Here is a 71,488-nt window from a genome sequence, read left to right as displayed (position 1 = left end):
TTCGGACGATTCTTATTTTCAGCCGGGGAAACGGAGAATATACTCGCGGAATGAATTTTTTTGTTTATTACGATAAATATGACGAGTATTCGGACGCTGATAACATTGTTACGCCCGTTAAACCGATATCGTGAATTGGACATAACACGTTTCAAAACGTAACCGGTCCTACCTTGTAGTTTTTCAAAAAATGATTAATTATTTCGATATTCTCTCGCAGGCATCTTTCCCTTTCAACGACTTCCGGAGCGGTCCCGTCGGCGCTCGCTCGCTCGCTCGCTTGTAACTGGGTCACACCGTTGCGTTCGAAGGATCTCGATCAAAATGGCTCCGCCGTTTTACCGGTTCCGCCGACCCGTCGTCGATCATTGGTTAATGGCTGTATTATATTCTAGGTTAATGGCGACGCGACTCTCCTGGTAATGCATTCAGAGTGCAGCCTCCGTTTATCGAATAATCCGCGGTCGTATCGATAGGTTCGATACGGAGGGGGGATCCTGTTTTTCGTCGGTCGGGTCAAGTGATCCTCCACGAATCCTTGTTCCATTCGGGCTCAATTAGAAAAGAAAAGGAAAAAAATGAATCGTCCCCGCAGGAAATCGTGTCGAGTACCAACCGCTCCTCGATGCACCTTTTTAGTCATAATTCTTTTTATTTCGAGAGCAGCTTTCAATTGGCCCCCTGCTATGTATATCCGATCATCGTTTCTCCTGTTATTTCCGTTAATCCTAGCTAACCTAAAGCGTATAGTCGATTCGAAAAATCGATAAGAACGATACACCTTCGCCGTTACATCGAGACATCCCAACGGGGAAATGAAACTAACGAAAAACAGAGAAGAGAAGAAAAAAGTACAATAGCGTATATACAACAAAAGAAGAAAAGAAAGGAACGAAGAGCTACCAGACGAAGAAATGAAGAAAAAATGAACCCATGCTATTATTAAGATGCAAAACGCTGTTTGGGGTATATCCCATCCGGTACACACCACCCATGGACAAGAAACGATTCGCGTGGATTCGGTAACGCTATATCGGTAAACGTGACGCGGCGGCAGCGGCGCTACCGCGTGGTGGAGAAGAGACCGAGAAGAAAAGGAGCGAAGCGGTGCGGAGCGGGCGACGAGGGAGGAACGGGACGGAACGAGGCGATTTCTTGCTGACTGCTACGTTCAACCAGAGGCCGGCTCCCGGGCCTCTGGGTAACACGGTACCAGCAGCAACCGAAGGAACTAACGGTGTTCTGCCCTCGATAGCCGCCATTGTGAAACTACATATTATGACAGAGGATCCGTCGCGTGTACCGCTTCACCACGACACACTTACGACGCGCCTCTCGTCTCGTCTCGTCTTACTTCTCCACCTTGTTCCATTCGAGATCCTCTCCTTGGCCCGAACGTTTCCTTCTCCGGTTCTACCATTCCGATCGGCTCCCCGCGAATTCTCCTCACTTTCCATATAAAACGCGTAACACTCCATTTACGGACAGGAACAATAAAGGAAGAAAAAAATCAAGAAGACAACGAGGATACTTTGATATTCTGCCGACTCGCGTTATCGCGTTCTCGACCACAGCTGGTCTTATTGCGCGAGTTCACCGAACGATTCGAATCAACGTCGAACACAAACGATACGACGCAAATTCGATTGCGAAACTAGGGACGGACCCGAGTTGTGCGTTATGCGGTTCCATTGCGATCATCGATGTTTCCGCAATCCCCAAGCGTCGTTCCTTTATATGCAAATGACGCGCGCGACGACTCGGTAGATACTTATGCAATCGAACCGTTTGTTTATCCGATCGTTGTATCGGACCGATACACGTCTCGGTCAGATATCGATCGAGAACGGCCGTTTTCCACGGAAATGTCGCAACCGTGAACCATTACGCGCGCGCGCGCACTCGCCGATTTCCTATAACATTTCTGCGATGATTCACGGGGCGAACGATTACGCAAAAAAAAGGAAACACGTGAAAGGAAAAACACATCGAAATCTACAATCGCGTTTTCCGCGACTCGGAAACGCGATGACGCGAGTATCCAAGGTGATAATACCGTCGCGGACATTTCGTCATTCCAGGCGATAAAGCTCACGCAGGAAGTAGTCGAGGTTCGGGGGACTCGTTGTGTTTCGTTGGTTCGTTGACATTTGAACGCAACTTCGATACCTCACGAAATATCGAGTACAGGATCGAGTGTATGGTAATCGAGCCTGATGAATGAAAATCGCGTCGAAAATCGCGGAGGACCATGCTCGTCGAGGGATCAAGAATCGACGACAGCGACGTTCGTTCGTCTCTACAGTCGCGGGGAACCGCTTTCTTTTCGTGGTTCACGTTTATTTCGAATGTGACGCCTCCGGTGTCCCATTTCGTACACACGGCGATCTCGTGCGAATGCAAAGGAAGAGAGAAGGCGTCGTGTGTTGTTGGCGTACGCGGTAACCGGTATAAAGAACGACAGAAAGAAAAAGAGGGTACCTACACGAAATATCCGCGCGCTCGCTCGCGCTCACACGTGACCGTAAACTGAAGAGCGACGACTATTAAGTCATTTTTACAGGCGGCGGCCACGCTTTCCGACAATTCCAATCGAAAAAAGAACGCGGGACCGTGCTCCGAATGTGGTACGAGATACCGTAATGGACGTTACTTGGTCGGAGAAGGACCATCGCGCTCGGTAATCGAACGTTTTCCGACTTCCCGATGAAAATTAATAGAACGTTGAATTAACAGATTTTTTGGTTAATGTTATATTAATCGACTTTCATAACCGATGAAAATTAATAGAACGTTAATGGAAAAAAAAACGGAACGGAGGATACGCGAGAGCCAGAGATCGATCTGCCCGGTCCACGTGTTCTACACCCCGTTATTCAATCGGACAGAACCATGCACATCCGTTCTCGTGTTGCACCGGCTCTCGAGGATCGAGCGTGTACACACGTTGCTTCGAATGCGACTCGGGATCACCGTTATTCAATTATTTCGGTGAAACGCTCTTGGAATTTTGGTAGAGCCAGAGAGACTCGACGGTTCGTAGGCGAATGGCTCTCGGACTGGTTAGCTAACTTTATACGTATTCTTATTACTAATTCTAATTTCTATAACAGCGGAAACTTCGCTTTCGTGCGTCAACAACATTCGTCGTCGAACAGGTTAAGAGACAAGAGACGACAAGAGTTCACCAAAATGGCCGCGCGACAGCCTAGAGAGACACGTGGCATCGGTAATGTAATTTTCGTCGAAAATACGATTACCGAGCAAATCGTCCATCGGTCCGTACAGAAATAGTGACCGTGTCGGTATCTGGATAGGCTACGCAGCTGTGGATTAACGAGCTTCGTTGCAACGCTAAGACACAGACCCCGCGAAATCCGCTAACGTCGCGTGTGTACGTACACATGTACACCAACCATTGCAACGCGACGCGCACCGAAAATAGAACCTATTGGGATGTCGTTCGCGTAAATTTTTTGGAACAGGACCATGAAGAGAAAAAATAGAGAGGAAGTTCCATCCATATGGTTCGATCCGGAGAGAATAGAAAACCAGACGCGGAAGAAGACTCGTCGAATAGGAGTGTATCGAGGTCACCGGGGTAAAAACCACCCTCCCCCGTGCGCGAACAACGAGCAGAGGAGAGCGAAAAAAATAAGAAGAGGCTTCCGGTTGAACGATCTCCGTAAGGGCAGACGGATCTAGCGGTGCTTCTTTCGATCAATTTCGCCTGCGTTCACGATCAATTGTCCTCCGTCCTCCTTTGTGGGTCCTCTTTTGTGCTATCCCTCTTCTAGGTCGCGAAATAATGTTGCGGGTGTACCTTACGATCTCCCGTTACGTTTTCACGTGGGAGAACCTTTCTTCCGTTCATTCTTCTCGGGTGAATATGGACAAATTTTGACATATCTACACACACGATGTCAATGTACACACATATTATCTAGACGAGACAAAATTCGAGCAAATGGACCACTCGGTCGGATACGTTGAACGGCAAAGGGTTAAAGTTACCGTTGGAATCGAGACGCGACGAGACCCCGTAAATCTCGTACGAGCAGTAATATGCACATTGTTGCGTTATATTTCGAGGTCCAACGAGCACGAAGCCTGGCCCGTTACCAGAACAACGTAAGTAATAGCTAATATCCGTGTTACGTAATGGCCGACCTCGAACTCGGTCGAGTGTACCTACTCCACGTGTTTGGTTGCCCTACTTTCCGAGTCCCAAAATCTCGTTTCTGTTTTCCGCTCGTTGCATCGACAACGCCCATCTTCTTCTTCTTCTCTCTCTCTCTCTCTCTCTCTTTTTCCCCTCCCTCGATATACCTCTATTAATATATCGAGATAGGAGATCGATCGTATTGGGTGTCACAACCGATCAAATCGTACGATGCAACGAGCCGGATTAAACCGTTGAATCGAGCGTTTCACTGCGACCCGAATGTGTCGCAACCGAAAGCGAACGATAAGAATCGAAGACGATCTGCGCAGATCGATCGATCACCACGTGTGACAGAGTTGCAGCAGAGTCGGGGTCGTTGCGACTGTTATTCTGTTTGCCGCGAATGTCGATTTAATTTTAGCTCGGTCTCATTATACGTGCCACTTTTTCCTCATAAAGCTTCTGATAATCGTGAAATACCTATAGATCCACCATCTGATTACATAGATACCCGATGGACTGTCTATTCTGTCGCCATCTGGTGCCTCTTATAATGTCGGCTTCGTTGCGACGCAATGAAACCGCGAAAAAAATACTCGGACAGTCGACGCTTATCGAAGAATCTTGAATCTCGCCTTCGGTCTCGCGATTTTTCAACAGGCCCCGCCATTCGAGGACGCGGGTTTCGCGCGAATCGCTAGATACCAGCCGACCCTGACTGCTCCTTAATTCATCCATTACGATCACGGCCGAACGGGAAGGGCTTCGGTTCGCGAAGAACACAGCCCGGTTTTTTTTTCATCCGATGACGGTCGTTGCTGCTGCTACTGCTGGATTCTCCTGCGGCAACCTTGAGGGCCTTGCCCCCTACACCGTGACCGTGATCGTCGATCACCAAGGTCACTCTTGTCCTTCGATACAGGATATGTCAACCCGATGTTGCAGCGATGGGCACCGAGACACTCCAGAGATCCAAAGATTTAAAGAGCCACTCCTCCCGCCCAATCTCAGGTCCCCGATGAATCAGCCTCCCGCGAGACTTCGACCGACAAAGAGGAAGACGAGGAGGAGAAAATGATTCAAAAATGATGTGATCGAGCAGACGTACGTGGAGGAAAAAAGTTTTAATGAATTCGTCATGGATGGCACGATCGAGCGAAAGAGATTACTCGGACGATTCGATGAAGTAAGAGCGTACCTTGAACGTATACACCGTACTCGTTTCCGTGATCTGTCACCGAGAACGATATCATCGGAACACACGAAAAATGGATCACGGTACCTGGAACACAAATGGTTTCTTCTCGCGAAGTTCGTGCGTATCATGTTTTGGACTTACGAGTTTCGAGTACAACACCACGGTCAGTTTTCATGGAGATGCCGACATTCTCGGTAGGCGCATTTAATTATTTATATCCCTGAAATTATATCGAGTGTCTACGCCAATATTTGGATCTCTTCGCGCTAACGACATATAACTCCGATAATCACAGATTACACCAGACCGGAAATTCCACTAGAAACATGATCGGTGGACTACACCGATACCCTAATTTTTCCTTACCAAATAGATAATTCTACTCGACTGGACTAAATAGCTACATATAACTGTCCCACTGTATCCGATCATCGAGTTCAATGCATGCCTACTTTACAGTTGAACCAGACGATAACGAAGATATCGGCCATCGAAAATTTTCTTCTGACCGTCGAGGTCCGATTACCCAGCGATCACGTACGATCGGGATGGGGGGAGATCACGCTTCTCTTTCGCCGTTTCAGCGAAGAAAGAAAGCCAGCCCTGTGGGGAAGGGTGGGGGCAGTGCGTTCAGGTTTCTTTGGCTAGCAAGCACGGAAAAAAACAGAAATGGTGGCACGCGTTTGTGTTTGCATTTGGTTCAGGGATACGGGGTTCTGTATATGTATGTACCTATATGTACGTATGTGGGTACACGCATGCACACGTGCTGTCGCCGCCGGCTACGAGACGAGCGCGGATCGCTACTGCTGCTGCTTTCTCCGGGGTGTTCGCACAGGATTTCCTGACTTCGCGCCGGCACGTGATCTTGGCGTTACACGGTTCGCGGTTACGAGCGATGTTACGTGGACGCTGGTTAACTTGACTTTACAGGACGGACCCGGCAACGGATAGCCCCACCGACCTCCCCTTTCCTCTGCAATCTGTTACGTTGATCCAATGGTACTTTACTTTAACAATGAAGCATAGCCGATGGTTTGCAAGATCAACATGACGCGACATGGTGGAATCAAACGAATCCAAAGAAATATGTAGGGTGGATCACGAAATCTGATCAGCTGAGATTATTTTAGTGTCATAAATAGAACTATTTTTGTGAGATACCTATTTATAAGATTATTGCACGTCATAAGAAAAAGAAATTTGTTACGTTGCTTGTCGGATTTGTCTCAGTGATCTGTTAAAAGATGGGCGTAAAAAAAATTACAGGTTTATCTACAAAAAAACTGAAGGTGACCTTGGAAACTGTGGAAAAAAAGGATCCACGAAAAATGTGGTACAACCATCTTAAAGCTCTCCTTGAAACATGTTATACTAGGCAAAAAAATGTTCGATCGAATAGCTAACAATAGAATAATCTAAGGTGAACCCGTTTCGTGGTCCACCCTGTATACACGGACTAGTACCTCACCAAAGCGCATATAATACCGATTGTCGATATATTTCAACACCTTCCACATTATTATACAATTTTTTTTTTTTCAAATCGTAGTGGAAGACCTGAGTCCAGAGTTCATTAACACCGCCACCGAGGGGGTATCGATCACAGTTCGTAGAACTTGCGTAATAGTTCTCCAACGGAATTAACAAGACCACGTAAGTAAACGCAAAACCCGGCAAACCAGGGGAAGGGTGGGGGGGAGGTAGTGGGGGCAGGAACAGAGAAAAAAAAGGTGCAACTTTCACTGTGTAGCTTCCGCGGAAGGCTTCTCTCTACTCGCAGCACTTTCTTCGACTCGCAAAGACCGATTTTTCCAACGGTCGCCGATCTCGATACCGCGACACCCAGGATAAATTTCGATAGAGGAACTGATTAGAAATCCTCGGGGATACAATTAGTCGAACGGAAAAAAGAAAGCGTGGTTGTACGGTTGAGCCGACGACAGAGAAGCGTCCGCCGATTACGGGCGTATTAATAGTATCGGTCGGTGTAGTTGGCGCTAATTAATCGAGGATTGGCGACTATTTATAACAAGAGACTCGGCCGATGCCACGTCTCGGTCTGGGGAACGACGCGACGGGACGGAGATCAGGCACACAGCCCATCGCGGTGCACCTGCGGAATTAATGAGCGATCGTCAAAATGGTAAACAGCGATGAGCAACCGTCTGTTGACCCAATACGTCTCATAAAGAATATCTTTATATCAAACTTATTCTTCCACGTGGCACGGCCGCGAGCGGCGCCTGGCTAGCAGGTATAGGTTTGTATGTACCAGGAACACGTTCAGAAATGCATCTGAATTGAACGTCGAGGGAACGATCCGAGCGAAGCCAAGGATAGCGGAGCGTAACAAAAATAACTGCATACGTAGAAAGATACAGGTCAATCACCACGAGCTGCAACACAAGCCGATCTACATAATACAACGAGAGGTATGGAAAATAGAGGCGTCGATGCGTCAACGACCAAATCATCGTTCTGACCTATCGATCTTTCCCCTCTAATCTCCGCGAAACTCGAACGATGCAGAAGCATACACACACACGTATCGTCGTCGATACTTGAACTCGACTCGCTTACAGAGATATACATGTTGTTGCAACATTGTTTCATAACACGAACGTGTGTATCATCGTTGCTCTGTTGGATGTACACAATAGAGTACCAATACACAACAGTGACACCATTAGAATCTTTTCTTTCGAAAACACGTTCCATATCTCTACGATTCTAATGATTCGTACATTCCCCTGGCTAAAGACCTCCGTCATATTCAATAAAACAAATTTCTCTACATTGACAATTGATACACAGTATCGATATCTCTTCTCGGTCGATCGTAAGCAGAAAGCGAGAGAGAGAGTTTCAAAGGGTGAACGGGACGTGGCAGTGTTCCGTTTCAAGGTCCCCATACGGCTGAGTTATCAAGGTTATTGGCGTTTCTTTAAACGGAATTACATGTTTGCTTTACGATCCCAATGGCAGATAGAATCGCGGCGAATACAACGACCCCAGGATTCCGCCGATACTTTCTTTTTCTCCGAGCGTGCAGGTTCGCGGAATAAAGTTCAAGAATGAAGTTTCGATTTCGATAATCGGCCACTATCGTCCGAAATATGGTATCTGGTGCAAGCGAGTGCACTTTAATCAGCTAGTGTAACGTCTACGATCTATACTTGTATCGGTACTTTGAACAACGGAACTAATCAACGATTTTTACCATACAATACATATGTACACGTCACGTGTCACGGCCAAAGACACTCTCTCGCGAAAGCGGCGTGGATGGCCTTCGAATCGCTCACGGAATCCGCGTTGATCTTCTCGAAAATAAGACCTGACTGATATCTACGGGTAACGGAGAGGAAGAGGGTGAGGAGGTGGGACAGTAATTTATCGGAACATCTGGCGATGCACGCGAGTCCCTATCGCGCACCAGGTAATTGCCACTATCGATGCGTGTGAAAGTAAACGCACGACCAAATCGACACCGATGAACGAGCACGCGGCGAACAAGTCGGATAAACAGCTGTACACAGTGGTCTTGACACTTTGATATCGGATGACGTGGTATATACGTCTTTTGAAAAACAAAAGCTAAAATCGATTCACATAGTAGTACATCTTTTCAAAAAATAGAAGCTGTAACCGATTCACGTAGTGATACGGCCTTCTTAAATAAAAACTAGAATAGTTAAAATTTGGGGAAAATCGCGTTTCATACATTTAAAGTTCGACAAATAAAAGTTAAGTAGTATTTCGAAATATTTTTCAAACTCCTGAAAGTTGCATATTTTCAAGCACAAAACCGATCCCGCCAGCAAAGTGTTAATATTGATCTATTGCATAAATTATACATATTGTATATACAAGTGTTTCGGGTATCGGGACTCGAGAATCGACAGAAACATAAATGCATGTAAGGCCCCGCGTGTCGCGACATCCACAGAACCCCGCTCGGTTTGTCCACTTTACGATCACGGTGTACGATTAAATATACATCGATGAACCTGGCTAGATATTACCAGTATCGAAGCGTTTTCCTCTATCTCTCGATCCGGCGGCGTTCTTCCATCGCGTTTTCTCGCGTATTCGTGAACGCGCGCGCAAGCAAACGAACGCTCACGCACGTTACAACTTTATCAGGGAGAAATTGCAAGAGTTATCGCCGTACTGACCCGTGGCAAATGAAATAACTCTCTCGCTCTCCTCGCCCTGCCGTGACCCGATAATTCGGTATCCACCGATACCGCGTCCGATAACGCGTTATCGCGAGCACACCTCCAATGTTACAACAATTTAGCAATTACAGCGACGGAGATATACGGACCTTCGGCCGTAATCTGCACTTCAAAATATTTATAGTCGCGTGACACCGTTCGCGAACACGCCCCGAGCCGCCACACCGACCGCGTTTCTTTTTCCCTTAATGTTGCATATTACTCGGCTTTTCTTAGTTATTTTCCCCATTGTCACTTCACGAATTCACCGCTAGTCCCAGGTGATGTGGTCGACGGTAAAAATGGATACAACAGAGGGGACCCGTTGAGAACGTTCGTATCTCGGGGTTCATAAGCGTTTAACGTGATCCTAGACTTTTCGAATATAAGTACATAGATTATTTATCGTAACAGAATCAACAGTAAAAATCTGCGTTTCGTTTGCGTCCGTTGTAAGGGAATCACCGAGACAGAAGCGAGGAATTACGTGGGACCGGGTTACGTAAGGGAAACGAATCGTTACGCTCCGAAAATAAAAAGAATGACACCGGGCACACCGTTGACCTTAGCCACTAAAATCAAGGACCACGACACGACAGCAAACCATCGCCTCCCTCTTTCTCTCTCCCCTCGAAAAGGAATAATCGAGCTCATCCTTCCTCTCCTCCCTCCCGCTCTCGTTGCGACGACGGTTGTTGCCTCCTTTCTTTCGTTCCCGTGCGCGCAACGCTCTTCAAATGGGTCGGCCCGCTCGCGCGCGCACGACGCACACGCACGTAACGGCTTCGTCTTTTTATCGTACATTTCACCTTTCTACTTTGCAATCGAGCACTTTCATATTGCTTTCACTTGGTCGATGAAAGTACCGTTCGCGAGTCCAAGTAGGCTCCCTGTCCTTTATACGGGGTGTACGGAACGAAACGTCGCGCATTTGGACAGGTCGAGTGTGTCCTTGGACACGAGCAACGGGCGTTTCATGCCCGACGAAGTACATATGTATTCATCGGTATTGTGAACTTGAGGATCCCTCTTAACGGGGCGGCGCGAAACACCCAGCCACAAGCCGTAGAAATAACGGTCGCGGAACCGATTGAATAATGAAAATTCACGGTGAAAGTAACACGCAGAACCGTGCAGAAATCTACCCACGTTACAAATAGATCGGTATTGAATCCGACGTATTTTTTTCTGTCCATTCCTATAATTAGTCCGCCACAGGTTCGCCCCTAAATAACGGAACGATCGGCAATGGGTTAACAGTCACGAGGCTGAACCGGACAATGCCACGTAACAACAATCACGTTGAGCCGTGCAAATAAACGGTCCACGCATTCAGCCTATTTTAACACGGGTCCTTTTAATTGAAACGCTTTTAAGTTCGCCGGACGCATGCCGGATATTCCGAGCGCCATCGATTATCGAGGGGGAGGAAATGATATTTTCCCCCTGTGCGGCGTGCCATGGCGCGGGCTAGGAGCACACTTCAATTAAACGGACAAGTCGCTGAAACGTTCTGTATTTAATTCGATAACAACGGTTCCGCGGAAATTAATTAATACAGCGGCGTCATCGATTGCCCGGGCTAATAAATGGCACCCGCGATGGGGGGAGGAGGAAATTCGTGCGAAAATTCAATTAAATATCCACCCCACCGCCGTGCCGCTACAACCGCGGCTAGTTTATTGCTTAACTTTACATTTTCCATCATTTTTTTCTTGAAAACTTTGTTGCCTCTGTCACGGAAAGGCAGCAACCGTTACTCTGTTGGTTCTTTCAACGCACTGTATGTGTATGCATTTATAACGCCTACCGCCTACTACTGTATACCGCAACTTTCGCTAGGAAAGCGCAACATTGTTTCTCAAGAAGAGATACGTTGAATAGATTACATTTTACCGAGGCTCGTGACATTGTAAATTATTAAAAGAGAAAGAAAACATACATCGTGTGGCTAGACGGGAGATGTTGGTACTTGTAGCGATAACGTAGGCGTGCGCGATAACGAACGTACATTTTATCTCGAGGTTAATAAAAAAAAAATTTTATTCCGGTAATTGTGGTTATTTTAAGAATTTTCATCGGTATTGATTCCGATTGCGAACAAGTTAGAGAATCAAGGAACAGTGTCATTGTGTCCGGTGTGATTGTACCGCGAGAGCAGAGAAAGCTCTATTTACAAGCTGACGGCGTAGACTTCTATCAATGGTACAGCCCGTACGTTATCAACGATATCCCGCGACAAGTTCAGATTGACGCAAAACATCGACTGAAGCATTATCTGAAATTTATAATTGCCAGCATATTAAGGCGATACGCTGGCAGGCAGAGTCTGTGAAAGAACGTTACTCCCTATTAATAATTTCCTATGCCGGATCCACGGTGACGCAAATATCACTGGAATTGCTCGCGATTAATAACGATTACTCCGCTGGAATCGGACGTCATTAGTCACGGTTGGTCGCGACGATCGTCGGTTGATGTTCCTCGGCAGTTCCTCCGACCGCGACAATTACGTTACTTGAAATCGTAATGATTACGATTGTCCTGTATGGTAACTAATCGAGAATTGCACACAACATATACCTACACACGCTGAATTGATTAAGTGCATTACGTGAATTGAAATTCACTGGACTCTGTACCATTGATAACCACGAATCTCGAATGAAATCTTTTCAAACAACCATCCGTCCTCTGTAATTTCAAATATTTCGAAACCTAAACTAGCCCCTGAACGATTCTTTGAACGGGCACAATTAAGCTACAATTGTGCAGAATCTCTCTATTAAACGAATAGAACAATCACTCGACGGGTATGCTTCTCCCATCCTTCGAGACACGGTCGAACGCGTTTCTCCTCGACTTTCATCGGCGCGTAATCCGCGACGCGGTATACATATTTTGTATCGGAGATCGGTGTGTGGTTTTACGAGTAGAAAGAAACCCGAACGCAACAGCACGGCTGTATCAATTCTGTTATAATTAATCGTGCTCCTTTCTCCAGCAAGAGCGCGCGCGCGCGCGCCCGTTGAACAATGAAATCTCCGGACGACGACATACGCCAGAGAAAATTTCCACATTGTTTTTCGCGCGAAACGAAATCGTGGTCATTAGGAGGTTGGCCGCGGTTTCGCGAGCGATTCTTTAAAAGAAAGTCCAATGTAGCCTGTTTCCCCTCAGGGGCCAATCACCTCCGTTGATCGCGCGCGCGCGCGCGCGAGCTGCAACGCGCAAGGCCGCTGAGGGACCTCGATATCTCGATTAAACCCGAGCTTTCTTCGACGTTTCGAAATCCTGGTGCACGACCGGTTTACACGGAGCACACGTCTTACGTGTGTATCCCGCCACGGTCAGATAGAGCCTTTCGATCCGGTACCAATTATACCGCGCGTGGAACCACGCTCGGAAAAACGGGCCGCGATTGCTCGTCGATGAATCGCCCGAGAAATCTGTCTACGCCCGGTTCTACCATCGTTATCGAAATTTATATAATAACAGTAATGAATACAACTTTAGTACATACGTAATAATACCCATATAGTGGTGAAAATATACATATAACGTACCATCGAACCCCGTTGGTGAAACCGTGAAAAGGGATGATTAACGATACTCAAATTGCAACCGTTTAAAAAGCATCATAAGTGTTTAATTATAAAGTTGCGGATTGATCCAAGAAATCCAGTAAATTTTACTGGGTGTATCTTACTACACATGGTTACCCCCTCGCCCTAATATACCTGGAATCTATTCGCTATTTTCGGCCAATTCAAATGAGATCCAGAATCAACATTCTACATCGTTGAATACGAACGTGGGAAATTGGCCGCGAATCAGCCTCTACCCCGACACTCGTGGTCCCGTTTCGCTCCGGTTCAGTTGCGGAATGATTAATAAATGATAATTGGATCGATCGTTTCTGCTCTTTCGTAACTGTATTCGAGCGTTCCCGGCGTCACGGGCCTGGCTCTCTGGCCAGCGAAAACGATCCCTGTCTATTATCTAAGAACATTTTCCATCCGACCGTTCCGTTCGCGCACGGTCAACTGCGGTGAGAGTCGGTGTATTTTGAATAACCATGCTCGTTCAACAATAATCCCCCCCCCCCCCCCAATGTACATCCCCCTCCGGCGAGAGTCAGCTCTCGGGTTCTTTCTCCGCCGGACAGACGTTCATCGAGAGAAAGTGTAACTGTTAAACGAGTAATAGTGACGATGCAGGTGTAATCCGGATTGCGCGTGCGAATAGATAGCGTGTCTGCATTTCAATTCCGCTGGTAGGTACACATATATGTATATACACGCGACCGACGGCGACGTGCGCCCGTACGTGTCGGTTCGAAGCGTCTAACGCCGGATACGCACGCTCGATGATGTACCCGCTTCCAGAGGATTAATTAAATCGTTACACGGCGACCGATAGAAATTTTCACGCGGTTTTCTACCGAGGGTGAACGAAATCACCGCACCCCTCTGTGATTTCCCTTTTAATGTAACCAGCCGGAAAATTAAGGGCTCGTATTTTTTTTTTCTTTTTTTTTATGATAGAACAAAATTTTCGAGTGGGAATCGAACGATCGAATCGGAGTAGAATCGAAGTCAGCTGAATTTTTATGCACCTTTCATATCTCTTTATAATAGTATAGATTTTTTCCATTGAACATTCGCTCCAACGATTTGTCCGTTTATTTTTGTTACACACACCGTAGTATAACCCAGATGCGGACCTACCTCCCCTTTCCTGCATCGCGCTCGAACTTGAACTAGTTTTCGAACGTATACAAATCCTTCACGCGCGTGTCGCGTGTTCCAAGGCAACTGCGTATATGTACACACGTATGTATGCATATGTACATATGCCGAAAAACACGAGGGTTTCGCAGTTACGTTTTAGAAATAGTGTATTGCGCAGAAAGAGCCTGGTGGCCTCACGTAGCCATAAACTTTATTACGTCTCGTCCTAAGTAACAATAGAAATAAATATCGCGCGCGCGGTTTTAAAGGAATTCAGGCGAAGAGACGGTGTGTGACGCATCCGTACAAAGACGCGAAACGAGTCGCAATAAAGAGCACGTTCGAAAAACAAAAGAAGTACAAAAGAAGGCAAATGGGGAAGGAGGAGGGGGATCGCCGATATGATTTTCCTCGTTAACGGAATTTCGTTAATTGGACGACGGAAACGGATTCGTATTACGCGGGCACGCGAGAACTGGCGTCGATCCAATCGATCGTCAGGAACTTTATTTTTATCGAACGGTCACACGGTCGGTGTGATCGCCGAGGAAGAATGAGAGACGCGATGGGAACAACTGCAACGCGAACACGCACGCGGCGAACGACGGCACCGAGGCAGTGCACGTCCCGACGACCGCGTCCTTGAAATTCCAAATTCGCCCACCATAAGAGCGCGTCGCGCGATCATTATGCATATGCGATCTATGCAAATCAGATTGCCGAATCGCGGCTGAAAAGCGAGACCCCGGAGCGAGAACGCGTATACATATACAACATACCGCGATCGCCGCAGACGCCTGCGCCGCTGCGTGATTTATCATACGGACGGGATTTATTGTTATTTTCGACAACGAAATTGTAATCCTCCCTAACGTCTTCCATACGTATGTGAAATCGAACGACAATGAACGATGATTTGCAAAATAATAACACGCGATTTCGAGGAACTTAATCAAAAACAAATGGAGCTTTTATAGAAAAGATACCGGCCATGGTATCTGGTACGTTCTTTTTTTTTTAATTACGATAGGATAATTATACTGCTGCGTAATTCTCTAGTAAAACAAAATATAAGAAACATACCACGGATCGGTGGTAATTAACCCTTTAACGTCCAGTGTTGCATTCGTGGATCACTCACTTCAAAAGTGCGTCAAATTCTGTCGCTGGTTTATATGTAACTTTTATCGGCAAGAGTCTCTGTAATATCACTGTAATGTGAAATACATCTTCACGTTTTCAATTGAGAAATTCAAGTATTCCTATCAAAAATAAATTAAAAAAGGAAAAAGAGAAAGAAAAGTTTAGTATAATATTGATATTTGCGACTTTAAAAGAACAAGACTCAACACATGTATCAATCTCATAATTTTGAAATAAAGGGTTACCCAAATTACAATTTCAAATGAGAAGATGCGCGCGCGCGCGTGCACGTTTCGCAGATCGTGATTAATTTCCAGTAAAACGAGTAATCGCGACGTTACGGGTTATGCCGCAACGCAAATTTCCGTATCGATCCTCCCAGGTCGGGTGCCGCGGGAGAGGATTCGTTCAACCGGCCGAGGTCGGGTGAGAACAAACTTGCATAAAAAGTGAAGGTGACCGTCGGTGATTCATGGGGGCTGATGCCCTCGTTGTCTGGCATTCGGTTTATAGAGGACGGAGGTGGAGAAAGAGAGAAGGAGCAGGAGGTGGAGGGTCCTTGCGACTGACTCTCGTCCAAGTGGCGCTCGATTGGCGCACGCGCGCGCGCGTTCTTTGTTTTTCGTCAACCCGAAAGAACGAATTCGGGTCTATCCAATATCTCCGTGACCCTCTCATCCCTAGATCCAGGAGAAACTTACGCATTATTCCGTAAAAAAAAAGAAGAAAATCACTTTTTCCCGTGGGAACGAGTCAACAATGAAAAAAAAAAAAAAAGTGATTCAATTCCAGCGATGAAATCAAACGACCCATCTAAACGGGAGGAAAAGAATAGGGATAGTGTTTCTCATATTTCCAAACGCGCGTTACGAAGAGAAAAACCTTTAACCATTCTCGGGTGTTTCTCGCAAGATTAAATCTAATTCGAATAATTTCTATAGAGACTATAGACCATAGAGAAATGTATTGAAAACATTGGATTACGCGCAAGAATCTACGTATGTATGTATGTATATCGGAATATATTGGAACGATCGTGTACCAAACGAAAGATCTCAAACGAGTCTGTTATCATCGTATGCTCGCGGGCCCTCGGAACCGACACACAGCTTTGGAGAAAAACGAGAAATGCATTCGCTGTTGTCAAAGCGCACAACGAACGAGGCGCTCCGCGTCGCCGTGCAACGCAATCTAATCGCGGCGCGAGCGGTGCAACTACTCGATAGACGGTTCGGTGGGGGAGTCAAGCCAGGCATGGTGGGGACACACGGTAGGGGAACGATCGGGTGGAGGCGCACTCTGACGCAGAACGGTGGAGACGATGGTGGGGAGATCACATAAACCGAGCATAAACCAGGCATAAACTTCCCCCATCGGGTAGACCAGCTACTGCTCCCACTCCCGATGAAAATCCCGCTCACCACCACCAGCGATCGCGGGGCCACAGAGACGCGATCACGTACACACTGACACACATGACCGCGTCAGCCTTCTCGCATCAAACTCGAAGCCAGACGACATTGGGGCCAAGACGGCGGTCGCGAGTCTCGGTTAGCGTGCAGTCAGTTTGCAGCCCGACACTGTACCGAGCGGACGTGTAGGTCTCTCTATTTGCCCGCGAACCTCTATATACGTCTTTAACCGCAGTGGACTGACACACAGAGTCGTGCGTTACTGTCACCTGCTCGTCTAGAAGTTCAAGTTCAATCCCCGGGTCTCTTCGACAGGGGACCGTGAAACGATATCGTCCCGGTGGATTTCTCATTCGAATTACACACCGCGGGAAACTATAAACGCGAACGCGCAGTGATTTTCGACGACGCGCGGATATCTTCGTGTGCTCCATTTATATTATAACGGACAGAGATCATAGACGACGGATAGATCATTGAGACTATTCACGGACTATTTTTCTCGATTCCTATTATTATACATATTTCTTTTACGTTTCGCGAACCGGCGTATTAATTCAGTGTGACATTCAAATAAACCGGCGTGTGACATATATCACTGGATTTACCCGTCCAAGAGGGAGTAACGACACCGCGCCGCCGTGTTATATACACTCGTTAGCATGACGGTGACTCTCGTTACGTTGGTTCGACGAACGGGATACCTTGCGCACAGCCAGTGAACTACACACCTCCTACTGTGTATCCCGCGGGAAAACCGTACATTTTGACCGTTTGCCAATAACGACGTGTGCGCCGCACCGTCTGTTCCGATCTTCGTGTGCAACACCGACGAGCCAAAGTGGATCGTTGTTCCGTCGGTCGACCGTGCTCGAGAGAATCTTTCAAAATTGGTAAGTACCATTGATCATCGATGTTTAGCCCCCGTCGTGTCGGTTCTCGCTGTCAGATACATAGAGAGAACGGTTTCTCGAGTGATACGAGAAAGCAAAAGAGGCAGCGATTGGAATCGTTGTTGTTTTTACAGAACGGAAGAGGGAACTCACGATTACGAGACGGCCTTGTAAGAATTTGTAGAATAGACCGTTATCTGGTCGAGGACTTGTCACGCGTCAGGACTTTGAACCGAAAGCTCCGCGCGGCTGATGTTCGTCGGAAATAACGTGACGGTACGTGCTCGAGTACCGGGATTCAAGCAACGTATTTCAAAGTAATCAGAATACATACATAGTTGTTCCGGGGAGAATACGGTGGGTCGATTTTACCGGTAGGAACACTTTGGTGTTCTTGGAATGGTAATAAAATTCGTGAACTTTGCACGAATGTACCGTTCGCCGATTACGATTTGGATCGATTTTCACAAAAAAAAAAAAAAAATGTCGACCGTGAACTTTTACCGTCACGAACGTCAATATCGAAACTCAGATATGTATGCTTTGACATCTGAAATAACAAAATTCCCCAGTGGTCTTTACTCAAATGTCTCTACCCGTGATCGTGGATCTCGATCGTCGATATCTTCGCCGTTCCTACTCTGGACGCGTGGTTAAGAAATCAAACAGCAAATTTTTACTATACCGCTACGAATATAGTTATTCGACTCTGACGTGTATTAGAAACACGTCGCTTCTGCTCCAATGTGTACCGATACGAGTCTAGGCGATATCTTTCGAGAAACCGATAACATCAAATTATTCTTCTAGCACCGCATGAATCTTTACGATCTGAGACTCGGAAATTCCAGAAAAATTTCCTCGATCCTTCCTCGAAATTCGTACCGATTGTGAATTTCGTGTCTCGAACCGATTCTAATCGTGTGATTTACGAAACGACCGTGAAACCAGAGTCGACAGCGACCCGACCTTGACGAGAAAATTCGGGTGACGGAACTAAGACATCGGGTGACGGGGATTCTGTCGAAGAGCGCAATAAACTCCCGCGCGACCATTGTTTTCGTTCCTATCGATCTTAGGCTGAATCTTATCTCGTCGATCTCTCTGGAAGGTCGATCAAGCCGCGAATAAAAAAAAAATACGAGAAATCGTGACGGACGAAGGAGGGCCCACGAGCGTGTTTTCGATCGGTGACTTTAGCAGCCGCTCGCGAGCAACGAACGGGGAGACGAGAAAAGGCTCCTCCGCGCGCTCGTTACGAAAGTCTCGTGCAACGCGTGAGCAACGCGGCAGCGGTCGTTGCGTCATTGGTGACGAAGCGAAGAGGACTCTGATCCTTATCTCCGTTGCGCGCACGAAACGTACCCAAGACGATGTCGTTTCTCGATCGCGGAAAAATCTTTAAACCGCAGACGACAAAGAAAAACCGAGGAATTAATCTTCAATTCAGTCGGAAGAAAAATAAGAATTGCGAGTAAAAATGAATATATGTTTAGATATTGTTCGAAATTCGGGGGGACCTTAAAGTGATGTGCAGCCACCGATTATAGTCACCCGAAAGGCATTCTTTTCGAGAAAGTTTCTCTTTTCTGTTTATAACGAAAAATATCGATCGCATCCCCCTGCGGTTCCACGTGGTCCGCGGCGTCGAACAAGACAGTCAAGTCCACAAGACTTGGAACCTGGGAAACTCCCGCCGGCGGCGCGACCCTCTCTCCCTCTCTCGTAAGTGCTTTGTTACTCCCCCGTCCATCGTCGTCGGTCCCACTCTCCTACCTTCGACCGCCACCTTCTCTCTATCGTGGCCGAAGTGGGCCACGGCCTAATTTGCAGTACACACTCAACTTTGTGGCGTAGCGTAAACCGTGCGTGCGTGCGTGCGTATGTGTGTGTTTGTATGCAATAAACTTCACGGACTTTGAGCGAAGGGCACGCACGTGTTTGTACCAAGATAGGTTCTAGCTTTCGCGGTGTAGAAGCCGGGGTCCCGTTAAAACCGTGGGCTTCGAGCGCGGAGTGACACGCGTGTAATCAGTGTCGCGATGCACACCTTCTCGTTCCCCATAGTTCCTCGAGGAAATTGAACTTTGACCGTTGACCGGTAACGCGTCAAGAGAAATATCGCATTACCAAATCAGTGGTATATACTTTAAACCTGCATATATTAATGCAAACTCCTAAATATTAAAGTGGGGAAGGAGGAGGGTGGCGTGTTTCGATCGATATTCATCTGTTTTTCACGATTCTAGATATTATATAGTATATACATCGAGACTAAACCGAATTTTCAGTAAGGAAAAGAAAAATGTTGCGACCCAGATGACTCAGCCCCCGTGGTGGGGAAAGTCGTTGCATTAATCCGCCGCGTGTCTTGCTGTGTGGTGGAAACGAAACGGCCTGCGGTAAACCGGAACATATTGCGACGCCGGAATATTGGAACGTACCGATAAGGTCAACTCCACCAAGGGGAAGAGGAAGGGGTAGGGGTGTGTTGTGTTTGGTTCTTGCATTGTTGCGCCCGGTTATCTCGATCTCTCGATTGTTCGGTGTCACATCAGTCGACAGCGGGGATTAGCGGTATCTACCGTGCTCCGCGGAAATGCGTGACGCGCCCGGCTATTATATTCGCGTGTGCGTGGCCGCTCGAGTGCAGTAACAGTGGCGCGCGTGCACACAACCGGCAACGAATCTTTTCTTTTCTCACTCTTGTGTGTAATGTGTGTTGTCAACTTAAAAAGTTTGTCCACTGTATATAATTCATAATTTTTTTAATCAACGACGTACCCACGAGCCCTGTACTACCTGCGCCTCGATAATTGTCCTCGTTGTCCGAGGACCGAATCTTCACACACGCAATTAACGGTGATGATACATCTTTCCACGAAGAATCATCGGGGTGAGTATTGCAAAAGGGGAAAAAGTCCACCGATAATCAGCATGCATTTCTCGAAGGCGCAATGTCGTGAGACGGGTTATACAGAGTTCCACCGATCAGCGTGATCGGGTTGTTTATCAATCATATTAGGAAATATCAGGCTCCGTTGTTCGCGATGACCTTTTCCCGTGAGTATTATGCAACGAAGGTGAACGGTCTCCGGCGTAAGACAGAGCTCTTGTGCACGTGTAGGAGTCACGTGGCGGAGGGAAAAGGGGAGGGGGGAGAACAGAGCTCGGAACAGAAGGGGCGGCCAGCAGCAGCGCAGGCTCGCGCGAATTGCGCGAGCATTTCTATACCGCTGTGCACCAACCGGTTGCATCACGCACCGCGGCATTATTTCTTAAGCCGGGGTCTCCCGCATTGTTTATCAGCCAAAACCGCCCACACGAGACCTATGTGTGTATATCAGCGCTTTCCCCTGTATCTCTGATTCCGCGGATCTCTTACCGTTTCGAATTCGTTCACAACGATTCGATTCAATTCAATTCAATTCAATTCAATTTTCACGAACTGAAAGTACGAACGAATAGAGCGATCAGTTTGTTCGTATGTTAAAGCAGACTCTCTTACTCCGTTCACGAGGCGTCGTTTGTTCCGGCAATGAAATCGGTCGAACGTGTTGTTTAAATTGAATTGAAAATAGACTCTTTTCACCTCCCGGAAAGAGTGAGGGATAGGGATAGATGGAGAAAGAAAGATAAATTTTCCACGTGTTCGTTACATAAGAGACATCCGCGGGGAAACGTATTCGCGCGAGCCACCGACACGTTAGCTCAGGTCACGTGTCGGCGGATCGTAGCAGACGACACGCGAAGCTCACGTGGAAGGAGGTGAAACGTTCGCAAAGAGATAAACGACGATTACAAGGATGACGCGGCTCCGAATAATACCCTTTGTACCTCTCCAGTCCATTGTTTCCCTGTCGTTCTTTTTATCATCGATCATTCACGCTGTTGCTTTCCGATAACAGTGAAAACTATCGCTCCAAATCGATCGTCGATTCAGTCGGTCGTTAGAGAGAAAACAAAAATACTTAAGCCTGAGTCTGAAATCTCGAGAGTTTATCGGTTTGCTGTCCGTCACATCGATGCGTTGTAAGTAACGCGAACCGAGTTTCATGGGACGTCGAAATATAATCACGAAACAAGAAAAAATTACACGGAGGAACGACTTTTATAATCATAACCGGCACGGTTAGCGGCCTCCCACCCCCACCGCTGCCCGCGGCGCCAGATAAAGAAATAGATCAGGGTCGTTACCAGCCAGTGCCAGAACAGAAACCGTGGAAATTCCAGAATCGTATCGCGATCCGGGAACACTACTTTAAGAAGCCCGAGGAAAGGAGCGTAGGTACGTGTACAAGCTGTACGCGTTCAGTTATAAAACTAAATCAAAAGATTCGTTAATCTCTTCCACGATCGCTCTTTAAACTCTTGGACTTTGTGATTATTTACTTCTAGATTCCCGGGAGTACACCTCTTGCACGCGTGAGTCGCGGCTAACTGTTTTCGATGATTTTCGTGAATCTTTTTTTCTTCTTCTTCGGACAACGGTATCTTTAACGCATCGTTTTCAATTATTTTTTGCTGTTTCGTCACGCTTGGCATGTGTGCGTTCGTTGGACCAGTTATCGCGGTATTGTATAATTTCTCGAGTTCCTGTTACGTCAAATTACGTGCTGATCGTGTGTGTGTGTGTGTGTGTGTGTGTGTGTGTAATAACATCTGTCTCTGTTGCTCCCAAGTAGAAAACATTCTAAAAGCTTCTTCTTAACGGCAACACTTACGAATGTAGAGATTTATAGGACACTTAACTTGCATACTTCAAACGTGATCGAGTCGTGTCGAAATGGAACGCGTCCACGTGTGTGTGTCACGTTTCGGAGGGCGGAGATAGAAGGGTAATAGGGCGTGAACAATGGTCGCGGCCCCGGTCCTGTTCCTCTTTTTGTTTTTCCGTTGGCGGTCGCGTTATCGCGGGGCCAATTGCATAATGAGCGGGAAACGAAATCGGAGACCGGTTCGAAATGCCTGTGCCGGCCCGATAACGGTATCAGTGCTGCTCGGGTGTGTTACGTGAGCGCTGACCGCAATCGTAACACGCATGGCCGAGCGAGAGAGTATCGAGTGGCCTGGCATTGTGCACGTGCCTTTATGTACAGTACTTAAAGTTCGACGTACTCTCGGCAACTATTTCAGGCCCGCGTGCGCGCGTTCTATCCCTGCATTTTTGGAACGCTACTCTCTCCCGGTCTCGTCCCTTGGCTCCCTGATTCTGTTTGGATACGAATATCACCACAGGGGAGAGGAACTCCTCTCGTACCCGACGATCGTGTGAAACCGGCTCGCAAAAGAATTCCAACTCTGTGTATATTTCAGTGTCGCCATAGTTTCGTTCGACACGATAAAAAAAAGTGCTGCTGCCGCTGCGCAAGGTAATCGAAGAAACCTTTGGAATTTTCGTGATTTCGATGACATGAGCATATATATATATATATATATATATATATATATCCAATTCTCCTGGGACTGGACACACGAAGAATATTCGCGCGAGAGATAAACGAAACTTGAATGAAATGAATCCGTAGTGGATTACACAACACCAGTGTATATGTACGTATTCGTGGTCTTTGACTCGGAAGACCGTGCGAGAGATACATATGTATGTACATCGAAGCATTCCACGAACGTTCGATCTACGTAGCCAGTCGTCGTCGAATAGAGACGATCAACGTGTGCCCCCGCCGCTTCAGGTGGAATATTATGAATCATCAAGAAGAAAGAAAAATTATCGAACAAACATGTTCCTGTGCACTCGTTGATGCACGAGGAATTCGATAACTCGCGTGTCCAGTTCCAGGCTAATGGGACACGGGTAACGGTCGTGTCCTTAAGACGCTGATAAGAGGGAAACGGACGATAAAGAGAGAGAGAAAGAGAGGGCGGAGACGAAAGAGGATAGAGTAGGAACACGACGAGGAAGGTGAAAACTGTGGTGGGGCGCGTAGCTTTACTCTACTCTACTCGGTACGCGCGCATAAACGTGCCCACTACCGAGAGAGGGGCATGCCTTTTGTTGTTACATAATCGTGCGTCACGCGGCCGAGTTGATACAATTCGGAGCAACCAGAAGAAAAAGACGCGGGCGCTCACATGAGATGGATGCTTGCCTGTCTGCGCTGCGTGCGTACCTCGAAATTCAACTAGACTGCCCTATTACCGCAAGTAAACTCTTCCTATTCTCATCCTATTCTCATTCCCTCCTAGTATCATTTTACACGCGGATCGGCTGTGGGAAAGATGCGCGGGATTTAATATCCGAATGTAGCCGATGATTTGCGATTACCAGCTATAGGATCCTGAAGCGTAACGCCTTCGTCGAAGACTAATCCGGTGGGCGCGACACGTTGAAATATCGCGGGGAATAAATTTCTACGAAGCCGCGACGCCGCGTCCGCGTTGGCCCATGCGCGCGTTCATTGCATTCCCCGAAACCGCCTGGCGTCGGTGGAAAAACAAATGCCCTCGCGGACCTGGCGTCCGGTCAACGCCGGGGAATCGGTTGCGCGTCCACGTAACGATTTACAGTTCCCACCGTCGTCGTCTATCAAGGATTATTAGGGGTGAACAAAGACGGCATCGCCATTTAGGCGCCTCGTAAATTCCCATGATTGCCCCGGATCGTTTAAATTATCCGGTTCCCCGTTTCTCTCTCTCTTTCTCTCTGCCTCTCTGCCTTTTGATTCCTCGCGTATTTCATACAAAAAAAGAAACAGGGAAACGCCGGGAACCCGTTTCGCGACGAACTTGGAAATCGTGTGCTTCGTTGATTCCGAAAAAATTGTTCAACGGATGAATCACCCACGAGAATAATGGCCCTGTATCTACATCGTTCCGCGATATATCCGTCCATTACCCAAATGGAAGGTTCAGTTCATCTCTCCGCTCGTTGGAGAAAATTTCCTTCTCGTGTTCTGCTACTGCTGCTGTTGCTTTCGTTCCAGGAAAAAAGAAACTACAGCAGAGCGAGAGCTTGTTCAGAACGGAAACGAGAGACCGATGTCGACGACTACGACGAGCCACGTGCTCGGCCCGTTGCCATTGCGCAATCGTGTTACACGCTACACCACGCTACACATGTGCAAGCGTGACTACGAGACCCGTGTCACCGGCTCGCATAATCTTTTTTTCTCCGCTTCGGAGGAATTACATAGTCACCTATGTAACCGTGATTGCCCGTGTCGCGTCACCGTAACTAGATTCGCCCCGAACGATCGGAGGCCGATAAACGGATGGAAAGCGTACGTCGTTGAAAATTTTCACGGAAAAAAAAACACACAACACATACACGTAGCCGTAGTTGGGATTTCGTTTCTCGGTCGATTGATAACTCTATTTATAGCGTTATCTTAGTCTGTGCACTCGTTTACTATGTTCGAGAACTTGATCGGTTTCGATAGTCTCTGAAACAAACGGGTCTTGTACGCGTGTAACGATTGAAACTAGGAAAGAAAACGTTTCGGCGAAAAGGGACCGGGGGGGGTTAACACAGGAAATTAACGGAACTGCGTCGTAGAATCCATTCATCGTAAAATTCATCGCGAATATTAATAATGACACGAAGTTGAGCGTATTTACGGGTTTTCCAACGAATAATCGACCGTTAACCAACCGGAACACAGATAAATGGTGTAGAGCGTAGGGTATGTGTATAAACTTAAATTATGACATATTTGAAAGGTGGCTTCTATGATGTTTCATATATCGTGTTTAAATTCGTCGCACAGATATTCCGATCTCGTAAAAAGACACCGCAGCGCGCATAACCCCTTCTCCCGATCCTACGAACAGTGTGTGCGTGTGTGTGTTGTGTCATTTAAATTGCGTCACGAGTCACTGGGCTAGTGTCACGTTGCGCAACCGAGCGACACGAGTCCCCACCCTACACACCCCGCGGCACGTGACGCACGCGGATCGATTTAATTGCGATTCATAATCCAAGAATCGGATCCCGCGCGTCGCGAATTCTCAACGGTGGCATTATTTTCGCCGGCACACGATCGAACAACGCGTGTGTATCCGTCCGTGCGATGCTCTTTGGCGGAAAGAAGGCGAAACGTGATTTCCCTTGTCCGCTGCCTAAACGCGTGGTGTGTTTGTATGTGTGTGTGCTGCAACCGATTGCATGCTACGTCACGCGGCGACTCCACACTTCTCATATAGCGCTGACGGAGCCGAAACCGCGTGCGATTCGACCAGTCCGCGCGATCGCTACAATTCTAACGTCGATCGCCACTGAGGATTTTGGCTCTCGCGACGTTTCGGTGCAAGAGTGACGAGTAAAATTATATACGGGTTGGAAATCGTTTCGTTTATTCATCGATGGTGTAACATCCTGAACGGTAACTGGAATGTCTTCGAGGCTGTTAAATTGTGTGTAGATAACATATACATACATATATTATAGACTCGTCGTAATTGCTCCAGAAAATTATCGCGTAAAGTCCTTCTTGCGGGTAATCAACACTTTAGCAAATTGCTAAGTACCGAAAAAGTTTCACGACGGTGAATTTTAAATTCTTCGCGATATACATTACACATACATATATATCAAACACGTGTTGCTATGGTGTGTTGTGTGTTTTTGTTCCGTGGAAGAGTGAGATCGTACCAGGAACGAATCACGTGGGGAGAGGTGTTTTAACGCAACGCAGAGGCCAGTCTACGAGTCTACTACGGCGGTCGGCCGGATCAATTCCCAACGCTTGCCCAATGCTACGTATGTAATTATTTTGTGTGTGCGTGACGCGCGCGCCAAGGGTCCGCTATTATTATCCCCATGGAGAAATATCGACCCCGAGACACGAAACGAAAGCTACACCGCGCGCCGCGATCCTTGCTCCCTGTGTGTGGCGTCGATACAATCTTCGCGTATATGCCCGGGGTTTTGCGCAACCGAACTCACCGTGCCACGCCGCCAGTTTCGCCACAGTTTTACCACGTTTATAATTACTTACGGCCGCGCGTTTCTCGCTTCGTCCATTCTTATCGACCGTGTTCGAGGAAACCGTCGTAGCCCCCCGTTAAGGTTGCAAAATTATTCGCTCGATAATTCGCGTTAACTCCCCCCCCCCCTCTCACCCCGTCCGTCACCGACGTCTATTACCTGCTAACGAATCGTTACTGGCGTTTACGATGGACCGTAAAGTCTTTCCGTCCTTTCGCCGGCACGCTACACCACGCCGTGCCGCCGAATCCCTCCCTCCCTTTGATACTCATGATAAATTTCGCGTTTCACCAGAACACAGGGGCGACAACCTCTTCCGTCGCTACGTTCCTGGTACGCTCCTCGGGCCCACGTGTATTTTCATGTACACCAACGGGTGAATAATACGTACATGTATACCCGACGCTCCCGTGAGGCATCGTACATGCGAAGAAATATGTAATGGGTAAATGTGACTCACCGGGAACGTGTCGCTGGCTGATTCGGGTTCTTCGAAGGTAGGAGCCATGGGAGAAGGAACGGTCGATTACTCGTGATCAAGGGGAAAGAATTACGTTTCTTCCGGATCCTGCAAAAGAAAGTAGGCTAAATTTAAAAATTTCGGAAAGACACTGTTATCGATGTTTCAATAGAATTATGTAAAGTAACACACAGGTAGGTTGGCATGAATCGTCCGCGTGCTGCGTTTCGTTGTCACGACAAACATTTCGCGTGGGCGACGTGTTTTCTGCTCTAGGAAAAATCATCGGATCGATAGAACACGGTACAGAACGATATGAGTCACGCGAACTCGTGTACGTAACCCGCGACTGAAATTCCAGCTGATTGCTCAATTTCGAGAGTTCGCGGCGTTGCAACGGATTCCCCCCTCTCCCCCCTCACCCTTCGGGTACATACATATGTACATAGGGGAGTTCGAAACCCCATTCATCTTTTTCGTTTCTTGTAATTTTTATGGTAACAAAGATACATTGTGCAGGGTCGGTAACAATGCTTTCTGCGTGCTGAAATATCATTGAGGGTAAATATGCAGAAGCGACATTTCGCCACCTATTAGAGAAATGGAAAACCAACACGATAGTTTTCAACTAAATTATTGAAAATTTAAATCGTTTCTACGGTGTTCTATCCAAACTTCGTAACAACGCTTTTCGCTGTTCAAACATACTACATATTCCAGTTAATCTGCTGAACGATGTCAAAAATTCGTTCACGATGTGAAATGCGAAATTCCCGCAATTGGTTGCGGCGTTTTCACGAATCAGGATATGTGTATATATCGATGCTAATTGCGTTTCCGAGAAACAACCAATGAAACAGTTTCCGGCTAACCCGTGACGCACGGTTTTACCAGAGATAAATTAAGGTGCAAGATACATAATCGATAGAGGGAAGGACATGCGGCAGCCTCGGCCGATCGTAAAACTGCGAGTCCGCGAGACTGCGATAGCACGTTGCTCGGTTAGGAGTACGTGATTAGAAGAGATTCTCACCGTGGTGTAAGCTGCTGACATTCGCTTTAAACAAGCGCGTATAGCACGTGGACCGTTGAAACGCACGCGCATACAATGCAACGAGATCCTTACGTAACACTCGGTTCGCGTGCTTCACCGGTTAATTCACGAACTCGCTCTTACGGCTTCTCTCTCTCCCTCTTTCCACTTTTCCCACATGAGCTCTGTCCCGCTCTTACGCGTATAAGTTCGACACCCTTGTTACTCGGTTTGTATTTTTTGTTACGTATAGAGGAAATCGATGTTAAATTCGACTTACCGTTGTTAATATACAAAAATAATAAGTCATTTCTAAATGAAAATAAAATCTCTATTAAATAACGACAGATTAATAAAATGCTATTTGAATTTCTAGTAGAGTTCTTTCAGTTCAGGTGGCGCTAAACGTTATTCGAATTTCCCCCCTTTTTTCAATTTATACCTTTAGAACGTAACAAATATTCAAGACAAATTTTAAAATACAAGAATAAATCTTTTAATGTTGAAGAGAATTTCTTAGGTTTGACTAACATTTATTGTTATTTGAATTAGTCGTCTTTTCGAAGTATTTTATAATAGTTTGAGTAGGTATGACAAGAAATTGTGGCACGTTGACAAATTTCAAAATATACATTCGCTTGGAGAGAATTCACCAAATCGGAACAGGAAACGTGAATAATTGGGAAAAACATGCAGTACATACCTATTTGTAGAGGTTTGATGGAGGACGCGGAGTATATGTCCCTTCGTCACAGATTTCTTCTGCACTACGCACTAAATATACGCGGTACTAAACGAATTTCACACAATCGTGATTCACATACTCGAATTACGAACAATTTGAATACATTTTATGCAATAAGCGACTTTTTTTCCAAGTTTTCGCACAAGCAGGATGAGCACTCCCGACAGTCCCGACCGTTGACCGTTACTACCTCAAGGGCAATTGTGCCTCCGATTCTCGAAGTTTAATTTCGATTCTCGAAACTTTTCAACGATATCGAAACTTTCCTGCGATATCGAAAATTTTACGCGTGAGATTATAGGTGGCGACATGAGTACACTTGAATCTTTTCCAACGATTAGTATTTCTACTATTACGTCCTTATTTCATTCTGAAAACGATTAACACCCTTACTCCGATAATCACATAACTTTGACTTTCTAATCAGTGTTCACTTGAGAGTCTACTCAATGCGCTATTATCGTTCTTTCAAGGAAAGAAAAACATGTACGTTTCCGTGCAACGTACATACATTCCCGCCATTTTCGTATTACAGATGCCGAAGGTTGGATAAACAAATATTTTCATAATACGGTACGTGAACGGCAGATAGCAATGATGCAGCGTGTGTCGCATTTCGCGGGGACGCACGTGTTTCCTTATGTAACCGCACCTCACGCCTCGGATTAATGTTCGCACGTTTTCATAGTTTCTTAACCAATGAATACAAATAGAAATTATGTATTTCTCGAATATACGAGAACTTATTACTTAATTAACAGATAAATCCTAGATAATTCAACGACTTGCTATGAATTATCATCAGGTTAACCATTATCGTGGAAGTCACGAGTCATTTTTTCCTCTTAGATCGAAACAAAGTTGCTTGCTGTATCGAGCGTTATCGTTCCCAACGTTTATCACTGGCAATTAACACGTAACGAGAACCGAGCACAGTACGGATTTGCGGAAATGCTTACACGAGTGAGTACTAACTTACATAATAGTACCGCGTGCCCGGAACCACACGCGTCTTTCATTTTTACAACGCCGATATCGCGCTGACAACAAGTCTTCGCGATAGTTAGGTCACTTTGCACTGACCATCTGTCACGACGTCGAACCGCGCATACTGTACATTTACCTTGCTGATCGAGGAATCGGAAGAACCATAACTTATTTCTTTAAATTCACCCATGCACCGGTCGTTGACCCTTTGGGGAAACATCAATGCGACACGATTAGATTGGACAACTTTGGGCAACGGTTCTGTGGTGGGAATCTTATGACTTATGATTCTTTACAGCGCGTAAGCGCAATCTGTAGGCTTCTTCGGAGAGTTTAGAGAGGCCCCCAATTGTATAGGTTATTTCTATCAGTCACGCCACCTTGTGAGTACTTGCTTAACTCATTGGTTGAAGCTTTGTGGGCACGGGACGTTAGGTGTTTAGATTCGAAAGTCGTCTAGTTGAAATACTTTATTATTTATTTGCTTGATAAATGTTTATTGACGATTCAACTGGCAACGCCGTTGGGTTCGGTGACACCCTCAACCTTGTTGAGCGCGACCTTACCCAAGGCTATTTTGCGACTTCTCTGGCTGTTGGTCGAGCAAGTGTTGGCATTGCGGGCACGTCGATCTCTCGTAATTCTTCACTTTTGGCCATCGGTGCCACTCTCAGGTATAACGGTTACGAAAGCTTATAAATCTCAACTCCTTGGATCTATTGTTGCCCCGTCTAGGATGATCTTGAAATTTTTTAGAATACAAATACAGATGCAGGACAACCTTCGTAAATGCGTGTAAACTTTTTATGTAGGAATCAGATGCCCTAATTGGTCCATTCTTACAAGTCACTTTTTATCGCTTGCACGCAGCAAGGATAATTAGACCGGTGAATGAACAATTGTTCTAAGAATGTCTGATTATCGTTGTTTGACGTCCTGTATCAGGTATGACGCACGGTTTTCATAAGGATGCGTCATCGAATTAACAACGTACAGCGGTTTCGATTACATTTCAGAGGTATGGGCCATATTATAATTATTACGCATGCGTCAGGGACATGGAATGATAGCATTGACTCACGTCGCAAAGTTGGTTCTCTAGTTTGAATTCAGGAAGGTATATACGCGACTGGTGATCACTGTAGATCGTAATCTGAGCCCGCTGCGTAATCGTCCACTAGAAAAAGGCAGTTGAGGAGGTCAGCCGCAAGTCTGCCTCTTTTCTTCCTTCTTCCTGATTCCGTATCGCTCGACCTTCTTTTGTAATGGTCCGTCACTCGACGGTCGCGTGACCATGCCGTACAAGGACTGCGTTTCGTTCGTGGCTGGTATCGCAAATGAGTTTACTAGAACGTACTTCATGTGACTTTGGATTAATAAATGTACCATTTAAAAGTTTGAAGGACTTCTGACCCTAATGGGAAACGTTATACGTTTACAATGCGGGGTTGACCATATTTACTCCGTATTCTCCATTCCTAGCGTTATCAATTGGTCGTTACTATCAAAAGAAACGGCAAACATGAAACGATCATCCCAAACAAACAGTTGTTAATGCAAATACACATATAGTGTCTGATCTATTCACGTGATTCGTGACTTAACTGAACGTGTGTCGCTAAGCTCCCCAGTATCGTTGTCATCGTAATCGTTTGGCACGCGGTGTGTGGTTCGTCACCGCTGTTAATAAACTCGTCCCGTTGATTCGAGAGTCGTTCTCTCTAGTATCTGTCACTGTAACCGACTGACGGATAATACAGGATTCCATTAATTCCGCCAGATTAGTTTGGTTCATTCGATAACATACCAGATCGTATGCAAATTGTCATTTCTCTGTTGTAATTCTGTCTCGTTTTGTCCGCAGATGTACTAAGAAGACAAATTATGGTGGCAGAACTTGTCGCCCGTCAGAGTGGATCGCCCATCAATGGTGAGACCGCGTGTTTGAACAGCAACATGCCGGCCACCCACTCCATGGCGCATGCCGGTCACGGTGCCCACGGCGGCCATGAGGCCCATGGCCCTATGCCGCCGTTGACGCACCCCGGGCACCATGCGGGCCCTCCATCCATGCAACAACAGCAACATCAACATCAGCCCCAACAGCCTATGCCGCCGCAGCAGCAACAGCCCCAGCACCATCACCATCACCACCAACCCCAGCAGCCACAGACGCAGCAGCAGCAGCAGCAGCAGCAGCAGCAGCAGCAGCAGCAGCAACAGCTTCATCACCATGACGCCCAACAGGTGATACATCCCGAAAATTTTCCCCCGAACTTCGACATCAGAAAAGAGCTATTTTCTCAGCGCAAGCAACGGGAGTTCATCCCGGACAACAAGAAGGACGACAGCTACTGGGACCGTAGGCGGCGCAACAACGAAGCAGCCAAGCGGTCCCGCGAAAAGAGGCGTTTCAACGACATGGTCCTTGAGCAGCGAGTGATGGAGCTCAGCAAGGAGAATCACATTCTGAAGGCGCAGCTGGAGGCGATCAGAGACAAATTCGGTATCTGCGGCGAATCGGTGATCAACACGGAGCACGTGCTGGCAGCTTTACCATCCGATCCTCCAATCAGCGTTAAAAGAGCAAAACTACCAGCCTCGGCGGCTCTTCTCTACGCCAGGACACCCAGTCCAGTCCACACATCGGTAATCCATCAACCGGTCAGTGGAGCCAGATCACCGAGGTCGCCTGCACAGCTATACGTGCCAGAAACGACAGCTTATCCTGAAACCGAGAGTTTCCAATACCCTTATCCTCATCCAGCGATGCACCTAGACACGACAAGTGCATTGAACCTGTCCCGTGGTAGACGAGCCCAATCGCCCTTCGAATTATCTTCCGGAAGCGGAGACGAGGGTCCCCAGATGGTGGTCAGCTCGCAGAATCTAGCAGCTAACAACAGTCTGCCTCACAAGCTGAGGCACAAGTCCCGCATCGGTGACAAGGATGCAGCTAGTGCACTGTTGGCGCTTCAGGGTATCAAACAGGAACCCGGGCCAAGGGCGTCACCGCCATGGGACAACGAAGGGTCCAGTGACGAACGTGACTCTGGTATATCTTTGGGTGCCGAATGGACTGGTCCGACAGTGTCCGCTGTTCCCGAGAGTGAGAGGGAGGTCAAATCGAGGCTCGACCGTCTAGCTTCCGAAGTAGCCTCCCTTCAGTCGATACTTCGTCTTGGAAAGCCAGGAGCGGAGAGTTTGGTCACAGCTCACTCGATGCCCGTGAGCGGCACCGTCAACGGACCGTGAGACCAGACAGAACGTCCTTTTCTTCGCCATCGGGTGGACAAGCGAAGAACCGTTTTTCCTGCTCGCGCCGTGCGCGACCCTCTTTGTGATCCTCGGACAGATCCAAAAACCCCTGAGCTACGTAGGACACGATACCGGCGGCGACGACGACGACGACGACGACGACGACGACGACGACGATGACGATGACGATGACGATGACGATGACAACAGCAGCAACAACTACAACAACGATTTCTCGAAGTAGACAGAAGATAGATAGACCAGGAAAGACTACCGTTAACTGGAACCGGAATGACTGCGCGAACGTTCCAAGTGTGATGGTTAGTTGGTAGTAGGGTGCATAGTAGTCACGCGATCTTTTTCTAGAGATCTTGGGAGCATGTGTACAGTTTCTTTGAGCGACTACCACCGACTTTGCAGTATTGGTTCAGGGTGCATCTTGGTATCGGTCAATATCGCGCGTAACAAATCGTGCATACAGTTTTTCTCACCGATCGGACAAGCTAGATCAGTCAGATAAGTTAGATAAGATAGTTGCGTACCATACACCTGGCCGGGTGTTTTGCTGGACTTACGTTCAATCGGATAGCTCGCGATCCTGGGTTCATCATCGTTACATGTTCTTGTGACGTAGATTCGGTTGCTGATCGATACACTTCCATAATCGGGACGAAAATTCTATGTAAAGTTCTTTTGTACGTGAAAATAGTCGGCAAGAGTCAATTCGAATCTTAGGGAAAAGTTAGCTGATGCGGACGTTGAAGCGCGCGCGAGGATTGGTTGAATCGACTGTCGTATGCGTTTTCGGATGTCCAAAACCAAAACGCATGGGTCTCCTCCCTGTCCACGTTCTATCGTTACGATGAATTTAGGTGATAAGATGCGATTAGAAGGTGTAAGTAACTTAACGCTGTAAAGACTTTCTTAGGTTATCTCGTTAACGCTATCCATCATTATCGTTGAATTCGAGCTAAATCATAAGCATGCCAGACCTGTGTATACGATTCGAATAGAGTCACGGGATTCAATGTTCGATTCGTAAACGCCTGAGATACGTAAATTCGAGGATCTTCGGACGATTTATAATTATTTAACTCCCGAGAAACCCTGACGAAAATTGACGAAGATCCAATGACTTCAAAGATCCTCGGATTCACTCGGAGGCGTCGAACCTCTCTTGGTGATTGCACGAGTTTCGATTCTCCGATTGGTCATTGATCGCGCAACCGGCTAATTTCACTACCGCCAGTTGATCCCTATCGATTTAATTCCTGCATCGCGTGCAAAGCAATAACTCCTTTCCTATCGACCTCCTGTTTGATTTATTCCTCGCGCGGCACGCATCCGTCTTGATGGAAAAAAAAAAAAAATAGTGGACGCGAGCGTTTGTGATAGTTGCGTCGAAAGTCGATCGACGGGTCAGACTCCGTGGGGTCGATCTGTAAATAACGTATACATACTTCATATCGGGCCTCTCCTCACCCTTCAAATCTCGTCGATTCTTCTTCACGTCGTTAGACCCTTTCCTTTGTTTTCCTCTTTTCTTTAACTTTTTTTTATACTTTTACTATTAACTTGACTGCTGCGTGTGTAAATATGTATGTACAAGCGAGTGGATGCGTGTACATTGTTCGGTGGTGCTTCGAGATTATAGCACCAGGAAGCCTCGACGGGGCAGCGATCGTGCTTTGCTTTCTCTTCGTCGGGACGAACGAAATGGGGAGACACTTGGTCCAAGTATTAAGCGAGCCTATGGGTGTATGTAATTAATATACATATTGCACATATACAAAAAATATACATATATATACGTATATATACATACATACATATATATATATATTTTTTTTTCAAATTAATGTATTTTTCGAAATCGTGTGCGAGAGAGAGAAAGAGAGAGAGAGAGAGTAAGGCGAGAACGGTCTTCGTATGGTGTGTGCGGAAGGCTTTTGTGTCATACGAGCATTTAGTCGAGAAACAAATTTGTTTGGAAACGGAGAAAGCAATTTGATTGTCGCGGGAACTAAAAGGGACTTCTTCGGTGAAATTTCCTGGACGAACGTGTCGATCGATCGTATCCGAGGAGAATGACAGAACCAAAGCGACAGGTTGTTTCGATCGAGCAATTTGTTGTGATTTAACGCGTTGTTATATATTTATAAGGAAGGAGGACGAGAAATCGGATCGTTCGATCAACGCGTTCGGTAACATCCTCCTGTAAGTCAGTGTGATAACTGATGGGTGTTAACACTGCGAGCTTGGCGCCATTTAACATTTCGGAAAGAAACCTTATTTCTAGTGATTATTAAAAATTCAGGTCTTTATGAGAAAGAATTTGTAAACCGGTGTATATTGATTACACGGAGCTAAGTTATAGTTGATAAAATTGTTACAGTAATGATAATACATCAGTCGTTTTGAGTGATATCAATGCGTGGTAAGAGCTCTACCGTCAGGCTCAGAGTGTTAACCCGATGTCGCTCTATTTGTAAAGCATATACTTTTATTTATTATCTTTAATCGCCTACAAGGAGCGACGGAAAGTAGTGTCTACAATCGAAAGCGATAAATACCACCTAATTTCCGATTGAAGGGACTACCTTGTCTGGGCTCCACCTGTGTCACGGGAAACAACTGCGTCAACGATGAATAGTCGAGACCATAATAAAACACGATTCAGCGTTCACTACTTTTTTGTGGCGTTTATAATGTTCGGAGGATCAAAACGATTTTATAGCTGATCAGAAACCGTCGATCCACGGCGTGTAAACGACGTATTCATTTCGTCACGTATCTAGAAGACACATCACAAGACTGTTTTATCGTAATCGGCGTTCTTCGCGGAAGGATCTCGTCCGTGTTTATCTGTCCCCCACCTAACCCAATACTCCCCCTTTTCCCCCCTTTCCCCGCTCGTATTTTTTACGTTACAACCCTCGCGTGAATTTTCTATATTTTATACGGCATGTTTATAATCATTACTATTGCATGGAAACAATGTACTGCGAACAATAGCCGAGATCAAAGAAAGAATATCACATATTCCGAGTAGTGACGATGGCAATCGAGATACGCACCAACTGTCGGAGCAAACGTGACCGTTACTTCGATTCGGAAACCTATCTTTTGTAAATATACATAAATATAAGATCAGTTGAAAATTATCCGCAATGCATTCTTTCAATTTATTAAAACACCGGAGACCTTGCATCATTTCTCGATATAATGTAGCTCTTTAGACACACGTCTTGTCGTGCCACACAAGCTTCTGAACAATATACACGTATTTCCTGCCTTGCGGATAATTTTTTACTCACGAATGTTACCCTGGCAAAGTAACCTTTGGTCGTGGAAAATTCAATTGTCACGATTCATCGCGCAGTTTCGTAGTTGATTCGCTGTAACATACCACGAGTGCCTATAATAACGAAGCTCGCGGGTAAAGCTACGATCCCCTTCAGATCGAAGCGCGTTCTATCTCGGGTGAGGACGATTTCGAAGGGACAGGAGACTATACCGTTTTTTTTTTTGTAAATAATGTTTTGAAAAGCTCGCTGGGATGACGCCATGTCTGCGACGGTCGTCGGCAGGTTCTACTCGCGAAAGATTCCATTATGATCTGCACGTTACCCATGATTTCGCGTACAAGGAAACGCGTCAACCTCGACCACGGCGACCATGAACCAACATTTGTACATAAAAGTAAACGTTGCACCTTTGCCAAAAAAGCACGCTACTCGTGTCGATGAACGTGGCACAAATGTCGACGAAAAAAGGCGTGTGAAAGCATCGGCCGGAGAAGGAACATTTTAATTCACTTCATTTTATTGCCCCCCACCCCTCCCCTTCTTCTGCTACCCACTCCTCTTTTGAATAATAGCTTCTTCGAGGACGTTACGAATAGTTCCTAATACAGTTTAATATGGTACAGCGACTTAGACGATTGGCCGTTGTGTCCACGATAAACATGATTCCAGTACGAGTTTCTTAATTCTCCTCTCTCCGGCTGTACGGAGATATAAGTATTTAGATCTAAGGGACATATCCACAGCGTGTAGTGTACTTGTATATGAATACCGAAATAAATATTTTCAATGTTTTTGACAATAACCGGATGTGTTTGGTCTGTTCGTCATTCAACGTTCGACTGTTCGCAGTAACGATTAACTGCTCGATACCGAGGTCCCTCGGAAGGTAAATATCAAGCGTGGAAAATAGTACGAAATACGTATCTAGGAAACCATATATTTCATACGAAAACAAAATAAGATGGAAAGGTAAAAGTTACTGAAATATACCCAAAAAGGGTATCCAGTAGGCTCACAATGCCTATAAATATGAATGTGACAGTAAATAGATACCACACATTAATACGACAAAAAATATAAAAAATATATCGTAAAGGTAATTTGTACAATTGTAAAGTATCATTATCGATAGTGCTCAAAATTCGAAGTTGAGAACAAAAATAGTATGGCCAGCATAGCCGACAAATCTACGATTGTCTAGGAAAAGATTTCAGTGTGAGTTACAAACTTTCTGATTCTCAAAATAAAAGAAACGATTATTTTGTGTCACTAATTGCAACAAGTAGGTAGTGTTAAGTGCAATGAAAAACGCGTTAACAATCATACGACGATCTTTTCACATTATCGGTTTCTTTGTAAAACTATGCGCTTACAGCGACATTTTCATAATTTTCAATATTGACAATTCCATAGGTAGGCTAACTCCAATTTCTGTTTCAACTTAATTAAATTATTTCCGCTTCTTACATTTGGTTCTACCACGACGTCTGCGCGAGGAGTTTGGACGAGTGTCCGTCTTCTTTGAAGATCTACAAATATTTCGAGCGTCAAGCATGATACTTTTATCTCTAATTAAAGCTACTACCGGTTTTAGTTACCTGTGAACCCTGTTCACTGACACAGAAGTATGCTTCTTTAAGGTCAAGTGTTGTTGAACCAGTTCTGCTAATTTACCTTGTTGAGCGAGCATCGAAAGAAAGGTACAAATGAACTCATCATAATTGTGTGTCCTACGACAATCGTCAATCTGAAAAATAGTAAAAATAGTACTGTATTTTCTAGTTCAAATTTTATAACACTTAATATACCCCTTAATTCTTTTTCCATAAAAAATTCTAATTATTACCTTGTATTTGTTCCTCTTATCATTTTCATCTTTCAAGCTAGTTTCACAAATACTTATTTCATGCTCTAAATTCTTCAATAATGCTAAAAGATCTTTGGGCGCAAACGTGTGTGGTTCAAATAATTCTGGATACTTTGAACATAATTTCGGATCAATTTTTTCAACCTTTTTCTCTTCGGTAACGGTGTCACCGTTACTAGTTTTCACCCTCGCGTGTGGTATTCTAACTTCGCCAGATAAGCAAACCTTTTTGTGTAGGTGGCCGCTGTCAGAGACTAATCTTTTTCCGTTTATATTAATATTCCCAAGAGAACGACCTATTTGCGGAAGTATAATTCGTATAATGGTATAACTTCAAGGTGAAATGTTGTAAGAAACATGTACATACTTAATCCTGCCTCGTTTTTCTCATCCCCAGCCACTCTAATCACAACAAATTTTTTAAAATCTTTTGTGGATGTTGGACTACTCTGACCAGAATTCCAACCCCATGCTACAAGAAAAAAAAATAAATTTTTTATCTAAATTTCTTCCCATTGTTACTATACCTTGACAGGAATACAAAGATGTTCGCATAGGTCAACTAACTGTAAATCGGAGGTGTCAAAGAATATGTGGGGGAACGTGTGAAAAGCAAATAGGAACCATCAAGAGAAGCACTTGTATTTCAGTCCGCTGTAGAACTGTACACGTAACGCGACAGAATGAGTGTGAGAATTTTTATTTTATATTCTATTCTGATAGCAGTTGAATCATCAAAATGTCCGGAACCAAGGAAACCCCATAATGTCAGTTGCACTGTATTTTTCAAATGTGTAAATTTGCCCGGTGGTGGCTACGTTTGGGTACCCAGTAAATGTACAGAAGGCTTGGTAAGACAATCTATCATTTACGAAACTGTTTATAAGAACTTTTATCACATTAATATTAGGTACTGTGTTTAAATTTCTTACATTCTTTTATTGTCAGATATTTCAACCATATCTACGAATGTGTGTTCTACCTGGTGATACTTGGACATGTGACACAGTATCAACAGACTCGTCTATTATAACGAACAGGTATGATACACCTGAACTGATTAATCCAAATGAGACTAGTTACTTAGGACTGACAGAAGATTCTTCAAATTTTTCTGAACTCATTGACTCGTCATACACTACTGATAGTATTCCTGGTGTGTCTGATCGAGAAGTAGTGACACCATACCCTTTAATTGAAATTGAAGAAACAATGAAGAATCAACAAGAAAAAATGACAGAAAATCCAGCTATATTTAATAATCAACAATATCATTCTAAAAAGGAATACTCAATGTTATATCGATTAATGCATCATTTATTGATCTATAAAGAAATCACTATTCCTTTAGAATTTTTAGCATTGTTACCTACACCACCAAAAATTAAAAGTGAATCATCAGCCGAGACTGAACTTTTTCAAACTAATGAGCAGAATATTCTAATGAGTTATCTTATACAGAATCGTATTCAACAGACTAACTCAGAAAATACTATCACAACTAATAAAAAATTACAAAATGGAATTGAAGAGGGTGTAACTTTAAACAGTGAAGACGAGTCAATAGCAAAGATAAGAGCTTCAAATAGTACATTGGAGATCTTACTCAATGATTCAGAGAATGAAAATAATTTGATTTCAATTACTGATCATACTGGACAGAAGCAATATTTAACTACTGATAGGTATAAATCATTGAGCTATCACGTGGATCCAAAATATATTAATGTAATTCCATGTGTAAAAAATGTTCGTATGCCAAATGCAACTGACTGTGTTAAATATTATATATGTGACCCCAAAATGGTCTCTCTAATTCAGTACTCGTGTCCATCTAATACAGCATTCAACAAGTATACTAGAATATGCGACAGAGAAAGTTACAATAAATGTGTACAGAATAAAGATAATTCAAAACTTTCAGAAAGTGGCAATAATACAAACAAAATGAAAATATCAGAAAATGTGTGCACAGAACATGGAAAAACAAAGGACGTTACATCCGAAATACATTATTACATTTGTTATTCTTCTTTGGATAACTCGCATAATTTCAAGTCTATACGAATGATGTGCCCAAATGGCCTAATATTTTGTCAAAGAAAGAAAGTCTGTACTACAAAACGTCTCTGTAAGACAGCATAAAGTAGGAATATCGGTTTTCTTACCTTGAGTTGGAGAATTAAATGCCGATCCGATTTCGGATGATGTATCAGTACTGGATGAGCTGTGGGCTGGTGAAGTTTGAATTCGAAGAGGAGTAGCATAATCCAATGCACACATTACTACCTTTTCCATACCACTGCAATATCACACTATTTTTTATCTCATACCATTTCATATGTACTATGAACAATTAGTAAACAGTAATAAATAAAATATTATCGTGTCATGTGAATGTTATTGAATCTAAATTATTGTTTACTGACTTGGATTCAGTCTTTCCAGAAGTTATACCAGAAGCTGACTCTTCTGTATCTCCTGCAACATCGCTTCTTTCAACAGTAATAGCTGGTATAGAGGAGGATTCGTCGATTTCTGATTTATTAGACAAAATATTTTCATCGTCAGTTTTGCTCCTTTTTTCATAGTGTTTATCCGATTTCTCGGAATCGTTCGTGTTCTTTTCAGTTCCATCCTGATGGCTTAATTTAACAAGTTGTTGCAATGCCTCTAGTACTATCTGCCTGTTAGTCTTCAACATAGTTAATTTATGAGATATAGCAAGTCGCCTGTCAGGAACAACAGCCATTAAATTAAATCTTATATCCTGCAATTGTTCCCCTGTTGCCATCCCTAAGCGATCAGTGATTACACGTCTAAACTGTTCAGTCCACTCTTCATGTTCCTTCCATGGACCATGATCCATGGGATATGGTTTCAAACCATCCAATTCGAACAGTCTACCATTGATTGGTACATAACTGACAAAGTGAAAAGCTTCCCCGGTAAATCTACCAGTGGAGACTCCAGTATTTTTATCCTGGCGTCTTTTGGCTTGAGGCATTGCATGTGAATTATGTGCACATGCCAATTCAGGTGTGTTACCAATTGCCCACCCTTTGTTCTCGGGACACATTCCAGATGTATGCATTTTCAATCTGGATAAAGTTGTACCCAAATGAATATTTGGGCAATTAAGTAACACCGAAAGCAGTGCATGGGTTGCACAACTATTGGGCACAACCTGTCAGAAAAAATTCTCTAGAATTGTGTTCTCAGTGGTAAAACATATATAGGTGATGTTTATACGAATAACACACCTGTTGTGCAAAGAATATATTGTTAACAATTTCCTCATCTTTCACAAAGCTCTCATCTTGTTCTACAACTTTACGTCTGGATCTTCTCTCTTCTATCCAACGAAACAGAAATATGAATCCATATACCGGACCTTCTAATGATTTTTGCAAGTCATATATTTCTTCCACTTGCACACCCTTTACCCCAAAATCTTCCAACAATAATGTAAATAAACCTATCAATAGAAAATATATTAATATGTCTAACATATACAGAAAGTTTAATAAGACAAGTTTAAAACTTACAAGATAGATACTCACTAAATAAGAGTAAATAATCTGAATAAAATGAGTATAAAAATGACTTCTGAAAATCCCGACCACTTCTCATTTAACACCCTATATATTAACCCTTTAATACCATAAGAGAATACAAATACACCATTTCTCTTAAGGACAACATGCATATGGTGACAGTATAGAAACATACGAATTGATTTGGGTATAATTTCAAATTATTTGCTTTTAATGTACTTTAAGTCACAATATGTTATTCTTTATAATGTATGTGTTTTTAACTACAGCAACTTAAAATATTGTGTTTTCGTAACTCATTTAGGAGCTCCGATAATAGGAGTCATTAAAATACATTTTTGTGATGATTATCCCATACCTGGGTCACTTTCCAATTCTAGCCAACCTTCTGTCAATCGATTTATATCAACTGGCATTCTGTGTTGAGTTTAAAGTTCAACACTTCGACAAATTTCACATTCTTCCAGAAGTTTTGTTACAATCTCCGATAATTAAAGGCGCCATGTTACATCAAAACACATATCATGTGACCGAAGTCACGTGGTGAAAGAATCTTAAAGAAATATTAAAGTAATTTTCAATAATTAAAATTTTTTAACATATCATTACTTTATACAACTATCATTCTCGTTTCATCAATTTCTTACATCGACGTGATGGTAAATGCTTTGATTTTTTTTAATTCCAAAAAGAACGTGTTGCGTCGTATGTATACGACACCATAAAAGAATCGTAGTCCACTTATTCGATATTTACTGTCTATTCGTATTATGTAGTTTTCCATAAAATATTGCAACCTTAACAATAAATGTTATTATTCTATTCGGAAAATTGTATCAAACATCATAATTTATTTGATTCAATTTGATTGAATTTACGAAAAACTGATAGTAGCGCATTCTATGAACGATAGCAATAAAGTCCTTTGAATAGTAACTCCAGGTAACTCAGCCATGTATGTCGCATGGTAATGTTTTCAATTAGCTGACATTAAAAATAAATAATCAATATGAATATTTTTACACTAACGGTCAGCTTATTGTTGCTCGTTCAATTTTCGGCATGTACGTTGTCACCACCCAAGGGAAAAATAAATAAGAAAAGCAAAGGGAAGATCGAGATTAAGGTAAAGAGTACATCATGAAAATTTGTCAGGTATTAACTACCTAAAAACATATATACTTGTCTTAATTTTATTGAACATTTGAATTGTAGAAAGGACCAGGAGAGCAAGATGTTTTTACTCGATTGATAGTGGTGAAAAATCCTAAACCTCACGATATTATTCGAGAGTCTGGAATCTATTTTTTCAACACAACTCGAAGGCGATTTACCGGGGATGTTTTGGGGTATATTACCCCGGTACGATCATTTTACACTTCAGCAATTTTTATTCAAAGCCTTTACAGAGTTACATATGTTACAAATGCATAAAATTTAGTTGATTGGTTCCATTACTTTATTATCTAAATAGTGTTCAGAAAACAATGAATTAGTAGCCAGACTAATGTATATGTACATATTTTTGTTTTCAGTGGAATAACAATGGACTTGAAGTTTCTAAAATATTTCATGGAAAGTTTACAATGATATCGCCAGTGTGGTTGGCATTTCCAGAAGGTAATGCTTCTACTTATAAATTGTCCACTCACGATATTCAGAAGAAGTGGCTGAAGGAAATGAGAGCAGCAAATAATGAAGGTCACTATGTAAAAGGTATATGGAATTTCAAATACTAATGTTGAAGTACATTCATTGTATATTCTTATAAATGCATAAATGTTTTCTTAGTTTTACCAAGAGTACTATTTGAGCATTGGTCAGTCAGCGATATTGTTGGACTGTATAGTGATACTCAGAAACAAAGTGCAGTAATTTCTGCCCTTATAGATACAGCTAGGGTAATTATAAAAATATATATATGTATAAATATAATAACATTAATATTTTGAGAATTATTACAATAGTTTTGTTACTTTGTTTCAGACTTTCCACTTTGACGGATATGTTTTGGAGATATGGAATCAGTTTGTACTTACTGGTGTGGATGCACAGATTGTAGTGTCGATAATTCAATCAATTGCTCAAAAGTTAAAGCAAAACAGTATAAATATAGTTCTAGTGGTACCACCATCAAGAGGGTGAGTTTTGTTTGGCTATTTGTTATTGTGGTTTTTGTTTACATCGAAGAAACAGTGCAAATGAAGTTAAATATTATCCAACCTTTCAGCCCAAAGGTTCAGTTGTTCAATAGAGATCAGTTTGATCAACTATCCCCATATGTAAATGCATTTTCATTAATGACTTATGACTATTCAAGCATTCAACGACCAGGACCTAATAGTCCTATAGATTGGGCGAGGGAATGCGTAGAATTATTAGTACCTGAGAAGGGTCCCAAGAGGGCACAGATATTGCTAGGTCTTAATTTCTATGGATATAATTATACTCCTGAAGGTGGGGGAGCCATATTAGGTTCAGATTATCTGAGGATACTCGAGTCCTCTAAGGGAAAAATACAGTGGGATGACAACAGCAAAGAACACTTTTTTGAAGCAAAGTAAGACACACTTTCTTTCATCTTGAATGAAAATCGGGAGATAAAAAATTTAGTACCTTAGGCAAAGTTACTTTGATCCAGGTTGAAACTTAGGGATGTATTTCAGGTCATCAGGGGGCAGTGGAATTATATTTTATCCCACATTATATTCTATTCTGCATCGACTGGATCTTGCTGCAGAATTGGGTACAGGTATATCTATTTGGGAGCTTGGTCAGGGATTACATTATTTTTACGATTTGTTATAGATATTTTTATGAATATGAGAAATACATATAACATTGAAAGTATACAATGGTAATTACTAAATGTTCTTCGAATAATCAGTCTTGATAATATTGAATAGCATGACCTTTGTGCATTACCCTCTTTACATTTTAACGGTCAAAATCACATTTAAATTTTAATATTTTTATCACTTCCATACGTTACTGGGCATATGCACTGTTAGAAATTATTCCGAAGTTGTTGTTGTTTTTCAGTATTTGTTTCTCCTCTTTTTCTTTCATTGTCATCATAGATTGAGGTCCGCGTAAAATGTTATACATCAAGGCCCAACAGGATTTTGCAGGTAATAAGCTGGTGTCAGAGAAGAAAAAAGTAATTAGGTCTTCTGATAAAACTAATGAACTGTAACAATTATGACACCTTACTATTTAAGTGGCAACAGGAACCTAGTCGTCTTCGGCAGTACAATAACTGCTTGATTCACTAAAATTCCTGATACAACCTCCTCAGCTACGTGTTCGGGTTCTAACATTGGTATTCTGCAAATCGTGAATATTTTGCAGAAAATCCAGTAATTCGATTTAAGTTTAACAAATAATTACCTGGGTGTTACTCCTACAAACATATCAGTGTTGATATAAGCAGGACATACTAAGGTTGTATGAATCCCATTGTACCCATCAGCCTATATGATATTCCTTCATTTGTCATTAAGTCCTAAATCAAAATTATAAGGAATATAAAAATGATCTTACTCTAAGCTCACTGAAGAGGCTCTCGTGGTACCCAATAGCCGCGAATTTGGTAGCTGAGTAATCGGTACACTTGTAAGTTCCAAGAAGTCCTGCTACACTGGCCACAGTTACAATGTGACCATGATTATTCTTCATCATCTCCTTCATGAAAGCCTTAGTAGTCTGTTAAGTTATAAACATGTAGCAAATTTGCCACATACGTCATTTTTAACGAGATATTATTTCATTGAACTCACCCAATAATGTGACAGTATGTTAACTCTGTAAGTGCGTTCAATTTCATCATCAGGCAAGTCCATTAATGTTTTACCGTACACGTAGCCGGCATTGTTTATCAGTAGAGTGACCTATTAACATTGTAGCATATATTGACTTATCCTATAAGGAAGATAAATAATACGATTGGATAGTAGTTATTAGACATAGTCCAGAAGCGACCTATATCTTTACTTCGATTATACCGCGTACTTACAGAGCCTACTTCGATTTCCACCGTCTTTGCTGCTTTGTACACTTCTTCTTTGTTTGTAATGTCACAATAGTAACAACAACATTTTCCTCCATTCTCTCTTATCGCTCTAACTGTACTCTCCATGCCTGCAACTGGTACTCATAGAAATGTTCATACTTTCATAATCGGCGGTGAGATCAATCCGGACTCACCAGTTTTGTTAATGTCCCAGATGACCACGTACGCTCCAAGTTTGGCTAGTTTCTTGGCGATTAAACTTCCAATTCCACCTGCGCCACCCGTTATCAGAGCGATGTCCCCTTTCATAGATTTCGCGCGATAGTTTCGGGGAATGAATGTTAATAAAATCGACTCGATTATATAAACGAACGTCATTCCCACGAACACTATTACATCGTACATCACGTTGGCCCATTCCGGTAGCTCCATTTGTAATCCTGAACAGCAGGACGATAAATTTCTTCAAACCAACCACACAGTGTTTGGTTTGTTTTTTATGCCGAGTATTGCAGAACGACTATAAATGTCAGGTCGCCTAATACGAATTGCATTATAGCAATGTATGATGCGATTGCCTGATTAAAAGTTAAATTCGTGAAATTCAAATATCCACCTTTTCTCTCTCACAAAAAAAAAAAAAAAAAGAAACTTGGTATAGTAACCTTTAACGGTAGCTACAAATTATCTGTATTGCGGTACACAGGTAAAAGTAGAGGTACCGGTCTACGATCGAGCCACAGATTTGCGGTTCACCGTGTTATTACCCACGGTCAATGCACCAAGCTACTCGCGCGCGCGTTCAACCGAGGATGCATCGCCTATAGAATTTATTCTACACTCGTCTTTGAATACGTCAGATCGAATATTTATCGAGTCAATTATTTCCGAGGAACATCCTCTCGCATGGGTTACAAATATAGTAAGCGTGCGCGAAACACGTAGGTCTTGTTCGCGTTAATCTCACCTTTCGAAATTGAAATTATCCTTCGTCGCGGACGAGATTTGATCGAACCGGTACGGAAGAAAGCAATTCCATCTGATCGCGTTAATTTGGACAAACACCAGGTACCATTGTGCAACGGCATGTCTGAAGATAATATCAACATTTGTTGCAACAGGTGAAAGCCGGTTCGAATATGGAAAGCTGTGTTTGAGAAATATTCGAGAACCCGTGAAACAACACGTCTAACGCTAAAACAAACCCGTCACACTCAAACTTGGATCTTGTGAGACTAAAATCATTCACGGTCGAATTACAAGTCACATTTTGATTTTTGGCGGTTCAATTTTCATGATTCAGAAACAGTTTCCCGAAGACGCTAGGAACGCAATAATAACGTTGTCCTGAAGCTGTCAGGCTTTTCGTTCACCAAAATAGTATTACCGATTTAATAGTACGTGTTACGGACACTTTTACCGTTGATTCGTCACCACACCCACTAAGTTACCAATAAACTACACTATTGTTCAGTGTCGTTGTACACCATTGTTTCAATTCGGGTCGAATTAAATTTATAAGCAGGTGCAAATTTGAAGGGTTTGATTGCGGTTACCTTTTTTTAGATACTCGGTTAATATTTTCCGGATGATCGGTGAATTTCTTGTTTTTCGCCGCACGAAAGAACTGGAGATTGAAAGAAACAGTTATCACACGGTTGTGTGTCAGTTGATCGACTGATGTTGACTGACGCTGTATCCTGCGACGCGTTCGAATTGCAAGTCCCGCCGATGCTTTGCCGCGTAACTTCAGGCTCATTTCAGTGACGTATTTGGACGACCCGTGAAAGGCCGTAGGAAAATTAATTTGTCAATTTTATATTCGACCCGTGTGTCAAGTTACTTTATAATATTATCATGCTCTGTTTGTCGTACCTTGAACCGTAGACCAGCTTTATTCACGCGTAAACATTCACCCCAATTAAGTTAATGCAGTTGCACCCAGTGCATGATAGCATTAGTGGTGATTTCTTCATTGAACCAGTCGTTGCAGATTCTCTCTTCGTTTATAACGGTACTGGAACCCATCCTGGATACATCACTGGATTTACTATAGTCTACTATAGGCGGAATGCACGAATCGTGTATACTGCAAAATTCCTAATACCCTAGAAATAGCCTGTACCATTTTATGGTGAAAGTTCCCTTACCTCGTACCCACTGCGAGAAGCCCTGCACCGTCTTATTATTTCACGTTGAATCTATATTTTACGGTAAGATAGATTGTCACTATATAGAGCATGAAACAGCGAGGATATAACGGGTTGTTCGTATCATTCACTATCGTCAGTCAAGAAACTGATTCTCTGTTCTCTCTTGTGATCAATAAGCCTAGCACCTTGGCCAGGTGGTCAATCCTATGAAAATTTAGTTAAATTCAAATTTAAAAGTGGCACGGCAAAATTGAAATTTAAATTCAAATCCAAATCCTAACGGATTTCGACAAGCAAATGTCACGTGTCGCACAGTTTTCCGTGAAGGAGTCGATTTATCGTTATAGTGCGCCCTTAGTATGTAATTGTAGGAAGTAATGAAACTTCGTCGTCCGTTGTTACTAAATCTGTCGAGTGCAGGAAGTATCAACATTACGGAAGATTGTACGCGGGGCCATTGGATCGTAATCCATTCGTAACATGCGTAGTATTCCTTTAGGTAGAAAGTTACGAGATCCAGTGAATTCTAGCATTGCGCGTGTGCAATACAAATAACGATATTACGCTGCTTTATCTTGCACAATTGTAACGGAAACTTGCTCGTTTATTATTATTATACTATTATAGTATAATCACTTGATATAGGCGTGTTTGTATACATGCATATAATTGTTACAAAACATAATCCGCTTCGATACTTTACACTCGATCATTTGATGATTCAATAGAACATTTTTAAGTTCTCAGCCGAACACATTCAAAGCAATAATTGGATGTTCGAGGACTTATCAGCTCGTATTAAATTTCGACTTTTTCATTTTGTCTCGAATCTCGTGATGTTCGTATGTTTTGAGTGCTGAAACGGAGCTAGAGCGTCACGAGAGACAGGGGAAATTTTCGCGTGTTTGGTGAAAGGATCAGACGTTCAAGGCATCTAGGTCGATGGCTCTTTCTTTACGAAGAAAACAGGAATCTACAAGAAGCAAAAGCACTTGCATAGACTGCTTTGTGTTTTGATATCTAATTCCCGTTGTGCCGTGTCCGAGAAACTTCCTACTGTTTCGTGACTTTACACGTCATTGCTATCGGTCCTTTCACGAGTTTCTTAATATCCAGACCGAAGTTGAGAGGAAATTGCGAGGAAATTACATTAATTAAAATTTTGTAATTCCCCAACGAAAGAACTTAGTTTTTTTTTCGCAAAGGGGCGTCGAGCGACCACACCACAGTGATAAACCCGCCGGTACGGTTCATTGCACATGCAAATCGTTGCTTCTCGTAATGAGTCGTGCCTGAATCGATGAATAAATGAATGACAAACAACAGCGTGAACAATCATCGACTTTACCGTAGTCCTTCCGTGCGGGCTAGGACTAATAAATTTCTTTGTCGTTTTTGGCGTTCAAGGATCCCCGTGAATGTACCGTGAACGTGAACGGTACTCATAATGCACATCCTACGATCAGAGAGGTGCCCCTTTTTCGAACGTTTCTCATGTCCGACGATTTTGCATTCGAGGTTTGTTCAAAAAAAAAGGTGACTTTTTATTTTTCTCGAAAAATATTTATTTATTCATCAATATCTATTTTCTCCCCTTCAAAGTAATCCCCCTCAGATATAATACACTTGTGCCAGCGCTTTTTCCAATCCTCGAAGCACTTCTGATATGCTCTTTTTGGTATGGCCTTAAGCTCTTCCAGCGATGCGGTCTTTATCTCCTCAGTCGTGGCAAAACGCCGTCCTTTCATGGGTCTTTTCAGTTTTGGTAACAGGAAAAAGTCGCAGGGGGCCAAGTCCAGTGAATACGATGGCTGAGGCGTGATTACGGTGTTGTTTTTGGCCAAAAAATCACGAACAAGCAACGATGTGTGAGCAGGTGCATTATCGTGATGCAAAAGCCATGAATTGTTTTGCCACAAATCCGGGCGTTTTCTTCGTATTGCTTCACGCAAACGGCGCATAACTTGAAGGTAATATTGTTTATTGACCGTACGACCTTTTGGCAAGAACTCATGATGCACCACGCCATTGTGATCAAAGAAAACAGTGAGCAAAACCTTCACATTTGACGTCCAGGCGGGCATCGTCATTAACATCTTCTCGGCCTTCTGTGAAGAGCTTGTACCACTTATAAACAGTTTTTTTGCTCAAAGTAGACTCGCCAAATGCCACAGTCAACATTTCAAGTGCGTTGGAGCACTTAATTTTATTTTTCACATAAAATTTAATACAGATTCTTTGATCCATTTTTTTCGATTGCAAAAAATCGCCAAGCACACCAAAATACGTCTGGCTGATCATGTCAACATATGTTGGGAACATCTGTACCAACGTAACAAACAAACAAAAATCGAGAATCTAATATACGTAGTCCTCGAAATTTGAAAAGTCACCTTTTTTTTTGAACACACCTCGTATATTCGTATCGGTTCCTTGGACAATCGCTCATGAAGGATTTGCTCGTTCGGCAATGAATTTTTCTCGTTTCGTTCCTCATCGCGGCGCTCGCTTGAAAGAAAGAAAAAAACATTCGAAATAATTATGCAAATAGCGAAAGTAATATTGTGTAATTTTCATGTATATGAATAAGAAAGTGATATTGCGAAATTCTTATCTTATCGAGTTAACGATGTCATATTCAACGTCGTGTTATAATGATGAGGTGTGTGTGTTCGTCGGGGATAATGGTGAATAAGACAGGAGGATAATTACTGCTCCTTCCACGAATGTAATTCAGACATTTGAAATTTTGAATTTCGAAACGGTTGGGCTTACGATGCTGCCGGCTCCATCTGTCGGAGGTACGGCACAATCTTTCACTCGTACCGATAAATTAACATTGTACAGGTGTAGATAAATCGCGACGGATAAATTCCAAGTTCAAATTCGAATGGTAACGGGTGTCGAAATCGAATTGCAATTTCTTACGGTGAAATGCAAATTTAAATTTAAATAGTAAATGGTAAAGTTTAAATTCAAACTTTAACGGTGACTTCTAAATTGGAATTTAAATTTTAACGGCCGAATGCGGATCGTAATGCAAAATGAGTTGTATAAGAAATGTTGATACGCGAGGTTAATGGGTATGTTTAGAAAATTTCGTTTTGCAATACAGTGGGATGTCTAAGCGTGTAAGTGGACAGGTGAAAGAGGCGGGCTTCTGAATCGCCAATATTTGTACGTTTTCATATTTGCATATTTAGTAATCGCCTAGTGGAGCAAAAAGTGGTATTTGATGACGATCATCCGGGTCCATTCAGCTCAAGTTTACCCAATGCGAACCTCAGTGAAAGTATATACCGACAATAATTTCGTAATTTTTATTCTTTTTAGGCACCTTGAACACCGAATGACGGTTTCACTTCGATTCAGTAACGGTTCCGTTCGATATTTTTCGCGTGATACGAAAGAAAAACGGAACGATCGACAGGTGTCCCGATAAAAACCAAGAACTAGAAATTTTCACTGTCAAATAAGTAATTTGTCTATAGTCACAATGGCCGACTGAAATAGGAAAACTTTCTCGGAATGGTTGTTGCGAAAACTCACGGTTAGCTATTTGTTAACCTTTCTGCCTCTCGACGCGACGTCAAGGATTCGCCGAACGAACAGAATTGTTAGCCAGCGATTAGGATTTAACGCGGCCCGTCTCTCAGGACCTCCGAATTATTCCGACCTGGTCACTTTCACTCATAGAGCTGCTCTGGAAAGCTGGCCGATGTCATCGTGAAACAGCCTGTAGCATTGTTAGACCACTCGAATCGCCAGGAGAAAGATTTCTCGTCTTCAAGTTCACCGGTTCTGCGAATGGAATGTAACTTTCGATTTCAACGAGACTTTTCGACCGTGTTATCGAATGTAATTAAAACATATTCACCCAGTCTATCTGTGTTGTATGAATTACAAACTAATCGGCGCTGTTAGATTTCAGAGACAAGTACACAGGAAATTCAAAGTTCAAGTTCATATTCGAATTCGTATAGACGAATTGAGCATTCGGATCGTACGAAATATTTCATTGAAGTCTGACAGATGAAAAAGAAATTGTATCCCCCGGATTTTCGTAAAGAGAAGAGAAGAAAATAACAATGCATTATAGTTTGCGTGTCTCGTACTTAAGGAAACGATGTTACTAATTAATCGGTAAGGAATATGCATGAAAATGCGTCGAAAGTTCAGAATCAGTGGTAACATTGCACTGCGAATAAAAGACGAAAACTGTTCCAAGGTTCCCAAGGCAAACAGAGATGAGAACCGGTTTCGGGTACCTATTCTCTCGATCTCGATCACTTTGCGATTCACCTTAAGCAGCTGGTGTCTTTGAACTGTGCTAACTCTTTGAAGGACCCGCCATGCTTTGCATTAATTCCTTTATATGTATAACGTCGTAAATGCAATTATTCTAATGTATGGAGGATCGATGTTTCAAACATGAAACGTGTACTCCGCTGTTACAGCGTTGACTCATGGTGCGCGTGCCAAGAATAAGTTGGAAAATATTTTCCTTCGAAAAAAAAAAGAAGAAAAGAAGAAATTGCCATTGACGAACGAATAGTCGGGCTAACCCGGATTCAACTGTGGAAAGTTACTGTAACTGTTGTTATATTAATTTCATTGTTGCAGGTAATTCTTCGATAACAATTGCGTGTTTACTCTGATGCCGGTTAAAGTACAATTATTGTATCGTCAACGTTTGATAAGTAACGTCTCGTAAACCCGTTTATGTGTTTACGAGACGTTAACGTGTCTCGTAAAAACGATTGGAACGATTTCGAGATAATGTCAATTTAATCTCAACTTTGCATTCCGTTCTTTCAGAAAAAAAAAGAAACGGTCCTAGGGGATCCGATTCCCTGACACCGCGGATTTTATTCCCGCGATTCTAACCCTTCAATCCCTCCGTCAATTAGTGTCGCAAACAGTCTTTTTCAACTTCTTACCTTCTGTCCACTTGAACGGTTAAGTGCCTTCGTCGGTGATATCAACTTGGTCTCCCTGACACATTAAATTCCATTGGCTTTTTCCCCCTATCGTTTCGATAGCGTCGTCGGGGTTCTGTTCGTGGGACCAGAATAAATCCGCGAAAAGTTCTCGCGCGTTTGCCGATTGATATTCCCCTCGAGAGTCTGTTCTTTCCTTCGTTCGACCTTCGGCCGTTTTAACACTCCGGACGAAAAAAACGCGGGGGGTATTACAAACGGGAATCGCGAAGAATTTCGGTATCAACGGGCCAGTGTTTTGAATCGTAAATTACACGACTAACGAGCAGTAATGAAACTGGACTTGCGTTCATCGAGCGGACGTGGAACGGCCCCGGACCTGTTGCGCACTTTTCTGTTTCTTGTTCCGTTTTCGCTCGTGTCGGCTGTAATCGTGTACGTGTTCTTTTGCAAACACATATGAAACGTCATTGTAGGAGGACCAATTTTGAACCATGAAATTGCGGAATTTAAACAAACAGCATTGTTTTTCTTTATTCCATTACACTCAATGGACTCGATGATAACACACCTCCAAAACGATATTTACCGGGTGCCGATCAACTTTGATATTCGATTCAAGTGAAATGTCGATCGGTCGATGAGGCGACGTCACCGGTACAGAAACCGATTACAAACGTTATGATTAATACTGCACCGTCAAGAATATCGATATCGTATCGATGATCTTAATTATTCGGAAACTGTTTTCGCAGATTGGGTGTGTTAAATCGACGATCCTCCAAATCAAAATATTCTTCTTGCAGACGTTCAAACCTTCTTATTATTAATATTATTCGCAGATGATTCTTATGAGTCGTTCTGTATGTATATAGAAAAAAAAAAACAAGAAAACGAAACGAAGGAAGAGCTTGTTATACCTGATGTAAAATGAATCGACGATGATCGTTCAGACATTCTAGGAAAAACAAGAAATATAAGTCAGGAAGAATCAGACCATCAAAGGAGAATCAGATAGACACCCGGACGACCATAATTGTACCTATACTACTGAAGTGAGAATCCCCAAGTCCATGTCAGACGAATATTAATAATCGTTATATTAAAATTATAGAACGTTACAGCGAGAACAGAGGAATAGAGCAAGGGGTCACAGTGTTATAAAAAAAGAAAAAGTGACCTAAAGGTTAGAGAATGTAAGTCACCGTTTCTTCTTTTTCTTTTCTCTCTCTCTCTCTCTCTCTCTCTCTCTCTCTCTCTCTCTCTCCCTATTTTCTGTTTCTCAATTACCAAACTCCAAACCTCAGCTCGACCCAAGGTGGATGGGAAATCGGGATCAGGCGTCGTCGTCTACGTGCGGACAGGAAAATTCCTTTTTCTACCGAAAATGGTGGAGAACGACGCATAGAAGGTTGAAAATCCGAAGGAGAACCAACGGTGGCGGCGGCGGTAGGACGGCTGGCTGATCGATGCACACTTGCGATTACCATGGGACAGAGACACGTATTAATACTGTCCGGCCGTATTTCTCGGTTGATGCGCCCGGTCCGCTGTCCGGAGATCGTCGTGTCGTGAGAGGGTAAAGGCGTACCGGAGCGGCCGTTTCATTCAGTATACCGACGACCGTAGTACCGGCGAGGCGAGTAACTCCGTTCCGCCGCGTAGGACGACTTTCGCGATAGGTACGCTCCGGGTTTGGTGTACACACGATTCTTTCACCGTGCTCACGGAATTTTTCGGATCGAGATCTCGTGAGTGACCTTGCTCTCTGTGTACCGCTCCAAGGGATTTTTAACATCACCCGGTAAGACCCTTTCTCCGTTCTTTTTTAACCCTTTTTTTGTTTCTCTTAACCGGCTTAATATACACATATCCAACCTTATGCAATTTGTTTCCTGTTCCTTCTGGCCTGAAACACAAAAATGATGCTAAAGTAAGAACGCCTTTCGGAACCAGGTGAAAATGGTACTTTTCTTTCGCACCTGTTCATTATCTCTCATAGGTATTATTATCATTCGGAGTTGGTGAATTTTTTATGTTTCGAATTTTCGGCCGCCGCATTGTGTAACGTAGAATTGTTTCTTTCCTGTTTACGCGCGTGTTCCATGAAATGGTAACTTTTTCTCTGCGGTATACATATATACCCGCCTGGTGTCTCGGTTCCTGTTTATCGTGTGCAAACGTTCTCGAATGTTTTCCTCCCAACGGAGAAGGTTGTGTATTCCGTGCGTTTCTCGATTTTTAATTCGACGGCATTTTTGTCGTTTTCGATTTACCTGAACGGCAAACTCACGCGTTCGTTACGCAAGTAAAATGGTACCTACTTGTTTCGTCACGAAACGTCGACGAAACGTTCTTCCCAAGGTTTTTCGCGAGGAGACAAAGAAAGATCTACAAACGATTCGCGATTAAAAATTCCATAGTTTCGTACGGTCGATGTTTCTCTGTTGCACGGTTATTCTTCGCGAATCTGCCGCGGGCTTTTTATCGTCCGGCTGACAAAACTCTGTCCACCGGAAGATCTCGTCGGCCGTGCGCGCGTACCACGGAGGAAGACCCGCAACGCTCGCAAATTGAGTTCACGTATTAATACCGCGGGCCTTGGTCTGTCCGCACGGCGAGGCGAGCATCTGAAAGTGGTCCTCCGATTTCACGTCAAGCTTCCGTCCGATCGATCCCTCGTCGTGAAAGTGTTATGGCGAAGTCGACGCTGATTGTTATTTACCGTTCGAGCACGCGGTAACAAACCGAAAACTCGTTTCGCCGTGTTCCTTTTTTTTCTTACGTGATCTCCCGGAAAACATGTTTGCGTATCCGGCCGAGTTAATAATTTCCAAGCTCGGGCAGAAAAACCCTGCGGGTGGGGGAGGGGGAGGGGAAACAAGAAGAATCGAAGCCTCGATCCAACGATGATGTCGTTCGTCCGAGGAAACATTAAAACGCCATTTAACGATCGTCTGCCGGGTACATTGTAGGATCATCGATGGAATATCGATAAGTTTGTTAACGAACCTCGTTCTGTTAACACAGAATTAACGATTCTAAGGTATCACGAAAAACTTGCGCGTGCAGCTTTGCAAACAGTCTATTTTTGAAGTGAATTGTCACCTAACGTCGTATTCCTCGGTACGTCGACAACCGTGCGTATACCTACCCACAATTTTTGCGGTAAGATAATAGTTCTGTTGTTACGACGTGAATCGAACCTGTCCAGGGAAACCAGAACCCACGCATGAATAAGTGATCGTTACCGCCGGTTATTCGCAACTACGATCCACGATCGATATAATGTTACTCCGGTGATCGTTGAAGTTCGATTTGCCAAGGACGCGGTCGAGTCAGTCGTGGTTAAATCGACTTCACGTCGTCGCCGGTTCAGGACACAGTGAAAGTCGATCGATCGCTCCCGTGGCGTCTCGCAAGGTGTCGTGTCCCCGGCGATTCTGAAGGTGAATTCTTATGTCTGCGGAAGAATTCGCGGTCCGTTCTCCTCCGCAAACAGAGAACCGCATTTTCTCGGGCCTTTTATCAGCCACAGGGAGGTATGAACATTACACTACCGGTTAAAAGTATGGAGGAGCAGAGTTCATGATCGATGAAACGATAACTCATCGTTCAGTTGCGATATAATAAAAGTTACGGAATATCAGTAGGTACATATAAAAAATCCCATTTCCAATTAATTTTAGCACGTAACTTTTTATCGTACGCACATAACTTTTACGTAACTTTTGAATAATATTTTTCTCTTTCTATGGTTATCAGACATGGCCCGACACTTTTTGCCGGTAGCGTGTATGTATCGCAACCGTTCGTAATCTAGCAGGTTCAGAGGTCAAATCGAGTAACTTCAGTTGTGTGATATTTTTTACAAGTTTTCAGTGTCACGTGCACTTGGTTGGCGTTTAACTTGTTATATTTCAAATAAATTTTTACTTATCGAACTATAAAGTTGTTCACTTTGGAAGACGAACGGCTCATTATTAATACAGATCGTCGTGAATTTAGCCCCGAGCGTTCCCATAGTCAACGGTAATTTATCGATGATTCTCTGTCGCGTTTGTTATCGCATATACATATGCGCGCGCGTTCGAGATGCTTTTAGTAAGGAAAACAACAGACAGCGAAAGGTGGATCGCGGGGCGAAAGAAAAGATGTTTGTTGAAGTTGTTTCTCGGGAGCGTTTATTTATCGACGACTGTGCAGTATGTGTATTACGTTTTTTTTATCTCTCGGCTCGAGTCAAAGGATAATAGGTATCGCAATCTTCGTTTCGATGGACGGAGGAAATGGGAAAAACAAGTAATTGCTTCTGTCTTTCTTCTTTTACGCATAATACCTTTTTGCCAGTTCACAGCCAGGAAAATTATTCCACGTTGAGTAAGGGACCGTGTTATCGCTGTCTCGTTTTATTCATCCTTTACTCCGGTTCTCCTTACAATCATGTGTAGGTATGTATGTATTAGACGTGTTAGACGTATTCGTCTATAATTCCTTACACGGTTTTGTTATAATCATTGTTAATCGTGTGAGGCTACCGGTTTCCGTGCAATTAACCATACGACGTGACCGCCACAAACGATATTTATACGCGTTGATTCGATTCTAATCCGATGGAACGAGAAACAACGGTTTACCACTTACTTTGATTGCCTTCAAACAATCTTCGACGCAATTTTCGCGGGCTCGCGGCCTGTTAAACAATGCCCGACGGCCCCAGTGCTGGGCCGAATGCAAAACGGGAAATTGCACGGTTCCGCGCGGAATTCTCGGCTGAAAATTGAAAGTGAATTTCGCGTCCTATTAGAAAGCGAATTGCCGGCCGATGAAATATTCGTGGTTCGTTCGAGACGCGTAACGTCGACCGACCGGAAAAATTGCGGTGTTACAATATTTATATACATACATGTATACATATATGTTGATGGGATTCCTTTTTTATGTTTCTCTATCCTTTTAAATTTGTGTGTTCTTTTTTTCTTCGTCAAACCGAAAACCCGTTCGTTGTTAATTGTTTCGACAACTCTGTTTGTGTGAACGACCGAAAGCAGCAAGAGGTACCTTTTTTTCTCCCTATTCCTTTTTCGGGAATATCTTAGATCCTCGCTCGATTGTCTCGTGTCGAGTCGTCTTTTTCTTACCGAGAGAAGAAAGTGATACGAAATTCGGAGAAAGCGTATACTAGTTTCTATACCGTCTCACACATACATAGGCCACATGCACACACACATACAGAAATGACTAACAAGATTAGCAATCCTATAATTTACAAACGTGCTCATTCTTTCGCTTCATCCGCGATCTACTCTTGATTACCTGTTATGAAATTATTTATCCCTCTTTATCCGCGAATTGTTTACAATCGAAGCGTTCGATCGATCGATAACCGATAGATAACGATCACCTAATTTCAATATCAGTTCAGCCGAGATTACGATAAAGACGTATAAAAGAACGTGGTCGTATTCGCACGGATACAGTCGTCTCGAATTTAGGATTCCGTCGAGTAGGTACATACCACGTAATCCTGTAATTATTTTGCACGTTTCGCCGACACCATTCCGCGTTCGACCGTCTCTACGCTTCTACGGTTCCTCGGTGTTGTATCCTAGGATAATAGCCAATTAAAGTTAATCCCTTGCTTTCCAGACGACCACGAGTCTACGAACGCCGAAAACTGTGACGTTACAGAGCCTCCGCTTTCGCCCGGTCCGCGGGAACTAAACCTCTTCGCTCCGCAACCGGAAGTCTCTCGGTGTCTCTCGCTCGGTACACCGTGTCTCCCGCGACGAGCTATGCAATCGTGATTGATCGACGCGCCGAAACAGATCGCCGTAGAAACCACCGAATCGAAACCCAATCGAACGTTCCAGCGGGAAGCCCACAGTCGAAAACCTGGATACCATGTCCTTCCTACGATCCATGGGGGATCTGATCGGTTTTCTGATCCTCACGGTGGTCTCGATCGCCGAGAGCATCGTGAAAATGTTCATCCCCGCGAAGTACAAGATGAAGAGCATCATCGGCGAGATCGCACTTGTGACCGGTGGCGGAGGCGGTCTGGGACGACTGATCGCACTCAGGCTCGCCAATCTGGGCGCCATCGTCGTCATCTGGGACGTTAATAAAGAAGGTGAGCCATTTCCGTGCCTACCACGATTCTTTCATTCTAATAACTTTGTATCGCCGCGATAATGTGTAATTGACGTGGGAACACTTCGATGACTTCTTTGGAACACAGCCGATCGGACACGACTACGTAGAACACGGGAACAAAAGAATCGAACAAGCTAATTTTCGCAATGCATAACACGTATACCATAAATTACTCGTCTTATAACGCAGTGACTAAGGCAGACTATGGTTAATGCCTGCGGCGCTTCTCCGCGGTTCCTCTATTAATTATGTAATTCGAAACGAACGACGCGATGCAAACAGGAAACATTTGATGCACAGATCGATTATTTAGTTCATGTTCTTCAACGTGAAATCGTAGACCGGTATTGTGGCCTTTAGATAAAGAAGAAGAAGAAGAAGAAGAAGAAGAAGAAGAAGAAGAAGAAGAAGAAAAAGCACTGTCATCTCCTCGCGTCGTTACTGTGCCGGTAAATAGAAAAGAACAAGTTTTCATTTTGCATTCCAAAAGAAAAAAGAAAAGGATCGGTCGCGGGAACCAAAAGTTCCGAGGCTGAGTCTGACTAGTAATTTTCGGAGGCCGGTGGGTTCGTCCGATCGCGTTCCGGAGTCCAAGCACGCCTCGATTCGCCTTGGAAATTCGGATAGTTCATCCTCGTGCAGTCCTCTGCGCGATGTTTCACGTTCGGATAATCATGCACGTATAATTACTCGGCTCGACATCGAGTCCGTTCTGGCCTTCGTATTCCGGTCATGGCGTCGTGGGTAGTCCCGGTGTTATCGTCCGCCAGAAAATTGGGGGGTCTCCTCGAATTTTCCGTTCGCAGAATCATCCAAGACGGCGGCGATCCGCGTGTGTGTTCCGTGCGTGACTTAACTCAGCGTTTTCTCGACAAAAATATCTCGAACAACCCGAAGAACTTTTCCATCGCCGTAGTGCATCATACGAAACTTTAAAAAAAACTCATGAGCGTTCCAGGGGGACCGTGAGTTCGACCACATAGACGTACACGGAGACACGATAAATTATCTTCCTCGAAGAGCGAATCTTCCTTCATTTCTACCCGTTTGTGTACCGTTTGATATTGAACGAAAAAAAAAGAAACGAAAGAATCGTTCGTCTTTTTCGTGTCAAGCGTCACCGGTCACGGAACCGGACTACCCATCACTCCGCGAAATTAGAACATATTTTATATCGCACACTTGATTCTACTGAATCGTGCGGTATCAGCGTTTCACAATCGACGCGACAAGACGAACACGACCACGAGTTAGAACTCGTGGTTTTAGGCTGGTCGATCGGAGTTTCGTCATAAAACGGGATTAATATATAGTTATCGAATTAAGAGAGTTTTTGGTGTTCTATGCAACGGTCTTGCCTATGCGAGTTTTGCTTCGTCGGCGAACAATCGGTAGATAAGAGATTTGATCGTCGTCGAATCAATGGAAGTCTAGTAAGTGTGTAACAGTATTATAAATTATATTCACATGTAACGGTTCTTCTATAGCTGTTTAAACTTCTCGGAAATCTGGGACGTAGGACAAGTATACGTCCAAAGTAGGGATGTGCTAATAGTTCCTGTATTTAATGTAAACTCGTATATCGCATACTGATTTCTCGAGAGGATTCGATCGCTCGTGGGCGGCATCTCGAAGTCCCCCGGACAACCTCTCGTCGAACGGCCCCGTTCATGACCTTCAATTTCGAGAAAAGAGGTATACCTTTGACGATTCACCTTTGTGGCAGTCCACCTCGAACTGCATTTCAATGGAAAGTTTCGTAGCCATTCTTCGGATGCTTATCGTCGATGCTCGACGAGCGTGGAAACGATGCTCCCAATGTTATTAACGAACAATCAACACAAATCACAGAAAAATATGTAGTTCTTAGTGTACAGTAATCGCTTCCAAAAACTGAAGCGTCTCTTTGGAGAAATGATAAAAAAAAAAATCATTCGCAACGTGGTTAAATGCAAGAAATATAGCCGATCACGGCGTGACCGATATAGCTGTTATAAAGTGTGACAATAGCCATCCGTGATCAATTTCCCGAAATATGCGTGATGCAGAACTAACGTCAACGTATCGAAAAGTCGGACACGGAGGACGACGGGGGACATGTTGATCGCGAATCTGTCATAATTAGGGGGGAGGGACGCGTTATTTCCCGCGCTCTTGAGAACATTACGTTTGCAAGGTGATCCCGTGGCGTTAAGCAACACGGACAGAGGGAATGAAAATGATAGGAATCGCCGGAGATTAATTGCCCGTCCACGAGGGGGGGAAGACGTTTCGGGTTCACGGGCAGAGGAAGCTCGGTCGCGTAACGAATTTTAAACGTTGGCGATCGCAAATCCGTGTGCTCCGCCAACGGAATATTGATCGGGGGCGGCTGCACTACCGACAACTGGATTAGTATATATTATTGTTTGCAACCGGGACACGTGTCGCCGAAAACGAAACAGAATAGTAAAAGATCCTGGAGGCGATCTTGGGTGTTTTTTTTTTTGCTTCCTTTGGATCACCTCTCGTAACTGGGACTCGAGACGCGATGACGAACGTGAACTAAAAACGATCGGTCGATTCTACAAACTGGACACGACATTCACGAAACGTAGATGTATTATCGAACTGGACGTTGGCAAAATTAAACGGACCGTTGGCTGTCATCGTGACAGTAGAGTTTCTTTATACCTCAAAATTGGAGATTAAAGAAACCCGAAGAAACGATGGATCCAGGATGGGAACGATTAAAATTTCAATGTGACGTGAAATAGATACACGAAACTATTGTGTCGCTGGATAGGATAGTTTACAGGCTGAAGAAAACCAAGCGAACGAAAAATTTCACTTGAACTTCGTGTCTAGACACGAGGCACGCCGCGAAGTGGCGCGAACATTCAAGGCCGCGAAAGTATATCTACTCGATCGGTCTGGTAAACTGGTTGATCGTAGGTAAAAAAAAAAAAAGGAAATTTCACGAGAACCATTCACGCGTCGTCTTTTTGGTCTCGGTGGTTCGCGAGTATGCGCTCACTCCACGCGCGAACCTTACAACGGTCGATCCGTCGTTCCTCGATCGAGCAAAATTCGTCGATCCGTCGTGTGTAGTGTATTTTCATTTGGTATAATCGATCGATAGAATATTTCAGTTAGAATATTTTACTTTCCACAATTCTATCGAGGTTTCTTCGATGGTTCCGCAGATTTTGAAAAAATGAAGTGAAATAACAAAAACAAGGAGAAATCGACAAATATGTTACAAATAGAATAATGAAGATGAAGGAAGATGAAAAGATAAACAGTAGAAAAAATCAGTAAGTGGCAGACCTGGTTCAAAGGTATTAACTGAACAATTGTACGCCAATAGATACTCAAAATGAGCGCTCTTGAAAGTATTCACGATTATTAGGAGCTGCCCTCATCTTTCTGTTGCAAGTAGATAGGCGAAACTCTAGTTTGGTTGCCGTGTGAGTGGGGCTGCCAGTTTCGTGGACGCCATACGTTAAGCTACCAAGATGATAGAGTCTTCAGAGAAACGGAAAGAGAGGTCGAGCAATTTTGCCGGCATTCGTTCGTGACATTTCATCGGACAATTCGATCCCGGCCGTCAAACGACCGAGGATGAGCGATCCGACATGCAACTTTTCGCGGTCGCCAACACTTTTACGTAGAAAGTCGAAGCTCGACCAGTGTCGGCTGTTTCGCTTCTTGGCCAAGTAGTACGTGCGCTCACGTAGAATATGAAAGATGTAATTGCAAAACGCAGAATATCCTGTTTCCTCGGTCGGTATTAACGTTCTTTCCATTCTCGCCGGAGCCACAGGCCTTTTTTTAGATAACTGTTAGGTCAGCATTCAGATTCCACTCTAAGGTAAACGTAACGAACGTGTCACGTCACGATTATCGTCCTTTTTTCCAACGTTTACCTTTATTTGGTTTTATCATCGTCATTGAAAATGTGAAAATTAAAGTGATTCTGGCGAGATTTCGATTAATTTCATACATCAGAGGGAATCAGGAGATGCAGCACAACGGGGTCATTTAATTTCCATAATACATACGCCAGATTACGAGACGAGGTCGTGAAATGAAAACATTGAAATGGCTCGACGGCAATTCAAAATTGTAAAATCTTTAACGAAATCGTCGTTCTTCGCGTTACTTGTTAAAAATATGCGTGTCGTAAGGATTAGATCTTGCGATCGGGTAGTAAGTCTGATGTCAAGGATCGTACAAATATTTTTAAAAAACGAAGATTCAGCCACCTTGGAGGTTCATCGAATCCCATTCCTATTGATCTGACACCCCCGCTTTTGGTTTCAGGCACGGAAGAAACCGTGAAACTTGTCCAAGCCGCGGGTGGAACCTGTTACGGCTACGTTTGTGATCTATGCGATCGAGAGGATGTATACAAGAAAGCCGCGGTGGTCAAGGAGGAAATTGGGAAGGTAAGAATTGTATAATCGTCAGGATACCTATGGCTACACCGAAAGATAATTTAACTAAATTAGTTTGACGACCACTTTCTGAAATTTGAATGGCTCCAAAGATACTTTCGTAGACCGTTTGTAGATCTTACGCAATCAACATTTTTACAATACCGTTTCAAGTTTCTCACGAAAGTATCCCGTATAAAATAATTGTTGCTACTCGATAATCGTACTTACTCGAACATTGCAGGTGACAATATTGATAAACAACGCCGGTGTGGTTAGCGGAATGAAATTTTTGGACACGCCGGACAAGCTAATCATCCGCACGATGGAAGTGAATGTGATGAGCCACTTTTGGGTATGTCTGCGTACGCTTTTTTTCTCGTTTAACCTTTTCGTTTTTGCCGATTTTCATTTCACAATGTACAATCGAGCACTCAAGAAAAGTAAAGTCGTTTCCATTTCGGTAGATTAGTCGTAATAACAATATTTCCAACTATAAAAAATACTGTTGTAAAACATTTAAAACTTCATTCAACCGTGCGTGGTTCTTCGTTGGAAATTATACTGCCAAAAGATCTGTCGGTTTACGCGTAAGAACGGGAACAGCGTGTATGTGGCGCGCTGCGGTGATTTCAACGCGTGGCTAAGAGCACCGAGTTGCCGCATGTCACGCGTTCAAACATTTTCCACTGTTGATTTTCTTGATCCGTGCGACTTCACCAGATGCCTACAAAGTTTGTATGTATGTTTTACGTGTAGGGCACAATGCAGTATTCAAGAAAATATTGACCGTAACTCGGTGCAAACACCGAGTTCTCGAGGTCGCGTCAGATTTAAACTTCAAGTAAACTTGAATTCCGCCGTGAATATCTTAAGACCGTGTGTACAATCTGTAAACAACCGGGGTACGAATCATGTAGGCATGGGATGGAACAGCAGCGTTCGTGTTCCGATAAAATATCATTGAACCGGTACAAGGACCTCACGGGTATACATATACGCCGACAGCATCAAGGCGACTGAACAAGGCAGTTACGCTCGAAGGACTGCCGCCTTGTACACGCGCGAACAAAATTTATTATAGCGTCCATGACACCTGTGAACACATCATGAGACGTTAATTTATGAAAGATCCAATGTCCTTCAGGCGTTACTGAATTTTCTTCGAGTTAAATATTCATTTCTCCCGCTGTCGAGACACAAAGCTTGGAAGTGATACACAGGAGGATTAGACACACTTAGGATTTCCGCGATGTACGATTTTAGACACGGGGCTAATTATCGGTTATTGGTCCGGATGGACAATTCTGTTTATATTTGTTTAGGACTGCTGTCGTGGGTCAGGCGGGAAAACCGGTCGGATAGATATGCAGCCACTGGGCCGTGTAGTTGCAGTACAGTCGTGTCTTGCAGTTGCGACATACACGAGAGGCCACCACGCTTGCCAAACCGTACATCGGTCGATACGTATGCCCACTTTAGCCTGGCTCGTGCTTTCGCGCAATACACTAGAACGCCACGGAAAACCACCTTGCCAGTTTCTTAACGGTCTCCCCCACCGTCATTTTCGTTAATTGCCACCGTTAATAATCCGCTGTCCAGATTTCGGTCGCAATCGACGAACGTACGAAATCCGCGGATCCAGTAATCGTGTCGAGTTGTTGCGGGTACCGGCTGATATTTTAACGGTAAAATTGTCGAAACGAATGAAAATGGCGTCGCTCGAAGGGTCGGATCTGTGTTGCTTTAACGCGGTTCAAACGGTCCTTGTAACCGTTATCTTCTTTCACCTCGATGATATTACGAAAAGCAAAAACAGGAGAAAACGAAAGAATGGTAACCAGACGAATAAATTTTAACGAGGGGCTACAGAGTGAAAGTTCGCGCGAACGATGCTGCGAAGCATCATCGATGGCAATATAAGCGCTAGTCGAACGAACGTCGTGCGGATTCAGAGCACGAAGAAGGAAAATTATACCGCGAGGCTCGACCGAGAATACCGATTTCGTGTGGCAGAGTTACATCACGCGGCGGAGGCGGCGGCGGCATCGGTTTAATGGTAATTGAGATATACGTCCTATAGTTATAATGAAGAAAAAAAAGAAATATTCCTAAGAGGGACAAGGTCTGCCGGTCTTGCGCTGTTCCGACCGGAAAAACCGACGGATCAGTTCGCGAGACCTTTCGAGGTCTTCTGTTGCGACCCTGCATTTGCATCTTCGACGCGATCGTCGCCACTCTGTTTCGTCAACCGAGTTTACTGTACCAATTCGGAGCATTCTGGGGGAAAAAACAATCACCAAGATCAACAACAATGATTAATTAACAGAGAATGCAATCGTGTACAAACCAGGTGTCACTTCGCCTAGTTAAAGATTTCCCGGAGCGGTCGTTTACGGGCGGATTACGCGCGTTGCCGATTTTACTTTCAAAAGCGAGAACTAGAAGAAGCTGGCCAAAATCTGGGTTAATCATCGTGTAATGGGAACGTTAACTGTGGGCCTGTTACTGCATCCGATGTCACGGTCATTTCGGTTGGATCTTGCTATCTACTTTCCAATGCCCCCTTTCCGCTCGCGAAGCAGCTTGTTGCATGAACTCCGCCCGTAGATGCTGGTGTTCCGTAATATTTACACGTCTCCTCTTGTCGTTTTCCAAATTAACCCTTTATCGCACGGGTACTAACCACGAGTACTATTTTCTTTTCACAGACGACAAAGGCTTTCCTGCCCTCCATGATGGAGGATAACAAGGGCCACATCGTGAGCATAGCCAGTCTTGCTGGTCACGTGGGAGTGCCGACATTAGTGGATTATTGCACCTCGAAATTCGCTGCCGTCGGTTTCGAGGAGGCACTCCACATGGAGCTAGCGGTAAAGATCACTTTTCGAATCGTTCGCTTCTGATGGAACTTCCGGTATTTCCCAACGGCACTGTTTTTATATTGCTTATTGCTCTTTTTGTTTTTTTTTTTTTGTAGGCTGATGGCTATAACATCAACACCACGGTTGTATGCCCGTTTTTCATTCGCAGCACCGGCATGTTCGAGGACATATCTCCCAGGTATAGATTCGTGCATGTAACTGGCTTCTGTCACGCATAATAAAATTTTTTCTTTAATTTTCACAAACGCATATTTATCGTTCGGTATTTTTCTAGATACGTTCCACGGCTTAGCCCAAACGAAGTGGCTGATCGAGTAGTGTCCGCGATGAGGTGCAACGAGAAGATTGCTGTGGTGCCTGGTTACCTTTATCTTTTGCTCATTTTGAAATGGTACGCATTACCCAACACAATTATATGGAAACGAGATTCTCGATTATTCTGTTAGAAAATTCTTGTAAAGACTGATGCTTTTTATACACGTACCTTCGAGAGTTGAATTTTCATTACTTCCGTAATTTTTCAGGGCCTTCCCGTGGGCCTGCGCGGGGATGTTTATCCGAGGTGTGGTCTCTAGCACGTTGAACGTTTACAACACGCCCAAGAAACCGACCGTGACACCCAAGGAAACCATTTCCGATGTGATAACTAAACCCCAGAATGGCGCGAACATTCATCAACAATTAACCAGACGCGTCTCCAGTTCCGAGAGGAAGCCATAACATATTTTTTTTCGTAATCCCTATGTCCGAAGGGGTTTGGAAATCGGATTTACTATTTCTCAACTGTCGAAAAAGAAGCCCGAAACATTGTCGATTCACGATACGTTGATAACGGTCATGTAATTCTAAAGTATATTTCAATACTCGTCACGCACGTACACGTTAGAGTTTTATTTCGCTTCTTCTCCGAGCTGATTGTTGCGAAAAAACTTGTCGAGGACGAGCTTCGCTCCAGCGTGGAACGTAGATTCTATCTTTTTTTTTTGCAATACCTTCGTCGCGACTATTCGATGAACATTTATTGGATAGTATTTTGCAACGAGAAGGATCGATTTTGGGCACAACTGTTTCCTTTCCGATCACGCTGAGAAACTATGACGCGATCTGGGAGAGTGAAAGTTTCGAACGCATTCGTTCGAAAATGTTTTTGTTCGATATTGAACAGAATTCGCTCAGTTTCGACGTTATTTAATTTCTAATTGAGGGAGGGGCTGGAGGGAGGGCGGGGGAGAGAGAGAGAGTTTCGCAAATCACCTTCGGGTAAGTTTCGTAAAGTACTGGTTCAAACGACACGGGTACCATTTTTACCATTAATCGACGTCGATGTGTGATACATTGAACGTTCGTTGTTCTAGCTTGTAAGGATAGATTTAAGACCTCTCTATTTGTAATTTTTGAATCGGCGGTTTGCAGAGATACGGTCAACGTATGTAATTTATCGTGAGGATGTAAAATTGTTCGATCGTCGCGAGACGACTGATCTGTCGAAACGAGAAATAAAATTTGTGAAAGTTTTACCCAATGGTCCCCCTGAATTGGCCAGATTTCTCCTCGGAAAAGAATGAAAAATACAGTAGGGTGTATACATGCAATCTGAAAAGACTATTTTGCGATTATGTACACAGTTGCGAGTTTTTATCCCATTTGGTTACTGTGTCAACGAAATGCAGCGTAATGAAGCCTCACACTACTTCGTCATTGAACAAGCACTATCATGCACATATGCGAGGTAATCATCGTTACAAACGCATTATGGACACCAACACTATTTTATTTGTACACGTTCAATTTCTAAGAAAACAGTTGAAACCTTATTTGCTGAACCAACAACAGAGAACCCAAACGGTGTCAAGATAATTATCGCACCTTTGTTATCTATCACAGAAGAAAACTCTTTTCAGTCTTTTCTATAGGGATAATGATATGCGAGCGATAGGCAGCGGCTCGTCATCGCATAATTGAGATACACTCGAGTGGGTGGACACACTTTCCGTGCGTACTGTGTATATTAAATCTATATAAAGGGTATGATGAATAGATTTTTCAAAGCCATGATAGTGATAGAATGAACGGATGGATCGTCCTTATTTTATGAATTCCAGTTAAAAAATCAATTTTCGGAGATTTACATACATTGTAATCTTTATACGATTAAACGTTAATTGTGACCATTGATCTATCTTCATTAATTATCTATGTTTCCTCTATAAGACCTCGAGGCCACCGTGTATGCACCTAGAGACATCGATATTGTCTATCTATCTGCCGCGCGTGTATTAAATAGTACACATTGTCAGTGGACAGCTGGCATCGCGTAGCTCTGCAATAAAATGGTAATACCCTGTCGATCATCGTGTTACCTCGAGTCAGTCAAGCGATGAATGTCGCGGTTCAATTAGAATCCTCGACCGTTTCAAATTCTGTCGCGACATAGTTCGATAAAACCGGTGATACATATAGATTCGCGTGGAAAATAAAACCGGGCGGAGGTTTGTAAATATTGCGAGGTGATACCGGATCTACAATATCTGTTTCTTTTTTTCCCATCCCAAGGGGAACACCGTTTATCGTGTTATCATAGCAAAGATAACAGACACGTTGCCGCACTATTCTTGCCGATTGCGCGAGTTACACGTTTTAGATTCCGTTCCGGTAATCGTGAAAATACATAGAAGAACCTTATCGCCATCGAGTCGCAATTTTTCTCTCGTAGAATCATGGTGCTCGACGTGAACATTGGTGATCGTGGTGAACCAAAGTGAGAATTGTAGAGAATATATTTGGAATGATCGGAATTTTTGTCATAATTAATAATAATGAGGTCTCTCGAAGTGTTGGTACTTGTAATCGCTCTGTGTCACGAGTGGTGCCATTCTGAAACCGTAGAAACGAAGACCTTGAGGCTCTGTATATCGCAGAACTCCTGCGAGAATTGTTTAGAAGCCAGCTTGTCGTGCGCGTGGTGCAGCGACTGGGTAAAATCTAGAAGACTCTTGAAACACACATGTTATCGCCTGTGGAACGTCCGACTAATTCGAACGGTAAATTTTTATACGAATCTGCGTAGTCCTACACGAATTCCAGCCACGGAAAGCCCAGATGCAACGTGCCGGAGAGACTAAAGGATTTCGGTTGTCCACCAGAGGAAATCCGTACGGCTCATCCGGGATCAGTGACGCTCGTGGAGGATTTCAACTTTAAGGATGTGGAAGTAGCCGACGAGATACCCGTACAACTACGGCCGCAGAAAGTGAAAGCAAAAATCAGACCGAATTCGAAGACAGTGATTCAGCTCCGTTATAGGCCAGCCAAGTACGTTTCACTGTGCAACGTCAAAAACGGAAAGATACGTTTGCAAATTTTTACGAATCTTTTAGGAATTATCCCCTGGATCTGTATTACTTGATGGATTTAACGTGGTCGATGAAGGACGACAAAGACACGCTTGTCAGCCTGGGATGGAACATGACGAACACGCTAGAAAGATTCACAAATAAATTCCGACTGGGCTTTGGTACCTACGCGGACAAGCCTCTTATGCCTTTCGTTTTTCCCGGACACGAGGAAAATCCTTGTAAAAGCGCGCTCGCCGAGTGTTCACCGTTATATATTAAAGAAGTATACGTTGATTACTTTAAACTTTAAACCAAAAAAAAAAAACAAAAATAAAACGGAAAAGATTGAAATGGTATTGAATGTTAGGTAAACCAGAGCTCCGTTACTGGAAACGTTGACAATTTGGAAGGGGGAATGGACGGAGTGGTTCAGAGTATCCTTTGCGTGAACGAAGTCGACTGGGCTCATCAGGCGCGAAAGATAATATTGGTGGCTACGGATGGGTTTCTGCATTTCGCAGGAGAGGGAAAGGTATCGCAAAATGATTAATTAACGGTAAATAAATAGGTCACACCTGTAGAACAGAAATGAGAAGAAGTAAAATTCCATATGTTTGAACGATCATTAGCTGGCTGGTGCGATAACTCGCCAAGACTTCAAGTGTCATTTGGATAAGAACGGACTATATTTTATGTCGAAAACGTACGACTACCCTTCCCTGGGAGAAGTATCGAGACTATTACGGGACAACAAAATCAATTTAATATTCGCTGTGACGGAGGATCGACGTGACGACTACAAATTAATAGCAAGTTTGTTACAAGAGAACGCTAGAGTCGCCACGCTAACCAGCAATAGTTCAAACATTCTGGAGATCGTCGAGAGCGTTTATCACGACCTGATCACGAGAGTTGTACTACGGGACAATTCGACGAATCCGCTTCGTGTACGATACTTCTCTAATTGTCAACGAAAAAACACCTCAGAATTTAGTACGTCGGAATGCGATGGAATACAAGAGGGTAGGGTTTACGACTTTAACGTTGAGCTCTCTTTTGACGAGTGTCCACGGAATGAAAGTCTGTGGGTAAGCAGAATTACATATACATATGTGTAAAACTTAATTAGCCCCTTGGTACTGGCAATTATATGTACATGATTGATTTTTTAACGGTGGCCACAGTGTATGTTATGTATGTACATACTGAGAACCCCTTAGTAACGGCCACCGTATATACTTGATCCCTGAATGGTGGCCACCATTTTGGGGGCACATTTCTATACATATTTATCGTTTCGTTTTATAATATGAAATCTTGCAGAGACAAACTATTGTAATCGACGATGCATTAGCATCCGAGGCTTCCAAAGTTGTAATCGAAGTTGAACTTTTGTGCGGTTGTAACTGCAAAGACTCGGAAAGCTCGCATTGCATACATGGCATTGACGAATGCGGCTTCTGCAAATGCGATTTCGGATGGTCTGGTAAGAATATGAATAGCGGAACAAACTTTTTTATTCGCAGAATTGAAACGAATGCTTTGCAATGTGTATAAATTGTAACCTCGTAGGAGAACACTGTGATTGCGATGAAAGTTCACCAATAGAGAACAAATTACAATGTTTCGGTCCCAATTCTACGAATGTCTGTTCCGACAA

At 43.7% G+C, this 71,488-nt stretch overlaps 6 protein-coding genes across 6 annotated transcripts in view; 4 read left to right on the top strand and 2 right to left on the bottom strand.

Annotated features, from left to right (window-relative positions):
* The first annotated feature begins 31,811 nt into the window (after positions 1–31,811).
* On the top strand, positions 31,812–33,326 carry LOC107193819 (mediator of RNA polymerase II transcription subunit 15-like). Its single transcript, XM_015583329.1, has one exon. The coding sequence runs from the start codon at positions 31,824–31,826 to the stop codon at positions 33,192–33,194; it is 1,371 nt and encodes a 456-aa protein (XP_015438815.1). The 5' UTR covers positions 31,812–31,823; the 3' UTR covers positions 33,195–33,326.
* Positions 33,327–37,906: 4,580 nt separating this feature from the next.
* Positions 37,907–42,345, bottom strand: LOC107193818 (ubiquitin carboxyl-terminal hydrolase calypso). Its single transcript, XM_015583328.1, has 8 exons — positions 42,288–42,345; positions 41,636–41,850; positions 40,802–41,559; positions 40,541–40,674; positions 38,740–38,844; positions 38,352–38,668; positions 38,104–38,252; positions 37,907–38,034 (listed from the first exon to the last, which is right to left on the bottom strand). Exons 1-8 carry the CDS (start codon positions 42,343–42,345, stop codon positions 37,956–37,958), a joined length of 1,815 nt encoding a protein of 604 aa, XP_015438814.1. The 3' UTR covers positions 37,907–37,955.
* A 483-nt stretch (positions 42,346–42,828) lies between these two features.
* LOC107193844 (chitinase domain-containing protein 1) lies at positions 42,829–44,737 on the top strand. Its single transcript, XM_015583361.1, has 7 exons — positions 42,829–43,055; positions 43,145–43,291; positions 43,465–43,645; positions 43,721–43,830; positions 43,916–44,070; positions 44,160–44,489; positions 44,596–44,737. Exons 1-7 carry the CDS (start codon positions 42,939–42,941, stop codon positions 44,735–44,737), a joined length of 1,182 nt encoding a protein of 393 aa, XP_015438847.1. The 5' UTR covers positions 42,829–42,938.
* A 180-nt stretch (positions 44,738–44,917) lies between these two features.
* LOC107193812 (estradiol 17-beta-dehydrogenase 11-like) lies at positions 44,918–46,138 on the bottom strand. The gene is made up of 6 exons (XM_015583317.1): positions 45,945–46,138; positions 45,709–45,819; positions 45,473–45,634; positions 45,320–45,402; positions 45,143–45,256; positions 44,918–45,068 (listed from the first exon to the last, which is right to left on the bottom strand). The coding sequence occupies exons 1-6, from the start codon at positions 46,065–46,067 to the stop codon at positions 44,918–44,920; spliced, it is 744 nt and encodes a 247-aa protein (XP_015438803.1). The 5' UTR covers positions 46,068–46,138.
* A 12,800-nt stretch (positions 46,139–58,938) lies between these two features.
* LOC107193840 (estradiol 17-beta-dehydrogenase 11-like) lies at positions 58,939–67,290 on the top strand. Its single transcript, XM_015583356.1, has 7 exons — positions 58,939–59,167; positions 63,496–63,620; positions 63,853–63,963; positions 66,320–66,481; positions 66,589–66,671; positions 66,768–66,884; positions 67,018–67,290. The coding sequence occupies exons 1-7, from the start codon at positions 58,939–58,941 to the stop codon at positions 67,211–67,213; spliced, it is 1,023 nt and encodes a 340-aa protein (XP_015438842.1). The 3' UTR covers positions 67,214–67,290.
* A 2,019-nt stretch (positions 67,291–69,309) lies between these two features.
* LOC107193811 (integrin beta-nu-like) overlaps positions 69,310–71,488 on the top strand; it is a 3,363-nt gene continuing 1,184 nt past the window's right edge. The window contains 7 exon segments of the mRNA XM_015583316.1: positions 69,310–69,468; positions 69,561–69,805; positions 69,871–70,111; positions 70,196–70,360; positions 70,458–70,916; positions 71,152–71,314; positions 71,401–71,488. The exon segment at positions 71,401–71,488 is cut by the window's right edge and continues 20 nt beyond it. Coding sequence (XP_015438802.1) covers positions 69,310–69,468; positions 69,561–69,805; positions 69,871–70,111; positions 70,196–70,360; positions 70,458–70,916; positions 71,152–71,314; positions 71,401–71,488 — 1,520 coding nt within the window.

Source organism: Dufourea novaeangliae, unplaced genomic scaffold (genome assembly GCF_001272555.1).
Source record: "Dufourea novaeangliae isolate 0120121106 unplaced genomic scaffold, ASM127255v1 scaffold30, whole genome shotgun sequence".
In the NCBI taxonomy this organism is placed as follows: Eukaryota; Metazoa; Arthropoda; class Insecta; order Hymenoptera; family Halictidae; genus Dufourea; species Dufourea novaeangliae.
Note: the sequence above shows the minus strand (reverse complement) of the source record. Positions and strands in the feature narration are given on the sequence as shown.

Coding starts and splice junctions, on each gene's coding strand:
- LOC107193844 (XM_015583361.1), top strand. CDS start 42,939: ATGAATATTTTTACACTAACGGTCAGCTTATTGTTGCTCGTTCAATTT. Junction 43,292..43,464: donor TTTTGGGGTATATTACCCCG/GTACGATCATTT, acceptor TTTTGTTTTCAG/TGGAATAACAATGGACTTGA. Junction 43,831..43,915: donor CCCTTATAGATACAGCTAGG/GTAATTATAAAA, acceptor ACTTTGTTTCAG/ACTTTCCACTTTGACGGATA.
- LOC107193840 (XM_015583356.1), top strand. CDS start 58,939: ATGTCCTTCCTACGATCCATGGGGGATCTGATCGGTTTTCTGATCCTC. Junction 63,964..66,319: donor ATGTGATGAGCCACTTTTGG/GTATGTCTGCGT, acceptor TTCTTTTCACAG/ACGACAAAGGCTTTCCTGCC. Junction 66,885..67,017: donor CTTTTGCTCATTTTGAAATG/GTACGCATTACC, acceptor GTAATTTTTCAG/GGCCTTCCCGTGGGCCTGCG.
- LOC107193812 (XM_015583317.1), bottom strand. CDS start 46,067: ATGGAGAGTACAGTTAGAGCGATAAGAGAGAATGGAGGAAAATGTTGT. Junction 45,403..45,472: donor GCCTCTTCAGTGAGCTTAGA/GTAAGATCATTT, acceptor AATATCATATAG/GCTGATGGGTACAATGGGAT. Junction 45,069..45,142: donor TTCCTGTTGCCACTTAAATA/GTAAGGTGTCAT, acceptor CTCTGACACCAG/CTTATTACCTGCAAAATCCT.
- LOC107193818 (XM_015583328.1), bottom strand. CDS start 42,345: ATGCCAGTTGATATAAATCGATTGACAGAAGGTTGGCTAGAATTGGAA. Junction 41,851..42,287: donor AGAATTGGAAAGTGACCCAG/GTATGGGATAAT, acceptor TTCTATTGATAG/GTTTATTTACATTATTGTTG. Junction 41,560..41,635: donor ATATATTCTTTGCACAACAG/GTGTGTTATTCG, acceptor TTTTTCTGACAG/GTTGTGCCCAATAGTTGTGC.
- LOC107193819 (XM_015583329.1), top strand. CDS start 31,824: ATGGTGGCAGAACTTGTCGCCCGTCAGAGTGGATCGCCCATCAATGGT.